This window comes from Gorilla gorilla, chromosome 13 (genome assembly GCF_029281585.2).
Source record: "Gorilla gorilla gorilla isolate KB3781 chromosome 13, NHGRI_mGorGor1-v2.1_pri, whole genome shotgun sequence".
Lineage (NCBI taxonomy): Eukaryota > Metazoa > Chordata > Mammalia > Primates > Hominidae > Gorilla > Gorilla gorilla.
In genome coordinates this window covers 72,006,021-72,078,109 of record NC_073237.2, presented here as the reverse complement: position 1 = coordinate 72,078,109, position 72,089 = coordinate 72,006,021, and positions in this window count along the sequence as shown.

The following is a 72,089-nucleotide window of genomic DNA, read 5'->3' as shown; positions in this document are numbered from 1 at the left end:
TTTTTATTGAACTTTGGAACCTTCCCAGCTGGTAAAATGCCTAATAATTGTTCAAGGTCATCAGGAAAGTAGATCGTTTGGCGACTCATTGTCACCAACAGGTAAGTTTTCTTCTTGGGAAATAACACAGGGTTTTCAAAGTCTCCTGAGGTTATTATGATTTTTGGTTTTAAATAAACATTCAGTTGGTTTGATGTACACTTTGGATTTCATGTTTCTAACAGAAATAGTTCACGTTAGTTCAGTGAAAAATATAAAATCAACAGGAAAATTCAGGATTTTGGATGGAATTGTTGGTTTAGAAGAGATTGGTTCCTTGAGTCTTACCTGTAGCCACAACACTTCATTTTCTTAACATATTTCCTAGGTGGAAAGCACTGGGAATACAATGTGTAACCCCTACCCTCAAGGAGTATTATCACAGCCTAAGGGGAAGACAAACAGGTGAGCCGGTAACTACAATTCACGGTAACTACAATTCATGTGTGTCATAGGTCCTATCAGGGAAGAAAGTGAATGTTGCTAGTGGAGCATGCAGGAGGGGCAGTAACCCAGTCTTTCTGTGTATGGTGGGGGTAGGAGGGCCAGGAAGAGCTTCTGAGAAGAGGTTACTAATCTAAAGTTAGTAAGTACTTGTAGGACATGGCCAGGTAAAGATTAAATGTTCTACCAAGAAAGAAGAAGATGCGGCCGGGCGCGGTGGCTCACGCCTGTAATCCCAGCACTTTGGGAGGCCGAGGCAGGCAGATCACAAGGTGAGGAGATCGAGACCGTCTTGGCTAACACGGTGAAACCCCGTCTCTACTAAAAATACAAAAAAAATTAGCCAGGTGTGGTGGAGGGCACCTGTAGTCCCAGCTACTCGGGAGGCTGAGGCAGGAGAATGGCCTGAACCCAGGAGGCGGAGCTTGCAGTGAGCCGAGATTGCGCCACTGCACTCCAGCCTGGGCGACAGAGCAAGACTCCGTCAAAAAAAAAAAAAAAAAAAAAAAAAAAGAGAGAGAAAGAAGATGCCTCCCTTATAAGGTCTTATTTTTCATACTTAAGGATAACTTCTAATTTGCTATGCATTCTGTTTCTCTCAATAGTCTTGATGTATCATTACAAAAGAAGGAGAAGGTGGTGATGAACTTCTTCCCATAACCATGTAAGAATGTCATCTGACCTGCTGCTTCAAGGCTAAGAGAGTGATAGTGCCTTCTCTGTTATTCCAATGAAACCATCTGCTCTCTTGGTTCCCAGGCCTTGCCACTGGCTTCCCTGTTCTCCTGCTTGCAGACAGCATATCACAGGACTTCTCAGATTCCATAATCTGTGAACCAATGTCCATAATAAATCCTCTTTCAGGTATACCTCTTAGTGTATGTCCTGTTGGTTCTGTTTCTCTGAAGAACCCTTACTAATGCACTGCCTTTCTAGACATATCTGCTGTCCCTTCTTTCTCTCCCTAACCTCTACTTACCCACAGTACATACACACTCTTTAGTCCATCCAAGTTGATTTAATTTCATTCTCTGAATGAATCCTGCTATTTTACATTGCTGAAACTTAGCACATGCCGCTCCTCTGCCTCAAATATTCTGTGATCCTTGTCGGGGCAGGGGTAAAGATTACTTAGCCTTACAATTTCAGTGAGGCTTGTCTTTGAGGAGTCTTCCTGCACAAAGAATCTGATAGAAATGCCTCTCCTCTGGTCTTTAGTAGTAGCGTGTTTCTGTGTCCTAGGACTTATTGCACTCTTGGTCTGTTTCCCTCACTAGGTTTGAGTTCCTTGGGGAATGAGCCACGTTTTAATTCACCTGAGGCAGGCCCTAGTGAATTAGCAATGCACTATAGTTGTGTAAATGTCATCATGGAGGTAAGGTGAGGGAAGAGTATATGTGAAGCCTTTGTACTATTTTTGTAATTTCTTGTAAGTCTCAAACAACTTCAAATGGAAAGTATTTTTAAAATGAATTTTGTCATGGGTTAAAACCCTGTATCAAATATATAAATCTAGGGGAAACAACAATTCCATGTAGCATTTCGTTTTCTGTAATTAAAAAAAATTAAAATCAGATGTCATATTTCCTCCCAAAGGAGAATGGATAGGGACTTCTAAAAGTCTCTTAGCAAAACTTAGAATGCATTTTGGTCATTGTCACTCAACCTTCCCCTTCACCTGCCAGACAGAGACTTCTGTAAATTTCTTATCCAAAGACAGCCTATGATTAAAAAAAAAAAAAAGGGCTTCTCTCTCTTGTCATCTGAGAACAAGAACCAGGTTCTAAAAACATGTGCACTCTCAAAACTGAACATTGCTGTGTACTGGGGAAGCCCTTGGCAGCATTAGCTTTGATGGTGTCTAGAGGGGTGAAGCATTTGCAAGTTTTCCATTTATCACCCAGACATCCAGCCCCAGGGCTACCTCAGGGTCCTGGCCAAACTTCACTTTTGCTAATTTATTATAGTTTGTACCTTTAAGTGCCTGGGGACAACTACAAACTTGTTTGAGGTGAGATAAGTCTCCTGAACTTACACCAGTGGCCCTACTGGGTCGCAGGCCCAAGAGATAATCAAGGTAAAGTGAATTCCCATCTTTCAATCCATTCAGTTTACTTGACGACAGTATTTAGTTGGCAATTATGTATCTAAGACTGGTATTAGTGATAAAATAATAACAATTTATTGTAGTTTACACATGTAAGTATCTGGCGGGGACTGTAAAGTGGTTTGAAGAGAGACCATCAAGTAGAAGTGAGTTCTCATCCATCAATTCATTCTGTTCCTTTGACAGTAGTATCTTTCAAGCAAAACAACAATTGGTTGGCAATCACCTTTGTTTCCCCAGAGTCATTCATGTAGTAGGCATTCATTATTTGCTAAATGAAGACATGGCTGCTCTGTTGGTTTCCTAGGCTTTTGAAAGTTCTTCCTACCTTATTCTCTTCCCTGTCCCTGGTTGACTTCCCATCTACATGAACCCTATTCCCATTTATTTTCTCTTTATTCCTAGAGCTTTGACACATGCCACTTGAGGTGACCTAACAACATCCACTTAGTTAGCTTGATAGATTCTTATTCACATCCTTAGTCTGAATAGCAGGGCATACTCAGGCACCCAACATGTCCACAGAGAGAAGAGGGAGATGGTGTCACCAAAAGGAAAAGCTGCAATTGCCAGCCTATAGATGCCACTGATTACCACACCAGAGCCAAGAAACTTCACATCTCTGGACTCTGTTTTCTCATCCATAGAAGGGGAATACAATATTAATCTTTTTCAACATATCTAGCTTTATGAAACTAACAGGATTATTTAATATCTCTGTTCCAATAGTAGCAGAATATAACAAATAGTAATTTTTAAAAAGAGCACTCTCAAAGAAGTTAACAAAATTTTCAACTGAATTTTGGTAAGAATTTTGGAAGATAAAACTCCTTGTGATGTTATTATTAAAGAATAAGAAAAGAGGAGGGGAAAAAACCTCTTGGCAACATATATGGAACATTAATTCACTCTCTTGCCACTCACAGGGTGCCTGGTGATATGGCAGCAAAATCAAGAGCTCGCTTTCCTGGAGCTTAATTTCTGAGGATGTAAGGAGTTGAAGAGACATAAAGCTTGCCAGAGGGTGCTAAGCACTATGGGGGTAGTCACCATCATTATCATCATCCCTGTGTTTGCACCACAGCTACAGCTTCCAAAGCACTTTCCCACTCATTATTTCATTTGTTCTTCACATAATAGGGAGGACAGACATTTTGTAGATAGGAAAATGGAATCTCAGAGAGGTCAAGCTCAGGACGCAACCTTATGCACGCAAGCAGTTTGGTGGGTAAGGACAAGGTTTGGGCATCAGAAACACTAGTGCCCCGAGAAAGATCTGATAAGAAATGAAGAAGTCATTATTGCTCATGCATTGAAAAGTTGATTGTATTTCAAGTGGAGTCCAGGCCACAGTCGAGCAATTATTTACACTTTTCCATGTACCTCAAATTGGTAAGAAGGAAAATGTTCACATGGAAGGAGTTTCAGGAATGAGCAGCAGGTAAGAAGAGGATTTTTTTGGGGTGGAAAGATATTAAACTCAAACTCGATCTCTCCTTGGGAGCCTGGAGGGACACCTCCAAGAAAATCCTCTGAGGTAGGGTAGAGCCAAAGAGTTCCAGAGGTGATCTTCTGACTCTATATCCTCAAACTCCCTCACTACCCTGGGAAACCCCCTGAAGAGAGCTGCTGTTTTCTTCCCTGAAACTTCTGGGTTTGGAAGAGCCTGTATTCCTTCAACACAGCCTCTTCATCTCCTAATTCCTAGTGCCTGAAAGGGTATGCAATCAATGAATATTCATGGACCAGTTAGACAAGAAAATGATGTTAATAATATAAAAATTATTTTACATGAAAATCCATCCCTGTGCTGCCTATATTATTTCTGTATTTATTTACAAAATTTCTGTCAATAAGAAGGTTTCACTAGAACACATTCTCTGTTAATAGAAAGGTTTTCCTTTAGTTTTGGAAAACAAATAGAGCTTGGTGATGGCAGGAAACCTCTTGCTACTGAATTATGTGTGCCCAGCTGTTCATTAAGGTAGATAATGCAACTTTTTTAACATGCTGGTGTTGGAGCTTTGCAGACCCATCTTAGTTGGCTTAAAGGTAGAACAAATAGCTGTTGAAATTAAAGGTGACAACTTGTGACCCCAAGACCTGTCTGAAGTCCAGAACCAGATATATTATGACAGTGGTATATTTTATTTCCTTAAAATTTAACAAATACATTTCACTTTAATTCAGGTAATACTTTTTGAGTCCCTCTATATGCCAGGCTTGTTGAAAGAGTTGATTTTGTTTGGAAGTGTAATGTAGGAAACTTGTATGAGGGCCATTTGCAGGATAGGAGAACAAATGAAGACCCTGACATTTAGACTACTTTTATCCTTCTTTGGATCACTCCATATTAGAAAAGTGACTCTCTGGATAGTTATTATCACTAATTTGCATATATAAAAATAGTTTATGTTTACTGTTGCCTATGTTTTGTGCTGATTTAGTTAATAAAGAAACACAGAAAGGAAACTAAGTTGTCAATAAAATTCCAGCAAGGAGAAGTAAGGGCAATATCAGGTTAGCTATTGTCTCTTTAATACATAGTAGTGTCAAGGGAGAAGAAAAAAATCCCTTGTGACACATATCTATACTCATTTTTGTTGTTGCGAATATGATTATAATTAGGGCTACTTGTCTGTCTTTCCTGACATCTCTTGGGGAGATGACAGTGTGTTTTGCATAATGTTACAGTAGGTGAAACCATGGTTTAGCAAAATGATTTTCTCAGGGCATTGAGGCCCATGATTGAATGAATGGGTAGTGGGGTTGTTGACTTTCTAAAATTGACCCTTCCCTTCCGGCTGGCATGTTTCAGAGTGGTTGTTATCTGGGAGTGACCTATTCATGTATGAAAGGGTGAGGTCATTGGGAAGCCCCCACCCTTCCTATACTTACAATGCTGAGACCTTTTATACCAACGTCAGATGCCAAAACCCAGCCAGGGGTGGAGTCCACCAGCCACACTTGAACCAAGAGGTTGGCCTTCTTAAGAAAGTTGATTTCCATGATCAGAAAGACAGCATGTGGGAGACTAGCTTGGATAAGAAAAATTACAAATGTAAAGAGTTTTTGAATAAATGAGAAAGTGAGGGGTCATCCAAATCAACCCAATTGTGCAGCCATGGAATAAAGTTTAAAAGGTTTATGACCTTTTTTTTTTTCTATTTTAACCAATATCCAACAATGGGGAAAATAAGATTGTTTTAAAGAAGCTAAAGATTAAATGCAATAATCATGAGCTTTTCATGATACAGCAATTTCCCATTTTGGCTCACAAACTTATGTAATATAAGCAAGTTTTTCCCCACTTCTAATCTCCAAATTCTTCTCTTTATGTCCCCAGAAAAAGGAAAAAAAAAAAAAAGAAATTTGAGGGTATTTTTTCTCCTGCTTCTATTTAGCATTAGTAGTCCTCAATACATATGTCTGGCACAAAGCAAGTGATCAATACATGTTTCTGAATGAATGAATGAACGACTTAAAAGTTGACTCCTTTGTGCTAGACATTTGAGGGCCATCAAGATGAATTCACTAGAGTTCTTGTTTCCACTGAAGTTACAGGTTGGTAGAGGAAATAATATACCTGGATAGATTAGTTGCATGCAAAGTAGAAAGTGCTATAATAACTTAGCCTCATGCTTATTTGAACATCTATTATGTGTTATGTGCTTTACATATAATTTATTACTAAAACCTCCCTGAAATGGCAGGAATTATCATCTTCATTTTTATAGTGACAAAACTGAGGCCTGTATAGGTCAAGTACTTTCCCTAAAGTCACGGAGCTGGACAGAAGTAAAAACAGAATTTGAATTAGATCTGTTATTTGCCAAGGATACTAAGTCACCTTTCATAAACTTCTCTGGAATAAAAAAATAATAATGATATTAACAGCTAATGCTTATAGCACTTATAGTTTACATATATCAACCCATTTAACCTGCGCAACAACCCAAATTGATAGATACTATTACTATCATCCTTATTTTACAGATAGGAGCAAAAACTAACCAGGGTATATTCATGAAGCACAAGCATTTGAAGTAAACTTTAAAATATAAGTAGGATCTGGGTATTTAGGAGTAAAATAAGTGTCAAAAATGGCGAAAAGCTTGAGATTTTACCTATCTGGAAGCTAACAAGTTGGCCTGCTCCTTTCATGTGATGTTGTAAGAAGACATGAGACTCCTGGAAAGAAAGAATAGTTTATTATTCACTGCAAAAGCAGTAGTTAGAGTATCAGCATTTTAAAATATTCATTCTCTGAGTTCTAATTCCCACAGGGAAATGTAAACAGGGCCAGATAATACCTGCACATGCAGGGGGTTTTGTTAGAGGAGAGAAACCTTGAGTTTAAGGAAACTAAATCTTTTACAAGGGGAAGTAGATGCCTTTACTCTTGAGGAAGACACAATCTGTATCTTCCAAAGCTTGCTATACAAATATCTTTGAAAAGACAGTCTAGATTTAGAATAAAGACCAGTCTGTCACAAATGCTGTTCACAAGACATGTGGAAACATGAGAAACCCATGGAGAAATGTGTCCCAACCATAGGTTGGGGAAAAGTAATTCCCAGGAGAAAGGCCAAGATGACCAAAGAGCAGAAAGAGGAATGTATGGGCAAGTGGTAGGCAGTTAAGTGCCTTGAAGGATGGGGTCAAGAAAAAAGTGGTCAGAAATATAATTGGAGGCCAAAGAAGATCTTTAAAACTTGGGGGAAAGAATCTTAAACCTTTTTTTCTTCTGCACTCGTCTTACTACTAATGATGCCAACAAATTCACCCTTTTATTGGTAGATCTGGGCTCTGATTCACTGAGCAGGAAATCCTTCCAAAGATATCTCTCTTTTAAGGCAAAACTTACTTCCTCCTGTGAGACAGGAGACAGTTTTGTAGGATTTGAGATTGTCCTCCCCTAATAAAAGTCATGTCCACCTTCCATTGGACGAAAGTGTGGTTGTGAAAAATTGAAACGAGTCTTAGTGGATTATAAACCCATGTACACTTGCTTCTCTTCCTGGGTAATGGCAGTGGGAGACACAATTCAGTCTATAGCATTAGAATTTAATCCTCAGTCAGTTCCAAAAGGTCTTGATATCCTTATACAGATGAGGAAACTGGCTTAGAGAGGTTCAGTGAGCTGTGCAAAGTCATAAAGTAAAACAGCCGGAGATTGAAACCAATTTCTGGCTTCAAAGCCTGATTTATTTTCAACATCACAGGCTGCCTGGCAGTGGCCATTTGGTAAGACCTCCTGCATATTGAACACTTACTGAGTGTTAACAACTTTGTCAAGGACTTTACAACATTATTTTTTTAACCCCTCAACAATGAAGAGAAGTATTTTACACTCATTTCACAGGTGAGAAGATGTGACACAGAGAAGTTAAATGACTTACCAAAGAGCACAGTTAGGAAATAGAATGATCAAAAATTCAAATCCAGATTAATCTTATTTCAATGCCGGTATTTTTGTTCTGTTTCTCTACAGTGCATTCTTGGGATTGGTCAATTACTTACTAATCAATAATTTAATAGGAATGCATTATTAACCAGAGTGTTCAGACTTTCTGAAACCATGAAAATTTTCTAAGATGGGAAAAACATCCACAGACGGTTGATCAGACTATAAAGTTTTAATATATATAAAGGTAAATGACATCAAAATCAAGTTTATGTTGGTTTGTGTCTGAAATTTCATATTAAAGGGAAGCCATTATGAATTGTAATCATATGGAAGAAATATTACATTTCTGTTGGGCCCTGCGGGTAGGAGAGTTTCAGTGAAATGTCTTTTGTTTCAAAGTTGTAGCTGGTCTAGCTAAAGTTATGTTTTCCACCCAAAGGTGGCAGCACACGTATTATTGGTTTTTGGTGCGCTTTTGATTACATTTAACGTAATGGAGTCTTTGAGAGCTTCAAGGCACCTTAAACATCATCTAGAACAGCCATGTCATTTTGAATCTGGGGAAACTGAGGCTGAGAAAGATTCTGTGACTGGCCCAGTATCTTACACCTTTTTAGAGCCACAGCCCAAGCAGAATCTAAGTTACCTGACTCAGATCTATGTTCACTAAACTGAGCTCTTTTCGACTTTCTAACAAATTCACAGCTGAGAGGTGAAGATGAGAGGGTAAACTCCATTTATGGAGGAAACAAAGAAAGGAAGAAGAAGAAGAAAAGAAAAAGAAAGACAGGCATTGGACTCAGGAAAATAATACTTGATGTAAATATAAAGTCGTGAAGCATGCTATAACTTCACAGAAACTTCAAAAGCCCAACTGCAGTTGCAAAATAAATGGTGTGTTCTAGGGAGCAGTCTGGAATCCCACGCTGTATACAACATCCAATCTACTGGGGCCAGAAATACCAAGTCAGCAGCATCTGGGACCTTGTTAGAAATGTTAAGATTTCAGCCCTCTTTTCTCCAGAATTGCAGAATCAGAATCTGTATTTTATAAGATTCCAGGGAGATTGATTCATTGGCACATTAAGATTGGAGAAACACTGGTCTAGAGTCTAGGTTCTAGACTACAGCATGGTTCTTAAAAGGGTGGTCACTGAACTAGCAGCCTCAGAATCTCCTGGGAACTTGTTAGAAATGCAAATTTTCAGGCCCCAGTCCTGGCCAACTCTGGGTGGGGCCCAGCAATCTGTTACAGGTGATTCCTGTAATTCCTCCAAGTGATTCTGCTGCAGTATAAAGCTAAAGTTGGAGAAGCACTACTCTGAACTTTGCTGACTAGTTTTTGCCCCAAGAAGGCTGCATCTCTGCTAAACTCTGCTAAACTTTCTCTGAATTGTTGTCTACCTCAGATGTCATCTCCCCCTTCCTCCCTTCTGCATGACTGAATGGTTTACAGCAGACCTGCTCAAATGTCTTGGCTTCTATTTGCTAATTATATATAATATATTTGATAAGCAACCAGTTTCTTGCTAAGGCACTACTAGGAGCCATTGGCTAGTTAGGGAGAGGCCAGTGCCTGAAATAGGATCACTCACACTTTCAGAATTTACCAACGAGGAGGTTGTGATGAGATTTCTCATCAGTTTGTTCTGGCTACAGTCCTATTTTCATAGACAGAGATGGATGCATGGGCCTGTTTGTGTACACTTCAGGAGCCTGTGAGTTGACCAAAAGTCATAAGCCTTCTCTAATACAATATTTAACTTGGGTGCATTTACAGAAGCATTTGAAAGAATATACCAACAGCTACTCTCCAATAGGAGAATACTGAGATGGAGAGCTTCCTCAAGGCAACCGGACCCTCACAACTTTATCCATTCTGCAAATGTATTTTGGAGCACAGACAGAACTATCCCAGAAAATGGGGCCCAAAACAATTTAAATGAGATAAATTCTACCTATATAATAAGACCACAAGGCCTTTAGCATGGAAATTTTTATGAAGCAGAACTCTCCAAAGCCCAGCACTGGACCTTCATGTACTAACCAGCTTAATGGTAAAGAAGAAATAAGGGGGTAAGGCAGAGTGGGTTTTTGTTTGCTTTTGTTGTTGTTGTTGTTCAATAACTAGGTGTTATGAAAAGACTCAAACAGATGTTAAATTTTTTTTGAAAAGTATTTTGTCTCCCAGAACATGTCACTTAATTTTTTTATTCCTTCATTTGTGAAATGAAGCTATAATTGCCCGCCTACATCATCCAGATGTGATAGAATCAAGTGTAAAATAATTTTGTAAATATGCTTTTACATATATATGTAAAATATACCAAGAAAGGTTACCTTTATTATAAAATTATCACCAAATATTATTACTTTCTCTACCTGGACAGAGCTTCTTTTTCTTTTTCTCTTCACAACTAAGAAGCGCAGTGGTTTGCAGTTTAAACTAGAGCAGGCATCAGCGAGCTTTTCGGTAAAGTGGCAGATAGTAAACATTTTTGGCTTTGCAGGCCATACAGTTGCAACTATTCAACTCTGTTATTGTAGCCAGAAAGCAACTATGGGCACTACGTACACAAATAGATGTGGTTATGTTTCGGTAAAACTTTATTTATAAAAACTGGTAGCGGGCAGAATTTGACCCTATAGTTTGCCCACTCCTGACCTAGAGTGTTGGCTTTAGTTTGCATCCATTTAAGGAGCCTCTGCAGGAGCCTCTTGGAAGTCCAGAAACAAATGAGAGAAAAAGTAGAGATACTTCTTTTTTTCTTTTCTTTTCTTTCTTTTTTTTTTTTTTTTTGAGACAGAGTCTCATTCTGTCACCCAGGCTGGAGTGCAATGGTGGGATCTTGGCTCACTGCAACCTCCACCCCACCAGGTTCCAGCAATTCTCCTGCCTCAGCCTCCTGAGTAGCTGGGATTACAGACACCCACCACCACATCCAGCTAATTTTTGTATTTTTAGTAGAGACGGGGTTTCACTATGTTGGCCAGGCTGGTCTTGAGCTCCTAACCTCAAATGATCTCCCACCCTTGCCTCCCAAAGTGCTGGGATTGCAGGCATGAGCCACTGTGCCTGGTGAGATATTTCTTAATGTGGTATTTAGGAAGAGGGAAGGAAGGTTTTTAGCATAGATGCTCTTGAGAATTCTATTCAAATTAGCAATTTGTTGCAGTATCTACTGCAAGTCAAGCACTGGGCTGGACTGTAGGGATATAATGTTGAGTAACAGCCCTTACCTCTCAGGACGTTTGCAGTCTAGATGATAGCTGAGACACCACTGCTGGGAATACTTGTATTGGACTGAGAAAGGACATAGTTTTAGACAATAAGCTGCAATGACAGAATATAGTCATGCACTGCATAACAACTTTTCAGTTAATGATAACATATATGACAGTGGTCATATATATGGTCCATTATAATAGACTATAAAAGATTATAATAGAACTGAAACATTTCTGTCACCTAGTGATGTTCTAGCTGTCCTAATAACATAACAATGCATTACTCAGGTGTTTGTAGTGAGGCTGGTATAAACAAACCTATTGCATTGCCAATGGTATAAAAGTCTAACACATACAATTAGGTACAGTACATAATACTTGATAATTATAATAAATGACTATTTTGTTTATGTATTTACTATACTATACTTTTAATCATTATTTTAGAGTGTACTGCCTCTGCTGATTAAAAAAGTATGAGAAACAAACTTACCCATTCAAACCCAAAGAATGGACTTAGAGACCCGGAGAACAGCGAAAGTGAGACTTTTAATGACAGTCTTGCAAGATCCATGTTTGACGGACAGGCACACCCAGTACAGTTTTAACAAGCAGTTTATCCCCTAGTGCGCAAGTCCCTCCCCCAGTTCCTTATAGGCTGAGTGCTATGGGGTCACAATCTTCCTGGACATTGCCTATTGATTGTTGGGTAGGGGCTTTAGGTGTTTTCTTTAGGGTTGTCTTGCCGCATTTTGTTGCAGCCCACAATGCATTACAATCCTAGTTAGCTCAGGGGCTCTTTAAATATTTGACTTATGACCTAAGTAGCTGTGCAGGCTGATAAGAATAGATAAAGCGAGCTATTTTGCAGGCTAGAAAGCTTTCATTTTAGACTAAACTTTTTTGGTTCTGGTGAGGGCAACTAAGTGTTGGGGGGAAGAAAGGGGAGGGGGAGGCCAACAAGCAAGCATTGGCTAGCCAAGCAGTGGCCTAGTATATCTTGTTTCTTCTGTAGTTTGCTAACCTAAGTCAATTCAAGGCACTTTGTCTTGAAAATGGACCACTGTATACATTATTTCCTTCAAAAAGTTTACTGTAAAACAGCCTTAGGCAGGTCCTTTGGGAGGTTTCTAGAAGAAGGCATTGTTATCATAGGAGATGACAGATCCATGTGTACTATTGCCCCTGAAGGCCTTCCACTGGGACAAGATGTGGAGGTGGAAGACAGTGATATTGATGTTCCAGGCCTAGGCTAATATGTGTGTTTGTGTCTTCATCTTTAACAGAAAACTTTCAAAAGTTAAAAAAATAAAAAAATTAAAATAGAAAAGAGTTATAGAATAAGAATATAAAAAAGGAAATATTTTTCTATGCCTGTATAATGTGTTTGTGTTTTAAACTGTTATCACAAAAGACTCAACAAATTAAAAAAAATTAAAAGTTTATTAAGTAAAAACCTTACAGTAAGATAAGGTTAATTTACTGTTGAAGAAATAAAAAAAATCTAAGTAAATATAGTGTAGCCTAAATGTACAGTGTTTATAAAGTCTACAGTAGTGTACAGTAATGTCCTAGGCCTTTGCTTTCACTACTCACTCACTGATACTCCCAGAGCAACTTCCAGTCCTGTATGCTTCATTCATGGTAAGTGCTTGTGTTACTCTGGTCTCACACTGCTAATAAACACATGCTTGGGACTGGGTACTTTAGAAAGGAAAGAGGTTTAATGGACTCACAGTTCCACATGGCTGGGGAGGCCTCAAAATCATGGAGGAAGGCAAAGGAGGAGCAAAGTCACATCTTACATGGTGACAGGCAAGAGAGCATGTGCAGGGAACTCCCCTTTATAAAACCATCAGATCTCATGAGACTTATTCACTATCACGAGAACAGCAGCGGAAAAACCCGCCCCCATGATTCAGTTACCTCTCACCAGGTCCCTCCCATGACACGTGGGGATTATTACAATTCAAGGTGAGATTCGAGTGGGGACACAAGGCCAAACCATATCAGTGCTCTCTATAGGTATACCATTCTTAATCTTTTAAATACTATTTTTTACTGTACCTTTTCCATATTAAGTATATTTAGATGCACAAATACTTAATGTGTTACAACTGCCTACAGTATTCATTACAGTAACATGCTGTTAAGGTTTGCAGCCTGGGAGCAATAGGCTACTCCTTACAGCCTAGGTATGTAAGTAGGCTAGAAAATCTAGTTTTGTGTGAGTACACTCTATGATGTTGGCATAACAACAAAATCACCTCATGATGCATTTCTCAGAGCTCATCTGCTTGTTAAGTGACACATGACTGGAGATCAGCTTTGAGCACTTACTGCATATTTTTGACTGTGCTGGTTACAATAGAACGAGACATGGTCTTCCCACCCAAGGAGCTTACTGTCTACTGGGATTGATAAAGCAATAAAGACCAAATGTTGGAGACAGTGTATAAGGACTAAATCGAGTGTGGGACTTGATTGTGCTTACTATAGAAAAGGCTTCACGAAGGAGGTAGGGATAAAGCTGAAGGATCTGGAAAGGCTCAGTTAGACCCCCTTACAACAGCTGGCAGCTTGGGGGTGGAATGGATCTTGGAACACACTCTTCTCCATTTAAGATCAGAGTCTTTGGTAAATGAGCAGAGAGAAACCATGTACCTTCTCTTTTACCTTTGGCCAATTGTCAAAAAGTAAGATATAACAAATATTACCTCCCACCCCCAAAATAAGTAATTTAGAATTGTGGAAAACATGGAATTGTTTGGCTGTTTCTTTCAGAGAAGGAGAAGCCCATTCAATCATTTTGAGTCCCAGAATAAAGCCCACTTCACATGGCTGGGGCCTGGAGAACCTGAAGATGTGGTCTGCTGTGGTATAATGGCTAGCTTTCTTATAGCTGACTGCTAAAGTCACTGATAGGGCATGCCAGGCCACTCTACTTTGTGGAAGAAAAACAATAATCTTTCTCAGAGGCCTATAATACTGCTGAAAAAACACCAAAATTAGAATTAAAATCCTGAAATACTAAAGAATTTATAATAGAATGATATATAGTTCATCACACATTGACCCACCTTATCAAAAGTCAACCAACTGGTGAATGTGACCTGTATATCAAAATATCAAATACATTTCCCAAAACCCAACCTGACAAATACATACTTAAAAAGATCCCGTTTCTTGTTTATAAACAAAAAAAGTTTGTTTGTATTCCTAAACACTTGAATCAGGCTGTGAGAGTTGGAATAAAGTCATAAGAAAAGAGAAATTTCAAGGAATGTTTTGAAAAAGTAATATTAATGGTAAGTAATAAGTAATATTTATTTACTATGCATTCTATAGGTGCTTTATGTTAATTACCTTATCAAACCTCTGTGAACTCTATAATATTATTCTTGCTATTTTAGAGGTGATAAAATTGAAGATAGGAGGGATTGCATAATTTTCCAAGGTCTCTCAGATGGTAAACCTTCCCAAGCCAAAGCTTGAACCACAGTGTAAGACAGCCTTGGGTGTAATCAAACAAAGATATGAGAAAGAATTACCAAAGAGAGAATTTTTCAAAGTGGGAAGTGAGAAAAAGGATCTACGTAACTTCGAATTTATAAACTGGAGACCCATTAACAGTCATGGTTAGATGAGAAAATTGTGGCCCAGGGTAATATAATATGTCAATGCACAGGGCCCAGGTCTCCTGACCTCATTTTCTGGATTTTCTCACACTCTCTAGACCACTTTGAACCATCTGTTCCTTCTGTAAGATGATAAGAGATTTGGGAGGGAATATACTGGCTGGTGATGCCTGCTGGGCTCCTTCATTCCTCAATCACCAAACCTTGTCTAATGTGGTTTGGGATAGGAAGAGAGACAAGCTATCAATTCCTTTTTAAACACATTTTTATTTCTACTTTTTTTTTTTTTTTTTTTTTAAGACGGAGTCTCACTCTGTCACCCCCGCGAGAGTGCAGTGGCACTGTGTCAGCTCACTGCAACCTCCATCTCCTGGGTTCAAACAATTCTCCTGCCTCAGCCTCTCGAGTAGCTGGGATTACAGGCACCCATCACCACACCCAGGTAACTTTTATATTTTTAGTAGAGACAGGGTTACACCATGTTGGCCAGGCTGGTCTCAAACTCCTGACCTCAGGTGATCCACCTGCCTCGGCCTCCCAAAGTGCTGGGATTACAGATGTGAGCCACTGCACCTGGCCTATTTCTACTCCTTTAAAAAATCGTTCTGAGTTCCTGCACTGGAGATGTATAGCTTTGTTCTTCCAAAACAATGAAGTCAATATTTGTTTATTGTATTTTAGAGGAGAGTCGCAATTATGCATAATTAAACTCAGGGAGATACAGTGCTTTGTCTAAAAGCAAAAAATCTGTGTTGGAATCTGCAATGCCGTGTTCCATAGTAGCTCCTGTTCTTTGTCATTCTTGAGCCTTTGATTCAGCACATCACATGCTGCTTGGGAAGGCAGAGCTGAGGCTGTAGAGCCAGTGAGGGTGCATGCTTTGCTTTTCTGTGATTGTGCATGAAGCTTTCTAAATTGTGTGTGTGTGTGTGTGTGTGTGTGTGTGTGTGTGTGTGTGTCTGTGTGTGTGATCACATTCTTAAGCAGGGAAGAAAACAAACATTTTCTAGGCACCTGCTGAGTTTTACACTTATTGTCTCATTTAATCTTTACAGTGTCACTAAGCTGCCTAGAAACAGCTAACCTGACAAAACCAGGGTTTGAACCTGGAGCTTTTGGCTCCAAAACTGTATTCTTTTCCCTACTGTACTGTTTTTTTTTTTTTTTGCTGCACTGCGTAACAGCCTATACTTGTAAAAATATTTGGGGATAAAAATAATGTCTTCAGGCCGGGCACCATAGCTCACGCCTGTAATCCCAGCACTTTGGGAAGCTAAGGTGAGCGGATTGCTGAGCTCAGGCGCTCAAGACCAGCCTGGACAACATGGTGAAACCCTGCCTCTACAAAAAAAATACAGAAATTAGCTGGGCTTGGTGGTGCACCTGTAGTCCAAGCTACTTGGGAGGCTGAGGTGGGAGAATTGCTTGAGCCCCGGAAATCAAGCCTGCAGTGAGCTGTAATCACGCCATTACACTCCAGCCTGGGCAACAAAGTGAGATACTGTCTCAGACAAAAAAAAAAAAAAGTCTTCAAAAAATTTTAAATTTTACCTCATCTTCTTCCAAAAAAATGATATCAGTAAGTTACAAAGCTCTATGGAGAATAACCCAATTTGAAACAATCACAACAGCAAGTGGAAAATGAGGCTAACATTAATTTTTAATGTATTTGCAGAATGCTTCAGAATTTGCAGTGCGCCTTACCTACTTGTCCTATTCATTTTCCTTTAGCAGACTTGTAAAGAAGGCCAGGGAGATAATATGGTTTTGCCTAAATTCACAAAGCTTAGTTGAGCCTATCCATCTCGCACCTCCACCCGCACTTCACTCCCTGAGACTTTCTGACTCCCCCACCCCATGCTTTTAGGCATTACAATTTTTGTGATCTGGAAATTGTCCGATCTAAATTGACTGCAGTGATTTTAGAAGGTAAATCAGTATGACTTACGAGTGGATTGTGATATTCCCATTCACAAATGAGCTAACTAAGCAGAGTGACTTGTTCTATCCTTGTTGCTAGTAAACAGGAAGGTCAGCACTAAGGTTCAGGACTTCCAAATTATCTCCCAACTTCTACTTCACCACACTATTAGGAAATTATATTCTTAAATCTTTTCACTTATGTTTTTTTTTTGAGAGTTGGGACTTAGTAGAAGATAGAAATGGACTTGCCCATCTTAATTTTCATGTATTGAATCTTTGCAACAATGGGGTATGTTTCATGCATTGCTTTTTATTATGCATGCTTCAGTAATGACCTCCTATTTCCTTCCTTGCTGTACTCAGTGGATCAGTTTCCTGAATGATTTCTTCATAAGGAGACTTAAGGGCTGATACTTTTTTTTTTTTTGAGACAGGGTCTTGCTCTGTTGCCCAGGCTGGAGTGCAGTAGTGTGATCTTGGCTCACTGCAATCTCTGCCTCCCAGGCTCAAGCTGTCCTCCTGCCTCAGCCTCCTAACTGGTACCACAGGCACCTGCCACCACACCTGGCTAATTTTTCGTATTTTTGGTGGAGACAGGGTTTCACCATGTTGCCCAGGCTGGTCTTGAACTCCTGAGCTCAAGAAATCCACCTGCCTTGGCCTCCCAGAGTGCTGGGATTACAAGTGTGAGTCACCGCACCTAGCAATACTTTTAATTACACATTGGATAAGATGTTTTCCAGTTAGGAAACTTGCATTAAAAAAATTTATGGGCCGGGCACGGTGGCTCACGCCTGTAATCCCGACACTTTGGGAGGCCAAGGCGGGTGGATCACGAGGTCAGGAGATCGAGACCATCCTGGCTAACACTGTGAAACCCTGTCTCTACTAAAAATACAAAAAAAATAAAAAAAATTAGCTGGGCATGGTGGCGGGCGCCTGTAGTCCCAGCTACTTGGGAGGCTGAGGCAGGAGAACGGCGTGAACCCGGGAGGTGGAGCTTGCAGTGAGCCGAGATTGCGCCACTGCACTCCAGCCTGGGCGACAGAGCGAGACTCTGTCTCAAAAAAAAAAAAAAAATATATGTATATATATATATAATGATTCTAGGATCATATTGTAAAAAAGAAATTAAAGGAACTTGAAGACATGAGCCAACATGCATACCTTTCCCCTCCTCAATCCTAATTTCTCTTTATAGAGGCCACTCCTCGTAACAGCTTGATGTGTTTCTCTTGAAGCCTTTTTTTTTTCTGTATACTGTGTAATTAGTTTTTTCAAAAATCTTATGGGCTAGTGGTTATACTTGTGGCTTGTGGTGGCACATAGTGGAGTTTTGATAACACCCAAGTTTATACACACTGCCAAAGAGACACAATGACAATATTGCTAGAAGATGATTATCAAACAATTTAAAATTTGTATCTTTCCCAGACCACACTTCCTCAAGCAAAGTATTACTTAACATATATATGATATATAATATATATCTAGTAAGTCCTATAATTATATTGAGAGAACAGTCATATTTTAAATTGTTAAACCATTACTTTAATGTCAACATGTGGGACATCGCACAGTTTCTGTGATTCTACTTCACTTATTAATAAACCATAAGCCTTGAGAAATGGATACAGCCTCTATGAGACACTGGCTTGGGAAACAGTCTATGGTTCTGCTCTTCTTGGCCTTGCTACGAACTAGCTATGTGACCTGGACCCATTGCCTAGAAAGGCTTCTCTGATCTTGTCTTTAAGAGGTGGATTCTAATGTGTGAAGTCTTCATTTAATTGAGGGTCACGGCCGGGACCTGGAGAGGCTACCCTTCCTTCTACTCTCCTCAGTATGTCTGCAGCCTGCCCCCTTCTTCCTGTGTGGGGACTCAGGGCGCACCTGAAGGAGACCAGTGTGAGGCTTTGCAGTGGGGTGTGTGAGGGCATTTACGGGAGGCGAGATCTCCAATCGAAATAGCGAAACTATCTGCTCATCTCTGTAGTTGCATACTCTGCCATCTTTGACATCTCTAAAAGTTCAGACATAGGAGTCTTTACAGTTTCATGATCTTATACTTTCTGGGTCTTAGTTTCTCCATCTATGAAATGAGAGGGTCAGACTCATTAGAAAGCTTCTAAATCATCCTCCCATTTGACATGAAATAAATATTGCTCACATATTATGTTCAAATCTGTATGCATACTTTATATGCATTCAATCTTGGGCTTCTTTTCTACACGCCTCCTAAAGTTTGCCTTGAGTCAATGCGATTTTTTTCTCATATGAATATCTAAAATATTTCAAATGGTGTGGCATTTTACAACTTGCAAAATTATCCAATTTATTAAAGTAATTTGTGCTTTTTTATTAACAGTCATTTCACCCACAAATGAGGATAACTGGATGCATTTCACAAGAGAAAGGAAGCTTTTGCCACCTTGTCTTGCTGTTGAAAAATTAAACCTGCAGTGCATGAGGAAAGTAGATTATTCCTGGAAAAATACCATTTTCTCTGAAAACTGTCCATGCCACCAGTTCCAAATTCTGTCAGATCACTACCTTCTCAACAGCATATAAAAAATGGATCAACAATGGTAACACTGAGTAAGAGTTAGGAATTATGCATAGCACTAATAAAACAGGTGACATTTTTGTGGTGCTATTATTTGTGGCAGGCTAAATAATGGCCCCCAGAGGTATCTAGGACCTAATCCTTAGAACCTGTGAATGTTGCCTTATATGGCACAGAGATTTCGCTGATGTGAGTAAGTTAATGATCTTGCAATGGGGAGATTATCCTGGATAAGCCAGGTGTGCAGCAAGCCCAGGAATGACAAGTAAAGCTAAAAAATGCTGGCAGCCTCTAGAAGTTGGAAGAGTCAAGAAGCAAATTCTCCCCTGAATCCTTCAGAAGGAACCAAACCTGATTTAAGTCCTATTAAAATTCATTTCAGACTTTCGACCTCTAAGAGAATGTGTTGTTTTAAGCTGCTAAATTTGTGGTAATTTGTTACAGCAGAAGTTGTAAGTTAATCACTTTTTTTTTTTTTTTTGAGACAGAGTTTCACTCTCTCGGCTCACTGCAAGCTCCACCTCCCATGTTCAAGCGATTCTCCTGTCTCAGCCTCTCGAGTAGCTGGGATTACAGGCACATGCTACCATACTCAGCTAATTTTTGTATTTTTAGTAGAGATGGGGTTTCATCATATTGGTGAGGCTGGTCTCGAACTCCTGACCTCAGGTGATCCGCCCACCTCAGCCTCCCAAAGTGCTGGCATTACAGGCATGAACCACCGTGACCGGCTAATCACATTATGTTTAAGACTTAGCATTTATTTAATAGTTTGATCTCAGGAGAAAGGGTGAAAAGTGTCTTTTTATTTTCCTAAGAGATAAGGTCTCTCTCTGTCACCCAGGCAGTGGCACAATTATAGCTCACTATAAAGTTCAACTCTTGGGCTCAAGTGATCCTCCTCCTTCGTCCTCCCAAAGAGTTGGGGTTACAGGTGTGAGCCATTGCACCCTGCTGACAAATGTCTTTAGGGCCATAAGCAGCCATTTGGTTGAATATTCTTGGAACTCCTTTGGTTAATAAGCTTGTAATGAAAATCTATTTTTGATACAGTGCAGAAGGAGATACTGGTGATAGTTACCAACTCTTAGAATGAGGAAAAGCAGGAGCTGGGGATGTGAAGATGCCTTAGTCAGCTCAGACTGCCATAACAAAATGCCATAGACTGGGTGGTTTAGACAACAGAACTTATTTTTTCACACTTTTGGAGGCTGGAAAGTCCAAGATCAAGGTTCTGGTGGATCTGGGTCCTGGTGGGGGCTCTCTTTCTGGCTTGTAGGCAGCCACCATCTTGCTGTGTGTTCACATGACTTCTTTGTGTGCATGCAGAAAGAGAGAGAGAGAAAGCACTCCTGTGTCTCTTCTTATGAGGGCACTAATCCCATCATGGAAGCCCCATCCCCATGACCTCATCTAACCCTACTTACTTCCCAAAGGCCCCATCTCCAAATGCTATCACGTTGGTGGTTAGGGATTCAACATCTAAATGTGTGGGGGACGCAGTCATTCAGTCCATAACACTTTCCTCATGTAGCATGGTGGTGTGAGGTTTTTCAAAGGGTTATTCCCTTTTTCTCAGAAATTGGCAATCAGGTCCCATATCTGATGATAGGGCACTAACTACCTCTCATCTCGAGTTCAGAGAACTGCAGATGTGGGGCCAACTCCCTTGCTAAGGACATGCTGTGAGGCACCATTTCACTTGTGCTTACACTTCTTGTCCCTTAGTTGATGGTTAACATAAAAAAGGGCTTGCAGGAAGCAAGAGGTCATCTTTTGGGTAGAATGGTAGCCATATTTTTGCCCTCTCTTCCGTGTAACTTTGAATATATAATATGTATATAAGTGTGTGTATATGTATGCACACACATACATATTATATATGTAAAAAGATATAGCTTACTGTATGAGAATGCCTTGCATTAGTAGAGGATTTTGGTTTTTTCATCACTGTGTATGCTCGCATTTGTAGTCTCATTTTATCTTCAAAATATCATGTGACATAGCAGATTAGTTTTATTATTTGCATTTTTCAGATTAAGAAACCGAGATCATTGTATAGCAGCAATGGACTATATTGTGTAGCTTTTCCTTCAAGGACTCTATCCCATGGCTTAGGGCTGCACTGTCCAATATGGTGGCCACCAGCCTCACATGGTTATTTAAATACAAATTAAAGTTCATTAATACTAAACACAAAGTTCAGTTTCTCAGGGTCAAAAGTCACATTTCTAATGCTCAGTAGTCACATGTGACAGATTAGACAGGACAAATAGAACATTTCTATAATTGTAAAGACTTCTATTGGACAGCACTGGCTGTGAAGGCTAAGGAAAGAGTTTTCTAGCCCTAACCTCTGCTGCAGAAACAGCCTTCTCTTCTGCTTTTTGGAAGCCTGAATATCTCACTGTTAGCCCCATTTCCACTCTTCCTACATGAGATTAGAGGTGGACATTGCCTGCTATTGGCTTCTAGGTTGGACTATGACATTTTCTGCTAGCAGGTAACATTTTGGATGAGTCCTTGATTGCCACCGTCAGCCTATAGTGAGCAGAAGCAGCCTGGTGCAGTACCAGCCACATGTAGAAGATGTTGAACTTGAACTTGAGATTTATATGATTAATTGAAACATAATCAAGGCACCAACTTTGTTTATGTGACAATGTAGACAAAGAGACTGTTCTATAAGCAGGTGTCTGACTGAGTCCTGGAATTGGTCTTCCAAGATAGAAGACATAAGTATGAGGAATTTTCAAATTCTGCTTCCCCTGCATACTTTAGAGGTTTTTAGATGAACTGGGATTGAAGATAGTAAATGCTTGCTATCAATGGCAATTATTACATTATCCAAATGGGATTCAAGGAGCACAGGGACATAGGAAAAAGAAAAGTGTGAAATAAGCATCTTCATTTCCTCAATAAATATTTATTAAGCCAACTATGAGCCAGACATTGTGCTAATTGCTAGGGAGATAAAGAGAAACATATGACTTGGTCCCTATCCTTAGGGTCCTTAAAGGTAATTAGGGAGATTAAAACATTCAGTCACAAAAATAGCTTCCATTTATGTAGCATGCATTCCATTCCACAAACTATGCTAAACACTTTATATAGATTATTTCACTTAAAGTTTCTCAAAATCCTAGGAAGTAACTAACCAGGCACCTGTCAAAGCAAAGATTAAATAGGATTTAAGGAGATGATGAAAATCCCAGCCTCTCCTTTGTCTAAGGGTGGAGACAGCAGGCTATAGGAACAGACCTTCTTATTCAGCATAGAGCCACTTAAGTGGCCATTCAGTTTTATAAATAACAGTATTACGAACCTTTTTTTACTTGATTAATGCTGCCACTCCTTTAGGTCTTTGGTATGCAAAGCTGGTCCTAGGCAGAGATGGCCTAATTTATGTAAGAAGTTTGAGGTTCTTCCAAGGGGAAAAGAATAAATACTTGCCCATTACCCCCACTTCCAGTATTTTCTTCCTGAGATTTAGAATTATGGAGGTTATTGGGGTGAACTAGGTGGGTTCCAAACAAGACCTTCTGGCTGGTGAGCTGGGCCAGAGATAAGCGTTGGTATGTTTGGTCAGGGTGAGGGAGAAGTCTCAACATTGTGCATAGTTGTTAATGGAAATACCAGGGTCACAATATCCTTGATTTAGTGCACAAAATCTCAGTTCCCTAGAATAAGAGAAAGAAAGCAGGTGAATTGGGAGCTTTATTTTATGTACATACTGAATGGAGTTTCTGGGATTTTCAGCAGCAATCTGTAGATTTTGCTGAAACTAGTATTTCCCACAGTTATTTAGTGAAGTATAAAGAGGGAGAGGGAAATATTGTATACATTTGTTATGAGCATGTAGTGAATTAATGTTCCACGGAGCGTTTGAGAAATGCTATAGAGATCTGTCCTATTCAGGGCACTTCCTCTCCATCCCCCAATACATGTGCATGAATTTGCATATGAAATGAATAGAGGAGGGCTAGCTAATATTTGCATCTCAACATCAAGAATATGAAATGACTTCAGCTAGAACAGGTGAAAGCATAACTGCCAATTTATATGCTGAAATTGAAATGAGGGTAAATTATGAAAAAACAAAATCAGATATACAAATAGTGGGTCTGAGAGATCTGTTTCAATAGCAGTATGTATGAAGAAGGCCACGGGATTTTTCAATGTCAGAAAATTCAATACAAAACAACTGTTCCATGACCAAAAAGTCATGCAAGCTTGGAAGAAGATGCTTCATTAGAATCTAGAAGAAGTTCCACTTGCAGAGTGTGGGCTGCAGGAGCCCCACTGTGCTGTGCTGTTGTGTCCTGCTTGGATTCTACTGTTGGGGGCAGATGTTAAGTGGTTGGTTGTTAACCTGAAGCAATTCTACATACTGTGCTGTATTGTTTATTGTCAAGCTGGTTAACATGGAACTGTTTTTCCTGAATCTCCTTCACTGGGTGATTCTGAGGTAGTTGAGTTAGTTGGCCAAAAGAGGTTTTTTTAATTTAATTTTATTTTATTTTTTAAGATTCGGAAGTCAAGCAGCAGCCTTGCTCTCTGAAGATGGTGGTGGCAGAAGCAGTGACAGACAGCAATGACAGGTATCCTTTTTCTCTATTCTACATCACTCTCTTCTTCCTGACTATGGACCCATGGTGGCCTGCAGCCCAAACCAGATGCTAGAACACTGATCCACCATTTTTCACATAGATATTTCTAATACATCCCACTTTGTGGCACTCCTTTTGGCAGGTGGGTGATTTGGGCCTCTCAGATATACTGATGACTTACCTAATATCCCAACTGCACCTTTTAGACCTTCACTTCCCTAGCTCCTCCTATAATTTTATAATTTTTATATTAATATCCTTATTCCATAACTCGCATCTGCTTCCCAAATTAAACCCTAATTCAGTTACATAACAATAATCACAACAGCCCCTATATAGTATGCATATATATATATATATATATATATTTTTTTTTTTTTTTTTTTTTTTTTGAGACAGAGTCTCACTCTGTTGCCCAAGCTGGAGTGCAATGGCAGAATCTCAGCTCACTGCAACCTCTGCTTCCCAGGTTCAAGCAATTCTCATGCCTCAGCCTCCTGAGTAGCTGGGATTACAGGTGTGCGCCACCACACCTAGCTAATTTTTATATTTTTAATAGAGATGAGGTTTCACCACGTTGGTCAGGCTAGCCTCGAATTCCTGACCTCAGGCGATCCGTCTGCCTCAGCCTCCCAAAGTGCTGAGATTACAGGCGCAAGCCACTGCACCCTGCCATGTTCAGATATTATTATCCTTCTGTTTCTGAAGGGTGCTTACTCGATGCCAGGCAGCACTCTAAGATATTCGCATATAATAACTTCTTTATTCCTCATAGCAGTCATGTGAGGTGATAATATAATTATTTCCGTTCTACAAATGAGAAAATGAAAACAATAAGATGTGGTGAGATCTGCCAAGGTTTCTCAAGTTTGTGAATGCAGCACCAAGATTGAACCATGATTTCTAGGTCTGGAGCCTCTTCTCCTAACCACTATAGGGATGAGGCTAATCAGAGTAACAGAAGGCCCTGAATCATATCAGAAAATCAGTGAGAAATAATGGGGATCTCTAAAAAATAATTCATAGTAAAGATTTTCAAATAGTCAGGGAGAGTCATAAGGAAGAGAGAGTAAACTTGTTTATTCCTATTCTTCTGGGAAAAACCACAAATATTTGGTTAAAATTGGGGAAATAGATTCAATACTTTTAAACACTCTAATTAATAGAGTTGTTCGAAAGTGTAATATCTTGCCATGCTGATAGAGTTCAACCAGAAATGGAATGGTCATCAGTCAGAAAGATGGCCTGTGACATTTGGCTCCATTATGAACTAACGTTCTTTCATTCATTTAAGAAATAATTTTTGAGTACCATGTATCATGCTCACACTGGACTAAGCAAAACAGACTTGGTTATAGATAATGTTTACAGTCCAGTAAGTATAGACAGATATTACACTGTGACAGAAATCATACAAACAGTAAAAATATAATACAATTCGTGATAAACGCTCTGAAGGAAAAGTAGAGCTCACAGAAGAGAACGTGACCTCGTCGGCAGCTTCAGGAAGACTTGCATGATAAAATTTCATTTGCTCTGCATCTTCTAGATAAATAAGAGTTTTCTGGGTGAGTTTGTGGGGAGATGATGGTACCAGGCAAAAGGAGTCTGTTCAAAGATCCATAGACAAGAAAGAACATGACATTTTGGAAGGACAGAAAGAAGGCCAGATGGTTAAAGTGCATAATGTTGGGGACAACAGGAAATAATATAGGGCTAGACAGGTAGGTGAGGCAGATCATGTAGAACCTGGTGGGCTGGATGTTAATCTTTAGCCTAAGGGACCATTGGAGGATTTTCATAAGGAGGTTGACGTGAGAATCATAGATTTAGGATGCAGTGGAAAGATAGGTTAAATGTGGAACAAGAGAAGAGTTACAGGGTTCTTAAAATAGTTCAGCTGAAAGATGAGAGTTATCTAGGCTTGGGTAGAGATGAAGAGAAGATAATTTTTTAAATGCAAAACCTATAGAATTAAAGTGTTTTCTTGACTATGGGAAGTAATAGACGAATGACAAGGACAATTTCCCAGGCTCTTATTTGTTCATGTGGGTACATGGACTTTAAGATGCATTGAGATAAGAACATGGAAGAGGACTGAGTTGGAGGGACAAAGGGGAAAGAAAAACATGAGGTGAGGTTTGAAGAGATTTTATATAAACTGCATTTGAACTGTTCAATAGAAGTGTTAAGCAGGCAATTGGGTAGTTGGGTTGGGGCTAGAGAGAGGAGTGGACTTGAGATAAAAATCATAGAAGACATTTGCATGAAGTTGGAGATGGAAGCTAGGGAGGTAGCTGAGAGGACTTAGGGAAACGGTGTAACGTAAGAAGAAAAGAGGGGCCAGGGATGAGCCTGGAGGAGCTCCAATGTTAAAAGGTCTGTTACTAGAGGATGTGTGGGCAAGGAACCTGGGAAGGAGTGGGTAGAGTGGTAGGAGGAAAATCAGTGCTGAGTGCTATCTTGGAAACATATAGCGGAGAAATATTTTCAAACAATTAAGAGAAAAATACTGGGCGCAGTGGCTCACACCTGTAATCCCAGCACTTTGAGAGGCTGAGGTGGGTGAATCACCTGAGGTCGGGAGTTTGAGACCAGCCTGACCAACATGGAGAAACCCTGTCTCTACTGAAAATACAAAAAGTAGCTGGGTGTGGTGGTGCATGCCTGTAATGCCAGCTAGTCAGGAGGGTGAGGCAGGAGAATCGCTTGAACCCAGGAGGCAGAGGTTGTGGTGAGCCGAGATTGAGCCATTGTACTCCAGCCTGGGCAACAAGAGCAAAGCTCCTTCTCAAAAAAAAAAAAAAAAAAAAAGAGAAAAAAATATCCCAAATATAGCTTTTGGCTCTGAAATTTTATGATGCTATATTTTGGAAAATAATAGTGTGCAATTTTCTGTGGTATGGTTCTATCTTGAACATCCCTCAGTAGAACCAGTGTAGATAGTCAAGAAATAGCTCTATGTAAAGCTTGACATTTGTACAGTGCTTCCACAAATAATGGCCCTTACACATTTGAAGAAGAATGAGGAATCTTTCAGTTGTTTTCAAATAAGGAAACCGAAATTCTGAAAATTAAGTGTTTTGCCTAAAGTTATGTAAGTTGAAGAGACATTCTGATTTATTGGCCAATAAATTTTTTTCTCTTTTATGTTTCCTCATACATAGTATAATATTAAATTTCAGCAAGTCTCTCTTTAAATGAGAAATTCTAAATGATTGACATGTATAGACTTGACTGTATATATTTCTAAAGTTCACAGTTTACTAATCTTAAAGTTGTATTGGAGTATGACTGAAAATATATTTTTAAAATTATTATTATCTAACATTAAGAAATCTATCTGGGTTGGGCATGGTGGCTCAGGCCTGTAATCCCAGCACTTTGGGAGGCTGAGGTGGGTGGATCACAATGTCAGGAGTTCGAGACCAGCCTGGCCAACATGGTGAAACCCCATCTACACTAAAAATACAAAAATTAGCCGGGGGTGGTGATGCGTGCCTGTAATCCCAGCTACTAGGGAGGCTGAGGCAGGAGAATCACTTGAACCCAGGAGGCGGAGGTTGCAGTGAGTTGAGATTGTGCCACTGCTCTCCAGCGTGGACAACAGAGTGAGACTCTTTCTCAAAAAAAAAAAAAAGAAAAGAAAACTGAAAAAAATCTATCCAGATGTAGGCTGGGCATGGTGGCTCATGCTTGTAATCCCAGTACTTTGGGAGGCTGAGGGAGGTGGATCACTTGAGGTCAGGAGTTTGAGACCAGCCTGGCCAACATGGTGAAACCCCCTCTGTACTAAAAATACAAAAAAAATTAGCAAGGGGTGATCTCAGCTACTCGGGAGACTGAGGCAGGAGGATCACTTGAACCCGGGTGGCAGAGGCTGCAGTGACCTGAGATCGCACCACTGAACTTCAGCCTGGACAACAGATCAAGATTCCATCTCAAAACAAAAAAGGTTATCCAGATGTAAAATTACTACCTTTCTCTTAAAGAATTGTTGCTTTCTGTATGTGTTACTTATCCCTTCAGCACCTTCGTTTTCTTAGTTCATTGCCATGGAAACATGTCAAGGTTGTAAGGGGTCATGGTCAAATCTGTAGTTGTTACACGGTGAGCTCCCCATTGGTGATACCTGCAATTGATGTAACCAGCTGAATTTTGGCTTATGGCACTAGTATAGTAACTAATTTTGAGCCCAATGCCAACCTCATAGGTCAATTAAAGAAGTCGAACAAAGTTTCCTTATAGATAAAAAAGGCTTGCTAAACTAAGATTGGCAACAAAAATGAATGCAACACACATAAAATTCTATCATGGTTTAAGACACAATTCTCTTGACTTCAGCCATAATCTGTTAAGGGCATTGCAAGAAACTGCTTAGAAAGGTATTGAGGAGAACAATTTTGTTAAGAGAAGAAGTTATCATTTAAATGAGCACATTGTCTTGTAATGCAACTCAATTCATGAAAACAAAACAAAAATGAATAATCATCCATCCTTTTATTTCAGAAATTAAATATTAAATAACATTGTCAAATTTTATTCATGTTCAATATTGTAGACAATTATCTGATACTTAAAAATATTTTCACATCTCACATCTGATGCCTTGAAATTTAGTTTTCATTACTTGTCCCTGGGTCTATGAACTCAACAAACAATTTCCCTTCCTTATTTGGATTGGGTAATAACAGTCTCCTCTCCCTCTTCCCTCCCTACTGTAACACATAGCTCCTTGGAATGCCCTGTATCCCCACTGACCTATAATCTCACCCATATCAATGGCTTCTCTTCTATAAGTATACAAAAATGTATATTTTATTTTATAAATATAAATAATCATTTATATTTTATAAAATGGCTTTAGACCGCATTTACTTTTCTGCAACTTACTATTTTCGATTGGATCATATTGATTAGTTTTTACATTTCCTATTTTATATTGAATTTACATAAAATTTTGTTAACAGATACAGACAACTCTGGTGCATGGATGAACTCAATATAAGTCCTCTGTTGTGCTTTCGACACCTGAGAGGGCTTATCAGCACAATGACAGAAAGAAAGCCACAGAGTCCAAAGTCTTTGTAAAACAGGAATCAGCAAACTTTTTCTTAAGGAGGCAATAGTAAGTATTTAGGCTTTGTGAACCATATGGTCTCAGTTACAATTACTTAAGTCTGCTGGTGTGGTGCTAATACAGCCACTGATAACACATAAATGAATAAATGTGGCTATGCTCCAATAAAACTTTATTTACAAAAGCAAAAAGTGGGCCAGATTTGCCCTACAGGCCACAGTTGCCAACTCTAATACAAATCTTTCTTCTTCCTATTGTGTCAGTCCAAGATGCAGGAGACTCCCCTCTTTCTGGTCTCCCTCCTCTTTCTCTTCTGTCCTACTCCCCACAGACTTCATTGCTCTAGCACAGGGCTCCCAGTTCCATCTAAGAAGGGTAGATTGAGACGTTCTGTCTGTAGTTGTAAAACGCCTCCAAATTTTTCATGGTGAACTATCTAAAAGACAAATAAACTTCTTGCTAAAGTTGATTGTTTCTCCAAGCGCAACTTGCTTAAAAATATTTACCATCTGGCCCTTTACAGAAAAAGTTTGCCAACCTCTGTTTTACATCTACCTTTGGATACAGGATTCTTCTGTTACCACAAAGGTATTCCCTTGTGCTACCCGTTTAGGGTGGCACTCCCCCAACCCCACCTCCACCCCCACCCCATCCCTGTACCTTGGCAACCACTAATCTATTCTCCTCTTCTATTGTTTACAATCCTGCTTTTTTTGTTTTTTTGTTTTTTTCTTTTTTTTCATCTTTGTATCCACATCACCATGAGAATCTGGCATGCAAGTACTTAGTAACTATTTGCTGAATGAATTAATAGAAATGATGTTAAATACTCTTTTTAAAAGAAACATTTTCAAATGGAATATTTCATATTCATTAACACAATTCTGATAGGTTGAAAATTATGATAAGGTTACAAAATACTTAAAATCAGTTATACTAACATTTTAAAAATAATGTTTTCTGAAGTTGTAAATAAAGCCCACAAAATAGTGAACATAATGTGGTTAAGACATGGCAGTGACCCCAATAGAGGGTTTGTTAATTGTGCTACACAGGAAGTTTCCTGGCACTGCACAATGGGCAGCTTTTCAGCTCTCATCCAAATCAGGAAGGGAGTGCAACCAAAGGAGTTTAAAAGGTTCCACCCTTTACTGTACCACAGCAGAGACAACTGGGGCTGTGAAGGTCTGTGAGATCTGTGGATTAGGTCAAGTCTGAAAGCCACAGCTGCTCACTGTCATTTCTGGGGTCAAAACTTCAAGAAGTCCTCTGGAATGGAGATTTTGCAAAGGAAACTTTGGACAAGTTAATAAGTGAGGAGTATCCCTACATGTCATATCCAATACAAACAGCAAAAGCTACACAGAGGACCATTAGCTGAACCCAGATGCTGCAAGAAGAAACTGGATGAGGCTGGTGGTCCTCAAATTGGGCCACATCAAGATTTTCTAAGGGTTGTATAGGCATAGATTTAGATATTCAGTTTTAGGCCTTCAACTTCCATATATATTCTTTCCTAAGATTGCAGTAGCTAAGATTGAGTCTGAGTTCAACAATTGCTCTTTTCCCATTGGACAAAGCAAAGGCATTTCTTTTCACTCATCCACAAATCTTTCCTGGTCTATATAAACTTAAAGAGTACCAAATAAAAGAGAAGGCTCCATTAACAATCAATCAAGTCATCATAACCTGGTAACACTTCCCGTCTTATATATATTGCAGTTAAAGGTGAAGCTTGTTCTTAGAAAATCAGTATTTTTGTCCTAGTTGGCCTATTCAGATTCAGATGTATGATAGAGTAGGGCCTATCTATCCATATATAGATATATGATAGATAGGTATTAGCAGTCATAAATTTCTTTTTTTCTTTTCTTTTTTTTTTTTGAGACAGTCTCGCTCTGTCTTCCAGGCTGGAGTGCAGTGGCACGATCTCGGCTCACTGCAAGCTCCGCCTCCCGGGTTTACGCCATTCTCCTGCCTCAGCCTCCGGAGTAGCTGGGACTACAGGCGCCCGCAACCACGCCCGTCTAATTTTTTGTATCTTTAGTAGAGACGGGGTTTCACCGTGTTAACCAGGATGGACTCGATCTCCTGACCTCGTGATTTGCCCACCTTGGCCTCCCAAAGTGCTGGGATTACAGGAGTGAGCCACCGCACCCGGCCCATAAATTTCTTTAATCCTCCAACTATTAAGACTGCATAGCTCTGAGGGAAGGTCCCATAAGAGCAAAGGAAAATGGTAGAAAATATTGAACACTGAAACAACTTTAGAAAATATTGAAATACAAGTTTATTTCAGCTATTGTCCATACTTATCCTTACGACATATAATTAGCTGAGAACAAAAAGCACCTTCCAAGAGCCAAAGCAGTATTGATTGCTGTTATTGATTCTTTTAAATATAACGGAATATTTCCCAGTACTACCAAAATTTTCAAGATATAGTGGCGAAAACCCAGGGATAAAATTTTTACTTAATTCCTTTGAGTTTGGGATGTTACTTAACAATTAGAGCAATTTTATTAAGATATGTTTTGAAATGTTTATTTCAAACATGGTAAATATTTTATTTTATCCCATAAAATATTTAGCATTTCTAGTTTCTATTAACAAAAAATATATGCTAGCCAATCTAATTAATTTTTAGGAGTCTATGCTCTTTCATAAAGTATATAAGTAAAGTTTGATTATAATGCCTAATGAATAGAGTTATTTTTTATTTTAAAGATTTGATCCTTAATTACTCTTGGAAGCCAAGCATTAGAATGTATTTACTAAATTTCATGTCTTTTTAGCATACTTTGTGATTCATAAATAATGATTTTAGCAACATATCATGTTCTCATTAGGTAGAAAATGAACAACAGGATATTGATTTAGTTTCTTAAAAACTTATTATGGAATAGATGTATTAATTATATTAGATCTATAATCTTGAATAATTTTAGTAATGTATTTTACAAATATGTAGTCTTTTTTTGTGTTTTTAAAAACATATATTCCCTGAAGTGCTTAATAATATGCTTATTGCAACTGAAAAATAGAATTGGACTGTTTCTGACAAATACAGGTCTCATATGGCTGATGGGTAGAAAATGAGACTTGGCCTTCCTAACTAAATTATATGGCAGAGAATTCCCATAATCTGAATAAGCTAAATCTGTAGCTCCAGGGTTTTGATGAACGTCCATGTAAAGCTTGTGATAGAATGAACGTATTTTATCAAAAAATATTGCAATTGCAAAGGGGTATTAAATTTAATAATATTTTGATTTTTCTCAATTCCCTCTTGAAGTTAACCAAGATGAATTTAAATTGAACAGTAAGAAACACAAATAATAATAATTTTCAAAGTTTGCATAAAGACTATTTTTACTGAAATATAGAAAGTGAAAGACTCAAACGTCTAGGTTTTTTTTTTGTTTTTGTTGTTTGTTTGTTTGTTTCAATTCAGGTGGTTTTCAGTTTTTTACATTCCAATGAAATTGTCAGGTGATATATCATTAAAAATAACCTTTTGATGGTAGAGCATTGCTTGGATTTTGGTTCATTACCAGGAAGGAGTTAAAAGGGTCAAGTGACGTTGCTTTTTAAAAAGAAATAAGAATATCCGTCCCTTAAGCTTATGCATGTGAACATAGTTTCTCACTGTTTACATTTATGGAAGCACAGAGTGGAAACAGAGTCAATGCTGAGTCCTGCCTCATTTGGCAATAAGGCCTTTTCATGCACAGATACATGAACTACTATAGGAAAAAAATTTATCTTATTGGACAGCACTTGCACTAAAATTTCTTACCTTATTTTTCAGTTACTTATCAAAATTTGTAATATAAAAATGTTGTTTAGATCAAGTGTTTACAACTCATAATTATAATGACAAATCCAGAAAAAATTTGATCTCATAAGACTTATGGTCACAGGAAATTAAACCAATTAGAAGATTTTATGTACAAATTTTTATGTACTAAATAAAGTGTTTTATGTACTAAGTATTTTATGTACTAAATAAAGTTGCTCATTTGATAGGATGATTAATAGAAGACTTTCAATATTACATGTATATGAAATCATGTGAAAAAAGTAGAATGAAAGTTTGAAAAAACCCAAGGAGGATATAAAAGAGTGACTAAAATTTCTAAAATTTCTGTTAAAGTAAAGCTTTGTGTGTTTCAAAAGGATGATTGTAGTATTCAATCATTACTGGTTAAGATCCATAAGATGGAAACTGGGGCCGTGGAAGGATCCAAGATGTGGGGAGCAGGAGCCATGAGGAAGAGCAGCCACTGTCAGAGATCCGACCAGAAGCAGAGAAAAATGGAAGAGGGGGATGATATCACAGGTCCAAAATTCTTCATTTACCCTCACTCTCAACTAATAGTATGATTGTGTATAGAATTCCAGGTTGGAAGTCATTATTCCTCAGAATTTCTAAGGCATTTGTCCATTGTTTCCTAGCTCCACTGTTGCTGTTGAGAAATGTCTCAAAGACATTTTGATTCCTGACCAGTTGTGTCTGATCTATAGTTTACCTTTTTGGAGGCATGACCTATAGTTTACCTTTTTGGAAAACCCCTTGTCTCAAGTGTTCTGGTATTTCAAAACTGATGTGCTTCACTGTGGGTTTATTTTTATCTACTCATTGCATCATTTCAACCATGAAACCCTCATTGTTCAATTTTGGGAAATATTCTTGAATTACTCTTTTGATTAATTCCATGATTCCCTTCTTCATGATGAGTTTTCTAATTTTCTTTTTTTTTCCTCTGTAATTTTCCATTTCATTGTCATTTAGTTCTACTATAAAGGAGTTTTCCTTAATTTTATATTTAAACACTTCTATTTAATTTTTAATTTCTGCCATCATAATTTTAATTTTCTAAGAAAGGGAATTAAAAGTTTTTAAATTTTTGATTCTGTTTTTTTAGTGATATTTTGTTCTTGTTTTCTGAGTGCACATTTTCTCTTTATTCCCTGAGCATATTAATAATAGCTTATTTCTAAAAATTTTCCTCTTCTGTAGTTTCTGCTTTCTGTAAGGATTTTTCTTTTTTAGTTGTTTTGCTTTGTTTTGGTTTACTTATTTGGCTTATATCATTCATTTTAGACCCATGCTGTCTAATACAGTAGCCACTGGACACCTGGGCTATTGAGTAATTAAAATTTGGCTAGTCCAAGCTGAGACATACTATAAATATAAAATATAGTCTGGATTTTCAGAAGTTAGAATGAAAAAAGAGTGTAAAATATCTCACTAATATTTTTGTATTGTTTACAGGTTGAGATGATAATATTAAGGATATACTGAGATAAATAAAATATATTATTAAAATTAATTTTAGCGCTTTAAAAATTTATTTTAATATGACTCCTAAAAAATTTAAAAGTACATATGTAACTTGCATTATATTTCTAATGGGCAATTCTGTGTTAGACTACTTCCTCAGATGTCTGGTGAATTTTGGTTGTGTGTGTGTATAATATGTTTATGGAGACATAACCCACATACCATTAAAGTACATCTTTTAGGCTAGGCGTGGTGGCTCACACCTGTAATCCTAGTGCTTTGAGAGGCCGCAGCAGGCTGATCACTTGAAACCAGCAGATCGAGACCTTCCTGGCCAGCATGGCGAAAAACCATCTCTACTAAAAATACAAAAATTAGCTGGGCATGGTGGCATGTGCCAGACTGAGGCATGAGAATCGCTTGAATCCCAGAGGTGGAGGTTGCAGTGAGCCATGATCATGCTACTGCACTCCAGCCTGGGTGACAGTGAGACTCAGTCTCAAAAAAAACCACAAAAATCCCACCTTTTAAAGGGTACAATTCAGTAGCTTTTAGTATGTTCACAGAGTTGTGAAAATCATCACTACCAAACAATAGAGCATTTTCATCACCATAAAAAGAAACCCTGCACCCATTAGCAGTCACTCCTTATTCCCACCTTCCTCCAGTTCCCGGAAACCACTAAAGTACCTTCTGTTTCCATAGATTTACCCATTCTAGACATTTCATATAAATGGAATCATACAATGTGTGGTCTTTAGGGACCAATTCTCTCACTTTGCAGAATGTTTTCAAGGTTCACTCCTGCTACCGCATGGATTAGTCCTTCATTCCTTTTTATTGCTGAATAATTTTCCATTGTAGGAGTATACTTCATTTTATTTATCTATTCATCATTTGGTGGACATTTGAGTTGTTTCCACTTTTTGGCTATTACGAACGGTTCTCTTACAAACATTCATATACCAGTCTTTGTGAGAACATATGTTTTCATTTTTCTTGGGGAAAAACCTAACAGTGCTCGTATTTTTAGAATGAGGCACTACTAACAAGCTAGCTGGATTTTCTGAGGATGTGTCTCCCTGAGTGGGGATATGGCTAGAGAAGCATTGTGTCATTACTTTCAGGTTTGCCCTTTGGGCTATTTTCAGATTTCGCAGAAAAGTTCTCTAGTATCCTGCAGGGCTCAATCTGTCTGATAGTGTTCTGGAAATTCACTGAGAGAAGAGGACTGGGCTTTCCAACATTCTGTGCATCAACATTCATTTATTTTTCCTGTTTCTATATTATACCTTCTCCCTGGACTATACCTGGTATCCCCTATGATATGGTTTGGCTCTGTGTCCCCACCCAAATCTCACCTGGAATTGTAATAATTCTTACATGTCATGGAAGGGACCGGGTGGGAGGTAATTGAATCATAGGGTCAGGTCCTTCCCATGCCGTTCTCATGGTAGTGAATAAGTCTCATGAGATCTGATGATTTTATAAATGGGAGTTCCCTTACACAAGCTCTCTTGCCTGCCATGTAAGATGTGTCTTGCTTCCCCTTTGCTTTCTGCCATGATTATGAGGCATCCCCAGCCATGTGGAACTGTGAGCCAGTTAAGCCTCTTTCCTTTGTAAATTACCCAGTTTCCAGTATGTCTTTATTAGTAGCGTGAGAACAGACTAATATACCTTAGTTCAGAAATTCTCTGATTTATGCTCATTAAAGAGATAGTGAGAGAGGGACAGTACTTGACTAAACAGACTGCAGGAAGGGATCAGGGATTTAACCTTCTTCTTAAACAGGCTTTCCTCTGACAGTTAGTATCACCATCTTGCTTAGTTTCAGAGATACCTGGGACCATCAGTTCCAGAGCCTTTGGTAGCTTTTGTGGAATAGATCAATTTCCCTCTTGGCTTCTCCACTACCAGTTTAGGGTTCAGCTTTTGCAGCTTTACTGAATCTGCTCCAGATTCCAAAGTTCTGTGACTGTTGCCTCCTCTTCCAATCTCTTTTGTTCTTGTGCATATATGGTTCAAAAATTTCCTTGGTACATATTTGGAGGGCTTTAGTAGGGAGTGAAATGAAATGCATATACTCAATCAGCCTTCTTTATCCAAAAGACTCTGTTCCATGCATTTCTTACGTGTTGTTTCAAATGCTAAAGGGAGATTCCTCCAAACTTTTCTCAATTTGCAAACAAAATCACCCTTCAAGACTCCTGCATCTTGTTGGGAATCTGTAACACAGAAGATGTAATTACTTGGAATTATTTGACTGACTTCCCTACTGGATTGGAAGCTTCTTGAAAGTAGAGACTGAGTCTTCTTTTTCTTTGTTTCTCTTGGTGTTTAGCCCAGAGCCTGGCCTAATGAGAGCTCTCAGTAAGTGTTTGTTGACTTTAATTGGCATGCAGAGGACTGAGCAATGGTGGTTTGGGGAGATGAGAGCTCATCTCCCCATGCTCATTGGGTAAGGAGCATGTTCTTACCCAATACCAGGAAGCTAAGAACCTTGAAAAAAGGTTGGGGGAATTGCTAACTAGAATAACCAGTTTAGAGAAAAACATAAATGACCTGATGGAACTGAAAAACACAGCATGAGAACTTCATGAAGCATACACAAGTATCTGTAGCTGAATTGATAAAGCTGAAGAAAGGATATCAGAGACTGAAGATGAATTTAATGAAATAAAGCATGAAGACAAGATTAGAGAAAAAAGAATGAAAAGGAATGAACAAAGTCTCCAAAAAATATGAGACTATGTGAAAAGACCAAATCTACGTTTGATTGGTGTACATGAAAGTGACAGGGAGAATGGAACCAAATTGGAAAATACACTTCAGGATACTATCAAGGAGAATGTCCCCAACCTAGCAAGACAGAGCAATATTCAAATTCAGGAAATACAAACACCACAAAGATATTCCTTGAGAAGAGCAACCCCAAGAAATGTAATCATCAGATTCAGCAAGGTTGAGATGAAGGAAAAAATGTTAAGGGCAGCCAGAGAGAAAGGGTGGGTTACCCACAAAGGGAAGTCAATCACACTAACAGTGGTTCTCTCTGCAGAAACCCTACAGCCAGAAGAGAGTGGGGGCCAATATTCAACATTCTTAAAGAAAAGAATTTTCAACCCAGAATTTCATATCCAGCCAAAGTAAGCTTCATAAGTGAAGGCGAAATACATTCCTTTAAGGACAGACAAATGCTGAGAGATTTTGTCACTACCAGGCCTGCCTTACAAGAGCTCCTGAAGGAAGCACTAAATATGGAAAGGAAAAACTGGTACCAGCCACTGCAAAAACATACCAAATTGTAAAGACCATCAACACTATGAAGAAACTGCATCAACTAACGGCAAAATAACCAGCTAGCATCATAATGAAAGGATCAAATTCACACATAACAATATTAACCTTCAACCTTAATGGGCTAAATGCCCCAGTTAAAAGACAGAGACTGGCAAATTGGATAAAGAGTCAAGAACTATCAGTGTGCTTTATTCAAGAGACTCATCTCACATGCAAAGACACACATAGGCTCAGTATAAAGGGATGGAGGAATATTTACTAAGCAAATGGAAAGCAAAAAAAAAAAAAAAAAGCAGGGGTTGCAATCCTAGCGTCTGATAAAACAGACTTTAAACCAACAAAGATAAAAAAGACAAAGAAGGGCATTACATAATGGTAAAGGGATCAATGCAACAAAAAGAGCTATCTTAAATATATGTGCACCCAATACAGGAGCACCTAGACTCATAAAGAAAGTTCTTAGAGACCTACAAAGAGACTTAGACTCTCACTTAATAATAGTGGGTGACTTTAACACCCCACTGTCAATATTAGAAAGATCAACGAGACAGAAAATTAATATCCTTGAATCAAGGATATTCAAGACTTGAACTCAGCTCTGGACCAAGTGGACCTAATAGACATCTACAGAACTCTCCACCCCAAATCAACAGAATATACATTCTTCTCAGCACCACATTGCACTTATTCTAAAATTGACCACATAATTGGAAGTAAAACACTTCTCGGCAAATGCAAATGAATGGAAATCATAATAAACAGTCTCCAAGATGGCTGAATAGGAACAGCTCCGGTCTACGGCTCCCAGCGTGACCGACGCAGAAGACGGGTGATTTCTGCATTTCCATCTGAGGTACCGGGTTCATCTCACTAGGGAGTGCCAGACAGTGGGCGCAGGCCAGTGGGTGCGCGCACCGTGCGCGAGCCGAAGCAGGGCGAGGCATTGCCTCACCTGGGAAGCGCAAGGGGTCAGGGAGTTCCCTTTCCGAGTCAAAGAAAGGGGTGACGGACGCACCTGGAAAATCGGGTCACTCCCACCCGAATATTGCGCTTTTCAGACCGGCTTAAAAAACGGCGCACCACGAGACTATATCCCACACCGGGCTCGGAGGGTCCTACGCCCACAGAATCTCGCTGATTGCTAGCACAGCAGTCTGAGATCAAACTGCAAGGCGGCAGCGAGGCTGGGGGAGGGGCGCCCGCCATTGCCCAGGCTTGCTTAGGTAAACAAAGAGGCCGGGAAGCTCGAACTGGGTGGAGCCCACCACAGCTCAAGGAGGCTTGCCTGCCTCTGTAGGCTCCACCTCTGGGGGCAGGGCACAGACAAACAAAAAGACAGCAGTAACCTCTGCAGACTTAAATGTCCCTGTCTGACAGCTTTGAAGAGAGCAGTGGTTCTCCCAGCACGCAGCTGGAGAGCTGAGAATGGGCAGACTGCCTCCTCAAGTGGGTCCCTGACCCCTGACCGCCGAGCAGCCTAACTGGGAGGCACCCCCCAGCAGGGGCAGACTGACACCTCACACGGCAGGGTATTCCAACAGACCTGCAGCTGAGGGTCCTGTCTGTCAGAAGGAAAACTAACAAACAGAAAGGACATCCACACCAAAAACCCATCTGTACATCACCATCATCAAAGACCAAAAGTAGATAAAACCACAAAGATGGGGAAAAAACAGAACAGAAAAACTGGAAACTCTAAAACGCAGAGCACCTCTCCTCCTCCAAAGGAACGCAGTTCCTCACCAGCAACGGAACAAAGCTGGATGGAGAATGACTTTGACGAGCTGAGAGAAGAAGGCTTTAGATGATCAAATTACTCTGAGCTACGGGAGGACATTCAAACCAAAGGCAAAGAAGTTGAAAACTTTGAAAAAAATTTAGAAGAATGTATAACTAGAATAACCAATACAGAGAAGTGCTTAAACGAGCTGATGGAGCTGAAAACCAAGGCTCGAGAACTACGTGAAGAATGCAGAAGCCTCAGGAGCCGATGCGATCAACTGGAAGAAAGGGTATCAGCAATGGAAGATGAAATGAATGAAATGAAGCGAGAAGGGAAGTCTAGAGAAAAAAGAATAAAAAGAAATGAGCAAAGCCTCCAAGAAATATGGGACTATGTGAAAAGACCAAATCTACGTCTGATTGGTGTACCTGAAAGTGATGCGGAGAATGGAACCAAGTTGGAAAACACTCTGCAGGATATTATCCAGGAGAACTTCCCCAATCTAGCAAGGCAGGCCAACGTTCAGATTCAGGAAATACAGAGAACGCCACAAAGATACTCCTCGAGAAGAGCAACTCCTAGACACATAATTGTCAGATTCACCAAAGTTGAAATGAAGGAAAAAATGTTAAGGGCAGCCAGAGAGAAAGGTCGGGTTACCCTCAAATGGAAGCCCATCAGACTAACAGTGGATCTCTTGGCAGAAACCCTACAAGCTAGAAGAGAGTGGGGGCCAATATTCAACATTCTTAAAGAAAAGAATTTTCAACCCAGAATTTCATATCCACCCAAACTAAGCTTCATAAGTGAAGGAGGAATAAAATCCTTTACAGACAAGCAAATGCTGAGAGATTTTGTCACCACCAGGCCTGCCCTAAAAGAGCTCCTGAAGGAAGCGCTAAACATGGAAAGGAACAACCGGTACCAGCCACTGCAAAATCATGCCAAAATGTAAAGACCATCGAGACGAGGAAGAAACTGCATCAACTAATGAGCAAAATCACCAGCTAACATCATAATGACAGGATCAAATTCACACATAACAATATTGACTTTAAATGTAAATGGACTAAATTCTCCAATTAAAAGACACAGACTGGCAAGTTGGATAAAGAGTCAAGACCCATCAGTGTGCTGTATTCAGGAAACCCATCTCACGTGCAGAGACACACATAGGCTCAAAATAAAAGGATGGAGGAAGATCTACCAAGCAAATGGAAAACAAAAAAAGGCAGGGGTTGCAATCCTAGTCTCTGATAAAACAGACTTTAAACAAACAAAGATCAAAAGAGACAAAGAAGGCCATTACATAATGGTAAAGGGATCAATTCAACAAGAAGAGCTAACCTAAATATATATGCACCCAATACAGGAGCACCCAGATTCATAAAGCAAGTCCTGAGTGACCTACAAAGAGACTTAGACTCCCACACATTAATAATGGGAGACTTTAACACCCCACTGTCAACATTAGACAGATCGAGACAGAAAGTCAACAAGGATACCCAGGAATTGAACTCAGCTCTGCACCAAGCGGACCTAATAGACATCTACAGAACTCTCCACCCCAAATCAAAAGAATATACATTTTTTTCAGCACCACACCACACCTATTCCAAAATTGACCACATACTTGGAAGTAAAGCTCTCCTCAGCAAATGTAAAAGAACAGAAATTATAACAAACTATCTCTCAGACCACAGTGCAATCAAACTAGAACTCAGGATTAAAAATTTCACTCAAAGCCGCTCAACTACATGGAAACTGAACAACCTGCTCCTGAATGACTACTGGGTACATAACGAAATGAAGGCAGAAATAAAGATGTTCTTTGAAACCAACGAGAACAAAGACACAACATACCAGAATCTCTGGGACACATTCAAAGCAGTGTGTAGAGGGAAATTTATAGCACTAAATGCCCACAAGAGAAAGCAGGAAAGATCCAAAATTGACACCCTAACATCACAATTAAAAGAACTAGAAAAGCAAGAGCAAACAGATTCAAAAGCTAGCAGAAGGCAAGAAATAACTAAAATCAGAGCAGAACTGAAGGAAATAGAGACACAAAAAACCCTTCAAAAAATCAATGAATCCAGGAGCTGGTCTTTTGAAAGGATCAACAAAATTGATAGACCGCTAGCAAGACTAATAAATAAAAAAAGAGAGAAGAATCAAATAGACACAATAAAAAATGATAAGGGGATATCACCACCGATCCCACAGAAATACAAACTACCATCAGAGAATACTACAAACACCTCTACGCAAATAAACTAGAAAATCTAGAAGAAATGGATACATTCCTCGACACATACACTCTCCCAAGACTAAACCAGGAAGAAGTTGAATCTCTGAATAGACCAATAACAGGAGCTGAAATTGTGGCAATAATCAATAGTTTACCAACCAAAAAGAGTCCAGGACCAGATGGATTCACAGCCGAATTCTACCAGAGGTACAAGGAGGAACTGGTACCATTGCTTCTGAAACTATTCCAATCAATAGAAAAAGAGGGAATCCTCCGTAACTCATTTTATGAGGCCAGCATCATTCTGATACCAAAGCCGGGCAGAGACACAACCAAAAAAGAGAATTTTAGACCAATATCCTTGATGAACATTGATGCAAAAATCCTCAATAAAATACTGGCAAACCGAATCCAGCAGCACATCAAAAAGCTTATCCACCATGATCAAGTGGGCTTCATCCCTGGGATGCAAGGCTGGTTCAATATACGCAAATCAATAAATGTAATCCAGCATATAAACGGAGCCAAAGACAAAAACCACATGATTATCTCAATAGATGCAGAAAAAGCCTTTGACAAAATTCAACAACCCTTCATGCTAAAAACTCTCAATAAATTAGGTATTGATGTGAAGTATTTCAAAATAATAAGAGCTATCTATGACAAACCCACAGCCAATATCATACTGAATGGGCAAAAACTGGAAGCATTCCCTTTGAAAACTGGCACAAGACAGGGATGCCCTCTCTCACCGCTCCTATTCAACATAGTGTTGGAAGTTCTGGCCAGGGCAATCAGGCAGGAGAAGGAAATAAAGGGTATTCAATTAGGAAAAGAGGAAGTCAAATTGTCCCTGTTTGCAGACGACATGATTGTTTATCTAGAAAACCCCATTGTCTCAGCCCAAAATCTCCTTACGCTGATAAGCAACTTCAGCAAAGTCTCAGGATACAAGATCAATGTACAAAAATCACAAGCATTCTTATACACCAACAACAGACAAACAGAGAGCCAAATCATGAGTGAACTCCCATTCACAATTGCTTCAAAGAGAATAAAATACCTAGGAATCCAACTTACAAGGGACGTGAAGGACCTCTTCAAGGAGAACTACAAACCACTGCTCAAGGAAATAAAAGAGGATACAAACAAATGGAAGAACATTCCATGCTCATGGGTAGGAAGAATCAATATCGTGAAAATGGCCATACTGCCCAAGGTCATTTACAGATTCAATGCCATCCCCATCAAGCTACCAATGACTTTCTTCACAGAATTGGAAAAAACTACTTTAAAGTTCATATGGAACCAAAAAAGAGCCTGCATTGCCAAGTCAATCCTAAGCCAAAAGAACAAAGCTGGCGGCATCACACTACCTGACTTCAAACTATACTACAAGGCTACAGTAACCAAAACAGCATGGTACTGGTACCAAAACAGAGATATAGATCAATGGAACAGAACAGAGCCCTCAGAAATAACGCCGCATACCTACAACTATCTGATCTTTGACAAACCTGAGAAAAACAAGCAATGGGGAAAGGATTCCCTATTTAATAAATGGTGCTGGGAAAACTGGCTAGCCATATGTAGAAAGCTGAAACTGGATCCCTTCCTTACACCTTATACAAAAATCAATTCAAGATGGATTAAAGATTTAAACGTTAGACCTAAAACCATAAAAACCCTAGAAGAAAACCTAGGCATTACCATTCAGGACATAGGCGTGGGCAAGGACTTCATGTCCAAAACACCAAAAGCAATGGCAACAAAAGACAAAATTGACAAATGGGATCTAATTAAACTAAAGAGCTTCTGCACAGCAAAAGAAACTACCATCAGAGTGAACAGGCAACCTACAACATGGGAGAAAATTTTTGCAACCTATTCATCTGACAAAGAGCTAATATCCAGAATCTACAATGAACTCAAACAAATTTACAAGAAAAAAACAAACAACCCCATCAAAAAGTGGGCGAAGGATATGAACAGACACTTCTCAAAAGAAGACATTTATGCAGCCAAAAAACACATGAAAAAATGCTCATCATCACTGGCCATCAGAGAAATGCAAATCAAAACCACTATGAGATATCATCTCACACCAGTTAGAATGGCAATCATTAAAAAGTCAGGAAACAACAGGTGCTGGAGAGGATGTGGAGAAATAGGAACACTTTTACACTGTTGGTGGGACTGTAAACTAGTTCAACCATTGTGGAAGTCAGTGTGGCGATTCCTCAGGGATCTAGAACTAGAAATACCATTTGACCCAGCCATCCCATTACTGGGTATATACCCAAAGGACTATAAATCATGCTGCTATAAAGACACATGCACATGTATGTTTATTGCGGCATTATTCACAATAGCAAAGACTTGGAACCAACCCAAATGTCCAACAATGATAGACTGGATTAAGAAAATGTGGCACATATACACCATGGAATACTATGCAGCCATAAAAAATGATGAGTTCATGTCCTTTGTAGGGACATGGATGAAATTGGAAACCATCATTCTCAGTAAACTATCGCAAGAACAAAAAACCAAACACCGCATATTCTCATTCATAGGTGGGAAATGAACAATGAGATCACATGGACACAGGAAGGGGAATATCACACTCTGGGGACTGTTGTGGGGTGGGGGGAGGGGGGAGGGATAGCATTGGGAGATATACCTAATGCTAGATGATGAGTTAGTGGGTGCAGCACACCAGCATGGCACATGTATACATATGTAACTAACCTGCACAATGTGCACATGTACCCTAAAACTTGAAGTATAATTAAAAAAAAAAAAAAACAGTCTCTCAGAGCACAGTGCAATCAAATTAGAATTCAGGATTAAGAAACTCACTCAAAACTGCATAACTACATGGAAACTGAACAACCTGCTCCTGAATGACTACTGGCTAAATAATGAAATTGAGGCAGAAATAAAGAAATTCTTTGAAACCAATGAGAACAAAGACACAATGTAGCAGAATCTCTGGGACACAGCTAAAGCAGTGTTTAAAGGGAAATTTATAGCCCACAAGAGAAAGCGGGAAAGATCTAAAATCGATACCCTAACATTACAATTAAAAGAACTAGAGAAGCAACAGCAAACAAATTCAAAAGCTAGCAGAAGACAATAAATAATTAAGATCAGAGCAGAACTGAAGGAGATACAGACATGAAAAACACTTCAAAAAAATCAATGAATCCAGGAGCTGTTTTTTAAAAAAAGATTAACAAAATAGATAGATCACTAGCCAGACTAATAAAGAAGAAAAGAGAGAAGAATCAAATAGACACAATAAAAAATAATAAAGGGGATATTACCACTGATCCCACAGAAATACAAGCTACCATCAGAGAATACTATAAACACATCTATGCAAATAAATTAGAAAATGTAGCAGAAATGGATAAATTCCTGGACACATACACCATCCCAACACTAAACCAGGAAGAAATCAAATCCCTGAATAGACCAATAACAGGTTCTGAAATTGAGCCAATAATTAATAGCCTAACAGCCAAAAAATCCAGGACCAGACTGATTCACAGCCGAATTCTATCAGAGGTACAAAGAGGAGCTAGTATCATTCCTTTTGAAACTATTACAAACAGTAGAAAAAGAGGGAATCCTCCCTAACTCATTTTATGAGGCCAGCAACATCCCGATACCAAAACCTGGCACAGACACACAGAAATAGAAAATTTCAGGCCAATATTCCTGATGAACATCAATGCAAAAATCCTTAATAAAATACTGGCAAACCGAATCAAGAAGCACATTAAAAAGTTTATCCACCACGATCAAGTTGGCTTCATCCCTGGGATCCAAGGCTGGTTCAACATATGCAAATCAATAAACATAATCCATCACATAAACTGAACCAATGACAAAAACCACATGATTATCTCAACAGACGCAGAAAAGCCTTCAATAAAATTCAACACGCCTTCATGCTAAAAACTCTCAATAAGCTAGGTATTGATGGAATGTATCTCCAAATAATAAGAGCTATTTATGACAATCCCACAGCCAATATCATACTGAATGGGCAAAAACTGGAAGTATTCCCTTTGAAAACTGGCACAAGACAAGGATGCTCTCTCTCACCACTCCTATTCAACATAGTATTGGATGTTCAAGCCAGAGCAATCAGGGAAAATAAAGAAATAAAGAGTATTCAAATAGAGAGGAAGTCAAATTTTCTCTGTTTGCAGATGACATGATTGTATATTTAGAAAACCCCATTGTCTCAGTCAAAATCTCCTTAAGCTGATAGGCAACTTCAGCAAAGTCTCAGGATATAAAATCGGTTGCAAAAACTACAAGCATTCCTGTACACCAATAATAGACAAACAAAGAACCAAATCATGAGTGAAATTCCATTTACAATTGCTACAAAGAGAATAAAATACTTAGGAATACAACTTACAAGGAATGTGAAGGACCTCTTCAAGGAGAACTACAAACCACTGCTCAAGGAAATAAGAGAGGGCACAAAGAAATGGAAGAACATTCCATGCTCATGGATAGGAAGAAACAATATCATGAAAATGGCAATACTGCCCAAAGTAATTTATAGATTCAATGCTGTCCCCATAAAGCTACCACTGACTTTCTCACATAATTGGAAAAATCTACTTTAAATTTCATATGGAACCAAAAAAGAGCCCATATAGCCAGGATAATTATAAGCAAAAAGAACAAAGCTGGAGGCATCATGCTACCTGACTTCAAACTATACTACAAGCCTACAGTAATCAAAACAGCATGGTACTGGTACCAAAACAGATATATAGACCAATGGAACAGAACAGAGGCCTCAGAAGTAACACCACACATATGCAACCATCTGATCTTTGATAAACTTGACAAAAGCAACCAATGGGGAAAGGATTCCCTATTTAATAAAGGCTGTTGGGGCAAAAGAAACTATCATCAGAGTGAACAGGCAACCTACAGAATGGGAGAAAATTTTTGCAATCTATCCATCTGACAAAGGGCTAATATACAGAATCTACAAATAACTTAAACAGATTTACAAGAAAAGAACAAACAACCCCATCAAACAGTGGGCAAAGGAAATGAACAGACACTTCTCAAAAGAAGACATTTATGCAGCCAACAAACATATGAAAAAAGTTCAACCAGTGTGGTAGACAGTGTGGCAATTCCTCAAGGACCTGGAACTAGAAATACCATTTGACCCAGCAATCCCATTACTGGGTATATACCCAGAGGATTATAAATCATTGTACTATAAAGACACATGCACATGTATGTTTATTGCAGCACTGTTCACAATAGCAAAGACTTGGAACCAACCCAAATGCCTATCAATGAAAGACTGGATAAAGAAAATGTGGCACATACACACCATGGAATACTATGCAGCCATAAAAAAGGATGAGTTCATGTTCTTTGCAGGGCCATGGATGAAGCTGGAAACCATCATTCTTGGTAAACTGACACAGGAACAGAAAACCAAACACCGCATGTTCTCACTCATAAGTGGGAGTTGAACTGTGAGAACACATAGACACAGGGAGGGGAATATCACACACCACAGTCTGTTGGGGGTTGGGGGATAGTGGAGGGATAGCATTAGGAGAAATACCTAATGTAGAAGACAGGTTGATAGATGCAGCAAACCACCATGGCACGTGTATATCTATGTAACAAACCTGCATGTTCTGTACCTGTATCCCAGAACTTAAAGTATAATAATTATAATAAAAAAAAGAAAATCCCAGAATTCTCTCTCATTGTAGCTTTCTCAGAAGCTTTCTATTTAGAAAAAGAAAAAACAAAACACAACAAAATGTGCTTGTACCATATTGCACATTCTTTTCCTGGAACAATCAATCAAAGTTGTGTTCATTTCCTTGGCTTGCTGTATATGGAAATGAGAATTCTCAAGTAATATGAATGATGCCTGTCTCTATCAGCACATAGGGCACCCTAAGCCTTAACACATTTCTTTAGAACTTACTTCAGTAATAGTTCCCACAGACTTTGCAAGATGGGGAATATCTTAATCTTCATATAAATATTCTTTGCAAGTGGATTTTTTTTCTTCATTGTATATGGATATTTTTTCTTGAAGGATATGTTCAGACTAGAAACTCTCAAAGGTTCAAATATTGAAGTATAAACTCTAAATGACAAAATTGCTTATTGGGCAGAAGGATTATGTGCCCATTAGAGAAATAATTTTTAAAATTTATTGAATGGTAAATAATTCACATTTATCTTTTAAATCTAGCAAATTTTCATGTTATAGTTTAAGTCTATTTCAGAATTATTTCATTTATTATGGCAGAAGGCAATTTAACATACAGATGCCTGCACATGGTTACTTCAAAAGCTCCATATTGTTTTGTAAATTTTGGTAATTAAGTCATTAAAATGAATAAAGAATAGGGAATAATGTGACTTCATAAGTGCTATGGTCTGAATGTTTTTATCCCCCCCAAAAGTTTATATGTTAAAACCTAACCACCAATGTGATAATATTAGGACTTGGGTCTTTAGGAGGTGATGAGATCATGAGGGTGGAGCTTTCATGAATGGAATTAGTGCCCTTATAAAAGAGGCCCAGGAGAGATGCCTTGTCCCTTCCACTATGTAAGGCTACAGCAAAAAGGTGCCATCTATGAGAAAGTGGGCCCTCACCAGACATTGAATCTGCTGACATCTTGATCTTGTACTCCCCAGCTGCCAACAGAAAATAAATTTCTGTGACTTATAAGCTACCCAGTTAGTGTAGTTTGTTATAGCAGCCTTACTATTACTGAAGTAACTTCTAAAGAACAGACTAAGATTTTGAGAGCCAATCCCTGCTTCTTTCCAATTCACTGCAAGAATGGGTTGATGGATTATAGGGGAGTTCTCTGAAGGTTTGTAATTATCTGGGAAAAAACTGGGAAAAACTACAGTCCAAGCAGCCGGGAGCCTTCCTCTCCTGACAGACATTACTGATATATGTATCAGCTTCCTTTCTACACACAGAGAAGGAGTCACTAATCCTTATGTCAACAGTCTTTCAGGCTGAAGCTTGTTCTCTAGAAGATTTCTTAGGAAGGTCTCATTAGACAAGATTTCCTGAATTTCTGCATGATCACAGCAGTTGGTCTGTGTCTTCACATCTTAAAATTTGTTTGACTGGATATAAAAAGCTGCACCTTAATTTTTTAATTTGAACATCTTAAATGTACTACTCTTTAATCTTCTTATATAAAGGGTCTGAGAAGTATAAAAGGTCTGATAACAGTATGATTTTCTTTCCATTATAAATGGAACTTTGTCTTTTCCTTGGTGCCCAAAGGATTTACTCTTTTTCTTTAAAGTCTTGTAATTTTATTAGAATATGTATTGGTATTTGCTATTTGGGGCTGGTGTTCTCTGGCATGCAGTATGGCCATTTACTATGTAGTTTCAAGTAATCTTTTATTTCAATAAAGTTTTCTTGAACTATAATTTTAAGCAGTTGTTCTGTCCCATTTCCTCAGTTATCTTTGGAAGTTGCTATTATAGTGAAGTTGGATCTTCTTTGTCTATCTTCTCTATTATTTTCTTTATTAATCCTTATTTTTAATTTCTTAATTTATTTCCTATTTAAATCATTTTGTTTCTTCCTCAATTTCTATTTCTCTTACAATAATTTTTAAATAAAATTATCTATTATTTTCTTGTGTAAAATTTAATGTATACAAAATTAAATTTCTTCTACTATATATTTATACAGTAATTTTTTCATTCATTTTTAATTCTCTCCTTAACTCTGCCAGCTTCCTTTTCAAATCTCCATTTTCTAGGATCACCTGAATTCTGAGTTTCTTTCCAGGTCTTACGTGAGTTGTTTTCTCAAAATGCTGTCTCTTTCTGTTTGTCTGCCTGCCTGTCTATCTATCTGTCTCTGTCTGTCTCTCTCTCTCTTTCCTGCTCTTTTTCAATTGGACATATTTCGTTACAGTTTTTTAAATGTGTAGTGAACACACTTTCTGGTGTGCTTTCTTTGTCTGTAGACCTGTCTTCTTTCTCATCATTCACTTTTTTTTTCTTATAGTAACTTTTTATATGACTTGTCCATTATCTGTTTTTTAAAAATCATTTTCAAATGAAATAAGCTTTTGCATTATTTTAGAAAAAAAAAGTGGTCCAGGGAAGTTTTCACAGCCTCATGTCTCTAGAGTTTGTTCTTTTATTATTTTCACAAAGTTTATAATAACTATGGCGGTGGATTTCCTGAAATCTACTCCTCTATTCTCTACTCCCACTTTAATCTGGATCTTCCAATTTTTGACTCTATTGTTTCTATCCTGCTTAGTTTGGACACTATTCCCAACATTTTTTTTTTCAGCAAGAGAGAGCCTACCTTTCCTGATGGCTATTCTTGAATTGTAGTTTACATTGCTTCTTCCACACAGTGCAGAAAGCCACAAATGTCAATGGTAGGAACTCTGTCTTGGAAAAGAATTCGAATTTGTCAGTTTTGAAGGTTTACACATTCCAGACGGTCCCAGCATCATTAGAGCTAGTCTTGCAGCAGTTCCCTTACACCCATTGTTAAACTGGAACCTGGAAAACTCTTTGTTCAACTCGTGTTACTTAATGGGCTGAGTTTTCTAATTAGTATCTGTTGTGATTTTGGGTTCCTCTCTTTCAAAACTGTGAAAAGATTAGTGGCTTTCCCACTGGTTTCTCCCATCAGATATTGTTACTACATGAGTCAGGTAGCTGTCTTGAATTGGTTTGATCATTGTGGGAATATTTTGTTACTAAGTTCTGTTGGAAATATTTTGTTGGGGATATTTTCTTTGATTTTTTTATTCTAGTTTAGTTCTTCTGTCTGGTTTGTGGAGAAGTTCAGAAGATCAAAAAGCATTGTTGCTGTCTTTCACCTCCACTTAAAAAAAAATCTATCTTGGATAGCTTCATGTGCAGCATTCTGAATTTAAGGAATTCACTCCTTAAACACACACAATTTGGGGATCTTTGTAATGTTTTCTTTTTCTGCCACCAACCAAGCCTTTATGATATTCTGTTGCCCCTGTTTTGCTACATCCTAAAGAGAACATACCAATATTACATTAAAAAGGTTGGTTTGTAAACAGAATGGTTAGTATGGGCCCCAGATAGTTTACTACATCCAGGGCTACATTTTTTCCTTCCTAACTACGTCAGCTCAAATAAGAAGTCAGCTGGAAAATATCAGTTATATATAATTAGTTTTCCACAGTTTTCTCTAAAACACAACTACAGTCATGCACTGCATAACAACATTTTGGTCAATGATGGAGAGTATAGACCAGACCATGGTTGTCCCATGAGATTATAATGAAGCTTAAAATTTTCTTTCATCTAGTGATTTGTGTCACAATTGCCTACAGTATTCAGTACAGTAACATGCTGTACAAGTTTCTAGTCTAGAAGCAATAGGCTTAGGTGTATAGAATTAGGATACATCATCTAGGTTTGTGTAAATACTGTACACTATAGAGTGTCTGCACAACAAAATTGCCTAACGATGCTTTTCTCAGAAAGTATTTCTGTCACTAAATGACACATGACTCTATTGAATTATGTAATACGGATGGAATTTCCTCTTTTTCCATTTTGTAAACACAGGCTACTCCTCTGCTTGAATTACTTCTTTAAATGTTATAATATACTATCAATTCCCTCCAGTGCACCGAGTACTGAAAGCACACAAGTAGTGTTGGGAAGAAATTTTAACATGGACTAGTCATAACAATAGTAATAACAGTAATATCATTAATAATAACAATAAGTACTTTATACTCAGCACTTCTCTTATGCCAGATCAGGGTAGACAGAATTTTAAGATTGTCCCCAGGATTCTGGCACCTAATTTATACACCCTATATAATCTCTTACTGATTGTGAGCAGGAGCTGTGAATACCATGGGATTTTATTCCCATAATTAGGTTATGTTATGGCAAAGATGAAGAGATTTTGCTGACATAATTAATTTAAGGTCCCAACTCAGTTGACTTTAAGTTAAACAAAGTTAATGTTTACAAATGAATTTCATACTTTCTTATGCTCTCACGTTGCAGTTTAGCATCCTTTTGTTTAAAATGGAAGAACTACATTCAGCAGTTTTTGTAAAGCAGACCTAGTGGTGATGAAATTCCTGAGTTTTTATCTGAGAAAGTCTTTATCTCCCTTTCATTTTTGAAGAGTAGTTTTGCCAGGTATATCCTTCTTGGTTGACAGTTTTTTTTTCTTTCAGCACTAAATATATAATTTCACTCTCTTCTTGCCTGCAAAGTAGCTGCTGAAAAATCCACTCATAGCCTTATAATGGTTCCCTTGTTTGTGACAGGAGCCTGCTTTTGCTGCTTCCAAAATTTTTTAACTTTTAACAACTTTATTATAATGTGTCTTTATGTGGATTTCTTTGGGCTCAATTTATTTGGTATCCTTTGGGCTTCCAGAATCTGGGTGACCATTTCTTTCGCGAGGTCCAGGAAGTTTTCAGGCATTATTTCTTTGAGTGAGCTTTCTTCTCTTCTTTGTCTTCTTCCTCTTAAACTACCATAATGTATATATTGTTTTGCTTGATGGTCCCATAAATTTCTTAAACTATCTTCACTCTTTTTTTATTCTTTTTGCTCCTTTGGCTGGATGATTTCCATCTTCTGCCTTCAAGTTCAGTGGTACTTTATTGATATTTTCTATTTGGTAAGCTATGCTTTTCATATTTTCCTTTGGTCTTTTATTCATATTTTCCTTCAATTCTTTGTACATATTTAAAATAGCTGATTTCATGTCTTTGTCTAGTAGGTCCAACTTTTAGACTGCCTTAAGGATAGTTTTCATTGACTGATGTTCTCCCTCTGTACGTGCCATCATTTCTGATTTATTGTACGTCTCTAAGTTCGTTATTTAAAACTGGACATTTTAAACAATATAGTGTGGCAATTCTAAAAGTCATATTATCCAACCTCTTTAGGGTTTTTTGTTATTGTTGCTATTGCCCCTGTTTATTTAGTGACTTTTCTGAAATAATTCTGTAAAGTCTATATTTAGTATCTATGGCCACTAATATTTTTGCTCATTTGCTTTAATGGTCCGCTATCTGGACAGAGATTTCCTTAAATGCATAAGACCAGTAAGTCTCCCAGTTATTGCTAAAGTGTCCTGTGTGTATGTTGGGGCACACTTTCCACACTCAGGCAGTTTACTGCTCTGCCTTATCCTTCACCTACTGCCTGACAAGAGCCTCAAGTTCAGTCTTGGGTGAATACTTAAGGCCTTCGCAGATCTTCCCTAAGCATGCACACAGCTCTGGGCATGCACACAACTTGACACGTGTGTGGTCTTCCAGAGTCCCAGGAAAATGTGGGAGTTTTTTAAAGCTCTTTATTGACATCTCCTTCTCTAGCTTTTGATTTTACTTTTTAAAGTCAGGTTGCTGTTTTCCCCAACTGTTATCATTGCCTTAAGCAGATGCAGCGTTAAACAGTTGCACCTATTATTATTATTTTTTAACAAGCACCCCTCGGCAAAAGTCTGTTCCGTTGTCCAATTGGCAAAGCTCTGAGTTAGGTCAAATAAGGACAAGCCATGCATATGGGTTTGCCAGGAAAATGCTAGACAGGTTAAATAATGACAATTCTCTGTAAATAGGATTTTGGAGAAACTTCAACTCTTTTCTTTCACCTTCAGTGGCTGCTAGGCTGCTTGTTTTCACCACAATTTTGAGAATGTTGGTTTTTAAATCTCCTGTGAAAATGTGGAAGAAAGAATGGAAATAGGACAAGTTAAAATGCCATAAAGCATGTTGTTTTACTGATACTTGGCTGTTTTTCTTGAACAGATTCTTTCCAGAGTGTTGTAACTCCTTGGTTAATGTAAAAATTTATTAAAAATTGATCTTGACTATTTATTTCTACTATTCTCTTTGCTTTTATGGAGGAAAGGATTTTCAGAGGATCTTACTTCACTATTTCTACTGACATCACTTCAATATTTTCCGTTTGATAGCTTTTGCGTGTTACCAATTTAGAATATAATTGGGATATTTGAGCACAGTTACTATCTTGTACAGTGAGGTGGTTGGAGGGTTGAGTTTGGGACAGAATAGAAATGCCATCTCCCACAAGGGGACAGAATATCAGAGCACTCTCAGAGACCATGGGGAAATAAATAATAACAAAGTACATGACTACTGAGAGTGTGAACCTAAATAAAGGAAAATATTATCAAATATTCATTTAAAATAAACATATAGCAAGAATTTATAAAACATATTTTTGGAAACACGTGTCTCATATAATCTTTGCAAATATATGCAAAAACATATATAGCCTTTTAAGAATAAATTTTGTGGAAAAAAAACTTTAAAACATACACAAAACTTGTGAGAACAGCTGGGTGCGGTGGCTCATGCCCGTAATCCCAGCACTTTGGGAGGATGAGGCGGGCGGATCACGAGGTCAGGAGATCGAGACCATCATGGCTAACACGGTGAAACCCTGTCTCTACTAAAAATACAAAAAATTAGCCGGGCGTGGTGGCGGGCACCTGTGGTCCCAGCTACTCGGGAGGCTGAGGCAGGAGAATGGCGTGAACCCGGGAGGCGGAGCTTGCAGTGAGCCGAGATGGTGCCACTGCACTCCAGCCTGGGCGACAGAGCAAGACTCCGTCTCAGAAAAAGAAAAAGAAAAAAAAAAAAGAGCATCCTTAATTCTTGGTGAACATCATTTTAAAAAGTCTGGGCGTGGTGGCTCACGCCTCTAATCCCAGCACTTTGGGAGGCCAAGGCGGGTGGATCACGAGGTCAGGAAATCGAGACCATGCTGGCTAACACAGTGAAACCCGGTCTCTACTAAAAGCACAAAAAATTAGCCGGGCGCGGTGGTGGGCGCCTGTAGTCCAAGCTACCCCAGGGAGGCTGAGGCAGGAGAATGGCGTGAACCCGGGAGGCGGAGCTTGCAGTGAGCCGAGATCGTGCCACTGCACTCCAGCCTGGGTGACAGAGCGAGATTCTGTCTCAAAAAAAAAAAAGCAAAAAAAAAGTTGTGAGAACAATATAATAACCGACAGTTCACCTTTACAATTTTAACAATTATTAACTTCTTATTTTTAATCTTCCCCCCAAATTACTTTTTTTGAATTATTTTAAAACAAATCCCAGATATCACATCCTTTTATATCTAAATACTCGAAATGAGATGAACATTAAAAATGCTTCTCTAAGAAGAACATTTTAAAAACATAATTATTTCATTAAAGAAAACTAGCAGTAATTCTTATACCATTTTTTCCAATAGATATTTGAATGACTTCCAGGTAGAAGATGCATAAATATGGGGTTATCGATGCCTGAAATAAATAAGTTTTAACACCATAAAAAATAGTCATAGTTGTCCCAAGATGGAATGGACTGACTTAGATTTTCAAAGAGAAGCTCAACAACACAAGGCCAGGGTTATGAAGGAGGGCTTCCAACATGAGAAGAATAGCTACACTAGGCATCACATTTTTATTAATAAAATGTTAAACTATCTTAGTATTATTAAGTATTTAAAATGTCTACAAAAGTAGAGAGTATAGTACAATACACATCCAAATATCTATTATTTAGACCATATTAGCTATATAAATACATTTTTCTCTTTTTTGCTAAAGTATTCAAGGCAAACCTTAGACATCATGCAATTTTATCCCAATATATCTCAATCTATAACTCTAAAATGTATGTTTTTTTTTACGTAAATGATTTTTAAAATCTACTTTATTCGATAGACTGGGAATTCATCATAGGTGCTGTGGAAAATGAGAAGTTCCAAGGAAAGTGAAGAGCCAGTCCATTCTGAATGAGTTCAGGATAAAAATATGAGGGAGAGGCAGATGATAAAAAAAATTACAAGAAATATGCAACATCCTGAAGGTTTATATTTACCATCAAGTCAACACATCAAGGTGAAAATGCCTTTCAGCTTTATCAACTCCTTTGAGTATTCCCAAGGTATTATTTCAAAGGAATAGCTTGTTTTATTACACTTTAAACAGACTTCAGCTTAGCTATAAGTTGTAGTGCTTTAAAAATAAAAGGTACAAAGTTCTACATAAAGTTTTATCTTTGCTAATATTTAGGTTTGAGCTCAAATTCCCACTAACCATAGAAACACTTCTGTAAAAATACTGTTGTTTTGACCATTGAAAAGAATAGGAGACCCAGAGCCTCAAGTTGTTTCCTTATTTATTTATTTATTTATTTATTTATTTATTATTATTTTTTTTGAGTCGGAGTCTCTTTCTGTCGCTCAGGCTGGAGTGCAGTGGTGCGATCTGAGCTCACTGCAAGCTCCGCCTCCCGGGTTCACGCCATTCTCCGGCCTCAGCCTGAGAATGGGCTCAGCCTCAGTTCTCCGGCCTCAGCCTGAGTAGCTGGGACTACAGGCGACTGCCACCACGCCCAGCTAATTTTTCTGTATTTTTAGTAGAGATGGGGTTTCACCGTGTTAGCCAGGATAGTCTCCATCTCCTGACCTCGTGATCCGCCCACCTTGGCCTCCCAAAGTTCTGGGATTACAGGAGTGAGCCACCGCGCCTGGCCTGTGTTTTCTTAATGATCACAGATCTGGCCTCTTTTAAGTCACCTGTTTACCCACAGTCTCTCTAAGGCTGGGCCAGTGTTGTCTGTAGCAGCCTCTTCCTCACATAAGGTGATTTTGGGGGAGTATAAGAATTGAATTGTTTGCTGGACATAGACATTATCTTCTTTTGTAGCTGTTATTAATAAGCACAAATATATAACGTTTTGGGGAGTATCTACTAAATATCTCCCTTCTCTGAGAACAGCCCCTTCATTCCTCACAGAAGTGGAGCTCAGATATCTCATGAACATGTCACACAATCTTGCACCCCAGACTATGTCTACACATTGACATGCTTATTTAGACTACCAGAGTATATCTGACCTGAGTTGAGTGTGAGATTTTACTCCTAGTAGCTTGGAGTTGGGATTCAGAGATAACCTATTAATGTCTGCCTGTGGAATGTCATGGGGGGAGCTAGGTCAGACACCTGCCATGTGCAAAGAAAAGGTGGAAAACTGGTCAGTAAAGATAAAACAAAGAACACCGAGATAAACTGAAGCAGAGAAGAAAAACAGGGAGAAAGAGGACAGCCTGAATTCTTGTTGAATTTCCAGTTCTGGTTGCAGTTACTTGACAGGTTCAGTCTCTCCCACATTCAGCAAGTTTTTAATAAATGCATTTTTTTCTTTAGTAAACTTGAGTTTCTATCAATTACTTGCAACCAAAAGAATCTTGATAAGACAGTTTGCTTATACTTTATGGGAAAATGGAATAACTCCAAGTGTCAATTGTATACAGTCATGAACAGTCAGTTTCAAACAGGCTTTTTGAAAGTCAAGGTGTTTTTATTTTACCAGCAAAACCACTAATCTTCTCTTATTTACGTGTTGTCAATAAGTGCATTCACATCCACTCCTCTGAGATGAGATTCTCAGTGCTGTCAGTAAAGTCAGCAGGAAGCAAGACGTTGATCCAAACCTTTTTGCCCTATGATGATATGAAATGATATCAACCCAAAATGACACCTCAAACAGGGTCTTACTAAATTCGACTTTAGTCTGTTTAAGATAAAATAGTCTTATTAAGATGCCAAGTCCAACAAAGCAAAATGGAGCTTGGTAACAGAATGATGGACAGATCTCTAAGTGAATTTGTAGTCATTTTTTCTTGTGCAAGGAGGGATGCTTTTATCTGTTTGTTTGCTCACATGGGGACGTTTTATCCTAATGGATGAATACTAACTGAGAACTCAAACCAAACCTACAATTCTGAAGCTCACAAGAGCTAACAGGGTCAAAATTAATTGCTGTAGGTTCCAGTGGGCACTGTTTCTTCTTTTATTTATGGATTAATATTACTTAATAGTTTCTAGGTTTCTTCTCCACTCTTGGGGGGGGCTTCTTATGAAAACACTATTCTATTAAAAAAGTTTGCTGGTAGCAGAAATAGATTGTCTTTTAAGAGAGCCTAAGGGAAACTAGATTCTGCCTAGTTTTACAAGTTCACTTCCCTTGATCTTTTCCTTCAGCAAAGCAGAACACTTTATTTATCCAAGGAACCGAGAACCAGTTCTAACGGGCACATTGGGATGCAACAGGCACAGCTTGGTGAAGGCATCGCAATAGTGCTACAGCATGGTTGTTTGCTTCTCAATGAATGATATAGTAGCTTTATCATTTATTGAACACCAGCTATTTTCTGGTATTGTTACGTTTTATAGCCACCATCTCACATCATTTAACTCTCACGACTAGTAGGATTGTTATATAATTCCATTTTACCAGTGAGAAAACAGAAGCACAGAGAGTTTATGTACCGCTAAAGATCCCTCAGTGGCAGAGCTGAGCTTTGAACCCGAGCTGTCGGATTGCCAAACCTTTGTTGAGAATCGCTATGTTATGGGGGCCTTCCTAAATACATGTTGTTTGCTTTACTTACTTAGCCTTCTAATAATTAAAAAACCCCAACAAAGTGGATAATTTTACCCATTTTACAGATGAACAAATACTGACGACCAGCAATTAAAAGTGAGATATTCAAATCTCTTTATCACTGGTTTTCGGCAATTTGATTTTAATAACCCCTAGTAATTTTTGTGTGTGTGTGCTTATTCTGCCAGAGACTAATTGACATTCTTGGATCTGTGAGTTTAGTTTTCATCCAATTTGGGAAATTACCTAACAATTTCCCAAATAACCCTTTTCTCAAATAACCTTTTTGCCTCCTTTTCTCCTTCTGGGGCTCAAAGTAGAAGTGTGTATTAGGCTACTTGATATTGTCCCACAGGCCACAGAGGCTTCATACAGTATTTTCAGTCTTAAAACTTAGAGTTCTGGATACACATAAAAGTTAAATTATACGTAAAAAGCAGATCTGGGATGTGGGAATAAATTTTACCACCACAAAAATATTGTGCATTACTCAAGAATTATAATTCCTTTATTTTAAAGTTACTTACTGGAAATGAAAATTTATAAAAATCAATCCACATACACTTTTTTTTTCCTCCCAGAACTCACCTATTTTATAGAATAAAATTTATGTATAAGTATACAAGTACCATAGTGGTTTCAGATGTGCTGTTATTTATTTACTTCTTCCTAGAATACCCTGTATTGTTTAATAAACAATTACTCATTAGCACACCTGCTGTGTGCAAGATACTGTTTCAGCTGTACTAGGAAGATGAGAGAAGGGGAGAGTACTATCCTGAAGGATGAGATACAGTTCCAGCACTCAAACTGTTTGAGATAGGAACCAGAGAGAAATGGCATATCCACTCATAAAGCTAGCTAACAACGAGGCTGCATGATGTCCTATCACGGTGTCCAAATTGTTCACTCCAAGACTACCTCTCTAGCCTCCTGACTGCCGGGAGTTGTTGAGTTTAGTGTAATATGATCAGATTAAAAATAAGTTTCCAGAGCTTGAACTTCATCCTACAGGTCTTAGAAACTCAGGAGAGTTGAGTAGTGAATGACCTAATTAATTAACTCAGGGTGTTATAGAGGGGAGAAAATCAAGGAAGCCAAAGTGGAAGGGTCTACAAGAGAGATCCTTGGTAGCCATTTGTAGGTCAGAAAATAGGGAGCAAACAGCTCATTATCTTGTACAAAGCAGATGATCTAACATTAACACTCACCAGATGTTTCTAAACTTTTTTTAAAAAAAGAAAAAACCATGTGCAAGTATGATCAGGTTGCTTAACTTCTCTATGTCTCAGTTTCCTTAGGTTAAATATAGACGACAAAGTGTTTCCCCTCCACAAGTTATTCTAAGGATTTAATGATGTATACATGTGAAGAACTTAAAACAGTGCCTAGCACTTAGTGAGTGCTCAGTAAATGTTATACTTTTGATTCTATTCAGCTATTCTTAAATTATAAGTTCCCGAAGACAGAGTGACGCATATAAAGTTTTCCTATTGGTTCCTTGTTCTTATGTGTTGAAGAAAATTTAAAACTTATTAACACAAGATAGTCAGTTCTCACTATTTACAGTAGTTATGTTCTATAAAGTTATCATCAACACTGAATTTGCCAATCTTGAACACCTGCTCCTAGGGGAAATACAAGGGTAGGTTCCCGTGAGCCTCTAGTCATATTTTTGTCAACCAACACAATACGTAGCCTTGTTTTAAATGTGTCTGTCTAAAGACAGCTTATTGAACATATAGTTGATTCATTAATATTATATATTAATAAAATATGGGCATTCCATCATGAGTTACAGTGCTATGTCATATATATTTTATATAAATATATACTTTTAAAATACATAATATACTATATGTATATCTGTATATGCCAATAGTACTATAACTTATGCCTGAATGAAGCTAATCTAACATACATATTTTCTATGTATAACACATCACAGCCTTCTTGCCCTTAGGAATACCAGACAGAACTTTAGCACTAGGAGGTTTGGGGGACATTTTGAACAGCTAAATCACCAACAAAAACCACAAAAATGTGAAAAATGTGGCATTTGCTATTTGGAGAAAACAACACTCATTTGCAGTATGAGAGTTGAAACACAGCAGAACATTCAACCCCAGCTGGGAACATGCATGTTGGGTGACAAAGTTTTTGCCTCTCTGTGCTTGTCTGAGCACAAGAGCACTCTGAATATTGATTTTTGGATTACAAATACATTTTAGTGAGTTAGCAAATTTGCAGATATGAAATCTGCCAAAAATGAAGACTGACTGTAATTGACTCAACATTCCTACATATCTAAAGGCTTTATGAGTTGGGGTGAGAGTCAGGGAAAATTATAAATGTATAAATGTAAGCATTAACCTGGTAAGGTAAAGATATTTCCAATTTCCATGTAGGATAATATTTCCCCAAAGTGTATTTAAATGTATCGAATGATTCCAAACTGGTCCCTTTGTTGCAGAAACTTTCAGAGTCTTTAATACACTAATATACATTGTGAATTTCTTCAAAATATAATATTTCCTAAATTTGACTATTAGAGCCTTTGGAAATGTTACTCTAAGGTATTTCTGACAGATTCACTTAGAATTAATTCTAGTGCTCAGAAATGTTCTATTTCAATAGATGAGCATTTACATTGCAAGACTGTTATTAAAATGGTGAAATGACCACTCTCTAGAATGCTTCCCAGAGTCAGTGGGTGGATTAAGCCTATTTCCAGGTCTTAGATATGTTGGCTATTCTCCCCTTCCCATGTTACATTTGATAAAGTTAAATCTCTATGGGTGCTAAACTTGCTGGGAGCTTTCTCGGAAGAAAGAATGCTGACAGGAAATTTGCATTCTTCTTGCTTTCACAGTTGTACATTTTAAACCTTAATAAGCAATTAAAACAATTTATATCAAGAGGTAGAACATACGCATCTCCACTTAAAGCTTTGCTAGGAGAGAAAAGATTGAGAGCTTGATGGTTGAAGATTGACAACTAAGTCACAGCTCTCCCGGCATGGCCTTAGAACTACATTGTCTTAATGAGAAACAGGGATTTAGCCCTTGGAAGTGAAAGATGTTTTCACTCATTTTCAGTTTACTCCTCCCAAGTCCATTGCAGATAGATCTCAAGGCTATTAGTTTAAGACTTTGTTAAAAGCTTTCATGTGTTTCTTAGAAATATCACAGATAATTTCTTTCTGAAATGGTTTTCTCTAATCTTAAGACTTTAAATGCTGTAAAGTCTGTCATGACTACTTTGTTTTTCTCTATGTTAGAACCAGGAAACAGGGATGACTGCTTGAAAAAATGAGCCAAAGCCCTGAGGATCTGTAGGAGTCGAGAGAGAGAGAGAAAGCTCAGACAGGAGGCTGGAAGCACGGGTTTAAGAGCCGTTGGCTTGGACGCGTATTCTAGGCCCTCCACATCCTGTCTGAGAGATCTTGGCCAACGTACTGAATCTCATTGTGCCTTATTTTCTCACTAGAAAGGTAGGAGTTTAAATGGTATGTATCTACCTTGATCAGTGAGGATTTAGGTTTAGCTGCATGTAACAAATGTGAGTTCAGTGGCTTGTGCAAATAATGTTTATTTTTCTAGGGTAACAAAAAGTCAGGAGTAGGCAGTCCAGGGATGAAACAATGGCCCTGGGAGACCATCCATGTTCCGGACTTTAAAAAATAGTTTTGTGTCACTATCCTTAATGTGTGGAGCAATATGTGACTTTTATTCTCATGGTCTCAAGACAGCTTCTATGCCTACCGATACTTATATTCCAGGCAACATCAGAGAGAAATGAAAAGAGATAAAGCATAACATCTTTTCCTTAGACTGCTCTGCCTTATTGTTTGGTAATGCAAGCCCTTCCCAAAACCTCTGCCTCCTTCTCATTGAATAGAACTGCATCGCATGACCATGAAAGGGAAGCTAGAAATTTCAATAATTTAGCTAGCCATATTGCCACACCCAAACAAAATGAAGTTCTTATTTATGTGGAATAAAGGAGGAAAAGGGATACTGGCTAAGCAAATAGCAGTATCTGGCACACTTGTAATGATGTCACATGGATCTACTGAGTTAGCACTTGTAAAGAACTAAGAACCATGGTGGAATATAAGAAGTATCCAATAATTACTAGTGAATGTTTATAAGAAACTTAGAATGAAGCAAAGACTGGATACGGATGCTTTTGAAAAGAAGAAAAATAAACTCTCCACCTATCTCCTCCTCCTACATTGACTCCCTGGCTCTCCACCAAGCGCAAACTGCCTTCTTAATATGTTCTTATCGCCTGATTCTCTTTTTTTTTTTTTTAGACAGAGTCTTGCTCTGTCACCCAGGCTGGAGTGCAGTGGCACGATCTCAGCTCATTGCAACCTCCACCTCCCGTGTTCAAGCAATTCTCCTGCCTCAGCCTCCCGAGTAGCTGCAACTACAAGCGTGTGTCAAAACACCTGGCTAATTTTTTGTATTTTTAGTAGAGACGGGGTTTCACCATGTTGGCCAGGCTGGTCTTGAACGCCTGACCCATGATCCACCCGCCTCAGCCTCCCAAAGCACTAGGATTACAGGTGTGAGCCACTGTGCCCAGCCTCTGATTTTCAAATATTTGAAGACTCCTCATTTATTGAAATGGTGGCTTTTGGCCCAAGGCTCTTTTGGACAATGATAACTCATGGTTGTTTCTGCTGTCATGCTCTTTCAATCTGTGGAATGTCACTAGGAGAAGACATGGGACAGAGGAAAACAAAATGGCCTTGATGCAGCCAAACACCTGGCTGCAACGACATGGCAGTTCTCAACATTGGAGCAGGTTCAATGGCCAAATATGAGCTGAGACTTACAAAGTATTGCACAGGCAAACTTTTTTTTTTTTTTTTTTGAGAGGAAGTTTTGCTCTTGTTGCCCAGGCTGGAGTGCAATGGCGTGATCTCGGCTCACTGCAACCTCCAAGTCCTGAGTTCAAGCAATTCTCCTGCCTCAGCCTCCCATGTAGCTGGGATTACAGGTGTGTGCCACCACACCTGGCTAATTTTGTATTTTTTTTTTTTTACTAGCGATGGGGTTTCACCATGTTGGTCAGGCTGGTCTTGAACTCTGACCTCAAGTGATCCACCTGCCTCGGCCTCCCAAAGTGCTGGGATTACAGACATGAGCCACCGCACCCAGCCCAAACTTTCTATTTAACTCTTTCCATGAATATTTTGCTATAAGGCACTAGCATCTCAGACACCATTGTCAAATATCCTTAAAACAGAAAAACTGGCTGCTGCTATCTGTGATTTCCTTTAAAGCGGTACTTCTTCTTGGATATTTTAAAGAATTTATCTACTCAACTCAGAGTGCAGCTAGAGGCTTTTTTCCCTCCTTCTTTCCCCCTTTTCTTTGCCAAAAATTTATTAAGCATGTACTGTAAACTTAATAGTAATAGCATCCATACTGGAGAGACAGTTTTAGTAAGTCATAATTCATTAACTCATTCCCCAAATATATCTCTGTGTGCTTCCTATGTGGTGGTACACTTTGTGAACTGACTAGGGTACAATGATGTACACAATAAGGAACAGGATAAGGCCTGAATTCTGAGTTCTCCATGGGAGACAGATAAGTAAACACAGGACTACAATACACCAAGGTAAGTGACGTGAATGAGCAGACGCCAATGTCAACTGCAGGCTGGCTGGGTTTGGCTTAAGCTAAGAGCACTCCAATGCTATCTCCCTTTAGAAGAGGGGAATGTTTAATTGGCGTGATGCTTAAAAGTAACAGGGAAATTGAAAAATCCTTTCCCTTACTTAGATTTGTTTGATAGAATATACCAAAAATAGTATATACTTTCTTTGAGATGCTTTGAAGCTATGAAAGTGTGAGCTATAATAATTTACCTTCAAGTTATTCATAAAAATCTTGGTTTTTCTATCAAGTTTTGCCCTAAGAAAAACATAACTTTTAGTGGAGGAAAAAAACATATAATGTGCATGCTATTATTTGTTGCCTGAGGGATGTTTCAATTTTGTCTTGTCTTACAAAAATAAATGAGATTTCAAAAGCATTCATCAGGGAGATAGTGGGATAACTATTGGAGAAGTGGTAGGTATTTTTTGAGAAAAAAGTCTGTAACTTGGGAGAATCATAGAATCACAGAATTTCTAGGCTTGATGGGACCTTAACTACCTGGGATAGAATGTATAATGTGGTATGTAGAAATGACAAAAAAAAAAAAAAAAAAGTGAACTGGGATTACAGAATCCAGCATTCTACATTTTTTTTTTAATGTTTCATCTCCCATTCAGAGGCTTTGATGTGAGTACTGATGGAGTGAAATGCGACCATCTCATATCTCTTTGAATGCATTACTCCAAACACCATGTTCTGGTAAAGAGGAAGGAAGACATAGTAAATAAACTATACTCAGAATTTAAAATTTTAGTACGGATTTAGGGAAATTCTTTAGAGTCAGCTTTTTACATGTGAAATACAGCAAAATGTATAAATGAAAAAAGAGCTGATTTTGTGTTCATATAAATGCATATGTTAGTAGGAATCGTGTACCATGTAACATTAAAATACATAATATAATATGTCATATGCGATTTTATAATGTAAATGAGTCTTAGGGAGTACACTATGCATACTGCGATTTAGCTAGAATTACTATGACAACCATAACTTTTGCATCTCCTCATTTTTTTTCCAGTATGAATTTGCAACTTAAATGTCACATTATCATGGATTTTGGCTTTCTTTCTCTATGTAGTTCAAAAAGAAAAGTCACACACCAGTGCTCCTGTTAAGTCCTCATTTAATTAAGTGTACCTCCTGAGCAGGTCACACTTGTTCAGGGATCAAACATCTGGGTGGGTACCCTTGCAGTTAGACAAAAAAAGAGAGAAAAAAGAAAGACTATAGCAAAGTCTTAGGATAGAGTTTGAAAAAATTTATAACATGTATAATTGATAATCAGTGTATCAAATTCTCCTACCACAGATTTTTTTTCTTCCAAGTTATTCATTGGTAGAAAAACAACATAAGAAAAAGGGGACATGATTTGACTCTTAGGACATAAACTCACAGAAATTTTATTTCCAGATTGTTCAAAAAATTATAAATAGAGGAGAATCTTTTTATGATGTGGCTGCTTGGCTTAACCATATCCTACATTTAGCTTTATGGAGTGATCATTTTTCCAAGGTCTGATTCACCCCATGTTTTTATTTGAATTTATAGAATTTAGCTGTCTTTTCATGGGGCTTAAGTGTGTCACGTAAAAGTCTACAAGCTATGTTTGCTTGTGCCTTTGTCCCTTTGTTATCAAAATTCATCATTTCTGGTTCATCTGTGTGCCATTTTGAAAAGTAACAAATACTAATTTAGTACTCTAAATTATTTAATGGAGTTTTTTTTTTTTTTTTGAGATGGAGTCTCACTCTGCTGCCCAGGCTGGAGTGCTGTGGTGCAATTTTGGCTCACATTTTTTTTTTTTTTTTTTGGTCATTGTTGACCAGGTTGGCCTCAAACACGTAGCCTCGCCTCCCTGTGTGCTTGCAGTCTCTCATCTCAGAGGTCCAACAGTCTTACAGGGGAATAAGTCAGTTATGGTTATCTACTCCTGCCAGAAGGTCATGCAGCATATTATGTAGCATGCAGTATATTATGTAGTGAGTTCTAAAAATAAAATGAAACAGAAAATATCACATAAGGGAATTAAATCAGTAAGTACATTCACATTCATTCATTTAACAAACATTTATTGGGGATCTCCTCTATGCCAGGCACTACATACATACACACACACACACACACACACACACACACACACACACATGCACCCCAAACTAGACACAATGCATGTATATCTTGACCTTGTACAAATGTGGGAGGAGCTGGGGAAGCAAAGATCTGGAAAGGGGCAGTTGGAATATTAGAGACTGAGCTACTATCCAGTTATCAGGAGATTGGCATGTGTGGACAAGTGGGTGCTTGCAGGGAAATCCAAGAAACTGAGTGCATTCTAATACTAAAGATAGTCTGTTAAGGGATCTATGTTGCCTCTATATTGAGCATCTGGGGTGGGTCTGGTCTGCTATTCATTAGCATAGCCAGCATTCAAGGAAACAACTGGATGTTGAGCACAGGAAACTTGAGACAAGATAGGAACTGCTAGGCATTTCTGCATCTTTCCATGATAGTGCCTGGTTTTGAAAAAGGTTTTCTCAGAGTAATGATAGTTGCTTCACATTGTCTCTCAAATATCATGCAAGTTTCTCCTTTGGTCAGCTCTAATCAGCTACCAAGGGAGAAAGAAATCCTAGTTCCTAATGTAACCAAGGTGACAGTAGCACAATCTAGCACTACAATGTTCAATATAGAAACATTGCTGCTCCTGGCATGCTTAAAAACTTACAGCCCATATAATGGAGTTATTATAGAATGCAGGGAAGAAGTGAATCTAAGTTTGTTCCAATAGGAGAGGGCTTTGCAGAGTTAACAAAGGATTGTTAGAATGGCTCACGGACCTATGGTTTAGGAAAAGGAAAGACTGGGGGATTGTGTAACAATTCATGTAAAATACATACGAAACCAAACACTTAGATTGCATGAATTAGATGACATTATTTCTATTTTTTCTTAAGAGAATTGAGAGGATGAAGATAAGGTGACTTATGCAAGGTTATATAACTATCAAATACTTGAATTCTAACTTGGTTTTTCCGAATCAAAATTCTCTCTTTTTCTCCTGTACTGTTGCGGCCTTCTGAGTGACCTCATAATTAAAGGTCTTCATTTATTCAATAAGCACTTGTTGAATGGTTATACTGTGCACAACCTGAGAGTTGGTTCTGAGAATGGGTGTAGAACAATCTCTGCCCTTGAGGACCACATTACCTTGCATAAGAGACATACACTGAACTAACTTATAAGAAAGTCTCCCTTCCGCACCGGGTAGCAAGACAGTAAGGTTCAGTGGGAGCTCAGAGGAGGAAGAGAGCAATTCTGAGTAATGGCAAGAGAGGTCTTCACAAGGGCACCATGGAGTAGCCTTCAAGAGGATTATTAGAACCAGATTACTTGGGTTTGGGTTGAAATCTCAGTGCCACCATTTAACTAGCTGTTTCCCTTGGACAATTTGTTCATTCTCCCTTGCTTCAGTTGCTACAGTTATAAAATGGGATGGTAGTAATATTTCCTATCCCTGAGGCAGGAGTATTAACTGAGGTGATAGTTGTAAAGAGCTAAGAGTAGTACCTGGTACATACTAATAGTAAGAACTGCCATTAAGAATTAAAACTGTAGCATTTACAACCACTATGGTGAACAGTTTGAAGGTTCCTCAAAAAACTAAATATAGAGCTACTATATGATCCAGCAATCCCACTACTGGGTATATATCCAAAAGAAACGTAATCAGTACATTGACGAGATATCTGCACTTCCATGTTCGTTGCAACACTATTGACAATAAACAACACTTGGAAACAACCTAAGTGTCCACCAACAAAAGAACGGATAAAGAAAATGTGGTACCTCTGAACAATGAAGTAATATTCACCCACAAAAAGGAACAAGGTCCTGTCATTTGCAACATGGATGGAACTGGAGATGACAATGTTAAATGAAATAAGCCAGGCATGGAAAAACAAACATTGCATGTTCTTACTTATTTATGAGCTAAAAAATCAAAACAATTGAACTCATGAACATAGAGAGTAGAAGAATGGTTACTAGAGGCTGGGAAGGGTAGTAGGGGGCTGGGGGGAGGTGAGGAGGGTTAATGAGTACAAACAAATTAGAAAGATGAATAAGACCTACTTTTTGATAGCACAATATGGTGACTATAGTCAATAATAATTTAATTGTACATTTCAAAATAACTTAAAGAATGTAATTGGATTATTTGTAATTCAAAGGATAAATGTTTGAGGGGATGGACACCCCATTCCCCACGGTGTGCTTATTTGACATTGCATGCTTGTACCAAAACATCTCATGTACCCCGTAAATATATACACCTCCTATGTACCCACATTTAAAAAAATTTTTAAAACTGTAACATTTCATTTCTATACAGAATAAGAAATATAAATAAAGGAAAAGTATAGGGAATAAAAGAATGTGGGTGAGGAAAATTACAAGGAACAAACCATAGAAACCTAAGACTCAGGCTTAGGAAGGAAACATAGAAAGCATATGGCCAGTGGTACTCAGGGACACTAGGCTAAATTGCAAAGTATGAGTGTGTGTATTTGTGTGTTTTGGTGTTTTGGGGTGGCATTTCTAATTATATATGAAACTAACATGAAGGAAGTTAGAGAAGTTGAGTGAATCAGGACCCAAGATAGGAAGCCATGACACTGGAATGGACAAAAACACAACTAACTGGATGAAAAAGGTTTCAAAGCATAGAAAGATTGGAGGTGCAACTCGTCATATAAGAAAGGTCAAAGAGCATCAGGACTAAGTGCAGGGATTTCTGGGAGCTTTCTGGCATTGCCTTTGACTCTGAAAGGCAGTAGGGGAAAGCTAAGAGATAGTGAAAAAGACACACACACCTGTGAAGACCTTAAGACATTAGGTTACAGATGCTCTCAAGAGGAACATGGGAATTTCCTACGGTTTGAGTGTGTTCCCCCAAAGTTCATGGGTTGGAAACTTAGTTCCCCAGTGCAATGATATTAAGAGGTGGGACCTTTAAGGGGTGATTAGGTCATAAGGGCTACACCCTCATAAAAGGATCCATGTTGTCATCCTGGAAGTGGGTTAGTTATCTCAGAAGTGAGCTTCTGATAAAAGGATAAGTTTGGTCCCCAGTTTCTCTCTCTCTGTCTCTCTTGCATGTGCTTCTTTGTCATATGATGACTCTCACCATAGGGTAACCCTTGACAGATGCCAGCACCATGCTCTTGGACTTTGCAGCCTCCAGAATCATGAGCCAAATAAACTTCTATTCTTTATAAGGTACCTAGTCTGTGGTGTTCTGTTATAGCAGCAGAAAACTAAGATAGGAAGGAACAGAAAAAAAAAAAAAGAGAGAAGCCAGGATTAGAGACAGATTTCTATATGACCTGTGACTCTTAGGAAAACTTATAGAAAGCAGCTCTCAGGGAGACCAGAGGGTTTTAAGTGAAAAGGAAATGGATTTCCTACAAGGTGATCCTTGGTAAGTAATTAGAAACATAGCTTTATCTGAACCCCAAAGAATTCCAGTACAAATAAAGATAACTTTAAAAATCTTCTTGTAATTAGAAACAAAAAACTTAAAAAAAAAACCATGATGAAACTTAAAACATAATTAAAATTGAGTGATATTGAAGATACTTCTAGTAAATAATTTGAAATTTGAAAAATGCTAATAAAGTGGAACTTAGAAATACGTAGAAATATGTAGCCTTATATTAGAAAACAAGAAAGGCCAAAAATTAATGAGCCAAGTATTCAACTTAGGAAGTAAGAACAATAAAACCAAAAAAAGTAGACTAGGGAAGATAATAAATAAGAACGTAAATTAATGAATTAGGGAAGATGGAATAGAGACGATCAAGAGAGTTAATAGACTGTTAAAAATAACAGATCTTGTAATTCCAGCACTTTGGGATTCTGAGGTGGGCGGATCACGAGGTCAGGAGTTTGAGACCAGCCTGGCCAACATGGTGAAACTCCGTCTCTACAATAATACAAAAATTAGCCTGGTGTGGTGGTACACGACTGTAATCCCAGCTATTAGGGAGGTTGAGGCAGGAGAATCTCTGGAACCCTGGAGGCAGAGGCTGCAGTAAACTGAGATTGTGCCACTGCACTCTAGCCTGGGTGACAGAGTGAGACTCTGCCTCAGAAAAAAAAAAAAAAAATTTGAAAAGTGCAATAAGATTGACTCTAATGAGAGTAATAAAGAAAAAAATGGAGTAAGAAATAATAAGAGAAATTAAAAGGGTCACAAATACATAGGAAACAGAACTTTAAAAAATAAAAAATAGTAAACAATAGTTTAATAAAATAGTGTCCTATTTTATAGAAATAAAGTTTTAAAATTTTGGCCTAATGAACAAATTTTGGGAAAATATATCTTCAAGAAAGTATCAAAATTAAATATAAAATGCAAATATGTTCTGATCATTAAAAGAACAGAATCAAAAATTTAAAGTCTTCCTAGCGAGTTATACTGGCAAGTTCTAAAAAACATTGTAATTCCAAATATTCATAAATGCTTCCAGAGAACAGAAAATATAGGGAATTCTCTAACTCATTTTATGAAGTTGATATAACTGTGATATAATACCCAGATACAAGGACAATACAAGAAATAAAATCATAGGCCAATCATACCTATGAATGTAGATGCAATCAAAATACTAATAAATAAAATCCAGAAACATCAAAAAGTGATAATAAATAAGGACTGAGCTGGTTTTACATAAGAAATATATGTTTGGTTTAATGTTATAAAATTTATTTACTTCACCACATTGACAGATTAGAGGAAAAAAACCATCTGAGCATGCTGATTTTACCATTTGCTAATATTCACATGGTAGAAAACTAGAAACAGAGAGGAAATTTCTAAATTGATAAAAGTAGCTACAAATATTTCACAGCAAAGATCATTCTTGATGATGAAAAGTTTAAAGAATTTGCCTTAAAGTCAAGAACAAAGGAGAAATGACCACTATCACCACTTCTGGTCAATATGACCACATTAAAAGAAGAAAAATAATTCATAAGGATGTAAAAGAAGAAAAACTGTGATTAAGTCCAAATGGTATCATTGTTTACATAGAAAACCAAAACCGACTGATTTGTAGAATCAAGAAAGAATTTTAGCAAGATTGACAGGTAGAAGAGCTATGTGTAAAATCAATGTCATTCCTAAGCGCCTTTAACAACAATTAGAAAAAGAACTAAAAAAGGTACAACTTAGAAAAAGAACCAAAAAAAACCCCACAAAGTACTTATGAATAAACTTAATCAAAACATTTCCAAAAGCTGAAAAATAAAATTAAAAAATGGTATTATATTGTACTTAAAAATTACATAAACTGAGAGAAATATCATATTCATGCAAAGGAAGGTTCAATCATCCCAAACTCAATATAGAAATTTAATGTAATTCCAATAAAAATTAAAAAAAATTTTTTGGAACTTGCAGTGTGATTTTATAATTTATAAAATGTTATAGGATCAAGAATAGACAAAACCATTTTGAAGAAGAATCAGACAGAGACACTTATCTTACTAGATTATCAAGACTTTGTTACAGACTTATAAGTAATACAGTGTCATATTGGTTCAAGAAGAGACAAATAGACTATATTAGTCAGGTTTCTCTAGAGGCACAGAACTAATGGGAAATGCATATATATAAAAAGTGGAGTTTACTAAGTATTAACTCACATGATCACAAGGTCCTACAATAGGCTGTCTGCAGGCTGAGCAACAAGAAGAGCCAGTCCAAGTTTCAAAACTGAGGAACTTTGAGTCTGATATTTGAGGGCAGGAAGCATCCAGCACAGGAGAAAGATGTAGGCTGGGAGGCTAGGCCAGTCTCTCTTTTCACATTTTTCTGCCTGCTTATATTCTAGCCTCGCTGGCAGCTGATTAGATTGTGCCCAACCAGATTAAGGGTGGGTCTGCCTTTCTTAGCCCATTGACTTAAATGTTAATCTCCTTTGGTAACACCCTCACAGACACATGCAGGATCAATACTTTGTATCCTTCAATCCAATAAAGTTGACAGTATTAACCAGCACACAGACCAGTATGATAAAGGGTATAGAAACAGATCTAGGTATATATGTAATCTCGTGATATGACAAAACTGGTATTGTAGATCAGTGGGTTAAAAAATGACTATTCAATACATTGTACTGAGAAAATTTCTTATCCAAAAGAAGAAACACAAAACAAACAAACAAAAAGAAATAAAATTTCTAACTCACATCATATCCAAAAATTAATTCTAGATGGCTTAA